Below are 72089 nucleotides of genomic sequence, written 5' to 3'. Positions count from 1 at the left end.
AGTTACAATGTGTGTTGAAGGACAAACACACCCTGTGACTAGCATCAGAAATGGCCTAGGGAACATCGCCAGTGTTTACCAATGTCCACCCATGTTGTGGAATACACTAGCAATGTTGGACGAGCCTGGTGTAGGTAGTCCATATCTGAACATATTGCAACATGGTCATATGTGCACAACTGGCCCCTACACAGTCTGTTGTGCTCACTATGAAGATGTCAAGCAGTCATAGGACTAAAGCCCAGGATACTGTCCACCACAGCGAAAGTACCGAACCAGTACACTATACGGTACTACAGTGTTAGGTCATTATGAAAGTATGTTGAGAACTGTCTGCAAAGTATCCCATGCAATTCCTGCAGGCACAGTATAATCCCTGTTGTGTCAGACACAAAGCAGTTGGCCAGTTAGTACACAACATGACACCCAACACACAATCATAAACGTGCGATATTGTCGAAGTTCACACACACCCAAATATGTGGTGGATGTCAGAGTGCAACATATGGAAAGCTCACACTGGGCATGCTCGCACACTTTGATAAATGAGGCATATGTCAGACAATATGCCATAGAAAGGCTGAACTGGGCATGCTCACACACTTAGACCACATCTCCGTTTAGCAGTTGGCCACACATATCTGGTATTTGTACGTGTCAGTCCAGGAACCAACCACAACACAGCAATCAGCCCAGTGCACACAGTAAATGACCACAGAGACATAAGTGATATAGTGGATCACCGTCATATGCAAACATCTTCCACAGATACACAAGTTGGTCATAGGAACAGGGAATGCTATGGCAATAAAGACCTGCAAACAGTAGAACAGCACAACAAATATTGTGCATCCGACAATTGAACATATGGGTGTAGAGGTCAATACTAGGCTTCTTGCCCCAGGGAATGACAGCTCAGCCAGAGTGTGCTTGGCGTCTGCATCCCCAGGATAGTAGGCTACTGTGCCACTGTAAAGTAGGTCACAGAAGGCAACATGTGAGGCTAGTGAGCTGTGCCTCTGTCAAGCAGGGGCACTGTGGAGGTCTCAGGGATTGAATGTGCTAAGCCACAGCCATGTTGTTGGTGTGTGCTGTGAGAGGGTTGCTGAAGATCTCTGACAGTAGGTGTCCGTCAATAACAGACTGAGGGGAGCCCTATCTGCATTCTCTGGACGATTCCACTGTCAACACTGTGTTGTAATGAGTATGTGTGAATGTGCCGGAACTGTCCACAGATGTCCTCCCTCTATGGGCTACAGCTCTGCAATGTATTAGGTCACTCTGTCTGTTGAACAGCACATATATATGGCTGGTGTACAGCTGACAGGTGTCTTGTTGTGGAGCAGTCATGGGTATATGTGGGATAGCATGACCAATGCAAACTGTACACATGCTCATAGGATGCAATTGTCAAGGATTATGCTGAGTGGCCAGTATAGTCCTCCAGCATGGGTCCTCTGAAGTCATCCACCCCAGTCTACACAAGTGTAGTGTCTGCTTGTGCTAAACACAGTTTGTGTGCAGTGACAACCTTGCCTGGGGGTGGAGATGAGATATGGATGTCCAGGGAAAGGTGGGTATGGTCAGATATCAACAATGGTGGTCTACCTCTGGTGTGGAACAGTGAGTACCCACGTTGCAGATGGACAGGTGCAATATGTATTCACCCATGTGGCTGTGGTGTGTGGTTCTGCCATAGCACATGGACCCACAAATTGTAGTGGCTGTAGGGTAAAGTGGTAGAGGCCTGAGTAGTTCTCACACACAATATGCCTGTACCTGATGTTAACAACTGGAATGGTGTATGTGAATACCTGCATATCCTGGCACTGTTCCCAGGGAAGCTAAGTGTGTGCCCTGGATGTGGGTGTGGTGTTCTGGACTGGTTGTGTTGTGTGTTACAGGTCCTGTGGTCCCAAAGCATGGTATAGAACATAACCTGCCAGTGCGATGTGCATATCTGACCCTGACGTAGGTGGCTGCAAATGCATATATATGCTATCCCCCACCTGACAGGTAATACTACATCTACATACCTCTGTAGAAATAAAGATGTCAGCACCCTAGAAATACTACAGGTGCAGAACAGATGCCCAGTAATTCGGATAGTGCGCTCTGCTAATGCATCTCCTTCAAGTGTCATAATATAGTTAGGTAGGGGTTCGAATCCTGCAAATGCTCTGTGAGTGGGGTTTGTGTGTGTGAGAGAGAAATGTCCCTTTTGGCAACTGGGAAAACACACTACAAGATGCACATTCCCCTTACTAAACACTGATGATGTCAGCACCCTATAAGTAAAGCAGGAGAAGGAAAGCCTCCCCGTAATGCGAATAGCGCGCTCTGCTAATGCGTCCATCTCAAGTGTCATAACATAGTTAGGTAGTGGTTTGAATCCTGCAAGTGTGTGTGTTTGGATGAGGGGGGTTAGTGTGTGTGCAAATTTGTGTGAGGGAAATTTCCCTTTTGGCAAATGGAAGAACACACTACAGGATGCACACGCCCCTTTCTAAACACAGATGATGTCAGCACCCTATAAGTAAAGCAGGAGAAGGGAAGCCTCCCAGTAATGCGAATAGTGTGCTCTACTAATGCGTCCATCTCAAGTGTCATAACATATTTAGGTAGTGGTTTGAATCCGGCAAGTGTGTGTGTTTGGATGAGGGGGGTTAGTGTGTGTGCAAATTTGTGTGAGGAAAATGTCCCTTTTGGCAACTGGGAGAACACACTACAGGATGCACACTCCCCTTTCTAAACACAGATGATGTCAGTACCCTATAAGTACAGCAGGAGAAGGGAAGCCTCCCAGTAATGCGAATAGCGTGCTCTGCAATTGCGTCCGTCTTGAGTGTCATAACATAGTTAGGTAGTGGTTTGAATCCTGCAAATTAAGTGTGTGTGTGTGTTTGGATGAGGGGGGTTAGTGTGTGTGCAAATTTGTGTGAGGGAAATGTCCCTTTTGGCAACTGGGAGAACACACTACAGGATGCACACTCCCCTTTCTAAACACAGATGATGTCAGCACCCTATAAGTACAGCAGGAGAAGGGAAGCCTCCCAATAATGCAAGTAGCGCGCTCTGCTAATGCATCCATCTCGAGTGTCATAACATAGTTAGGTAGTGGTTTGAATCCTGCAAGTGTGTGTGTTTGGATGAGGGGGGTGAGTGTGTGTGCAAATTTGTGTGAGGGAAATGTCTCTTTTGGCAACTGGGAGAACACACTACAGGATGCACACTCCCCTTTCTAAACACAGATGATGTCAGCACCCTATAAGTACAGCAGGAGAAGGGAAGCCTCCCAGTAATGCAAATAGCACGCTCTGCGAATGTGTACGTCTCGAGTGTCATAACATAGTTAGATAGTGGTTTGAATCCTGCAAATGGCAAGTGTGTGTGTTTGAATGAGGGGGGTTAGTGTGTGTGCAAATTTGTGTGAGGGAAATGTCCCTTTTGGCAACTGGGAGAACACACTACAGGATGCACACTCCCCTTTCTAAACACAGATGATGTCAGCACCCTATAAATACAGCAGGAGAAGAGAAGCCTCCCAGTAATGTGAATAGCACACTCTGCTAATGCGTCTCTCCTGAGTATCGTAATGTAGTTAGTTAGGAGTTTGAAACCTGTAAATGGCATGTGTGTGTGTTTGGATGTGGGGAGTTTGTGTGTGTGCATTTCCATATGAAAAACATGTTAGTTTTGGCAATCAGGAGATCACACTACCTGATGCACATTACCCTTTCAAAGTACTGATGTTGTCAGCACCCTATAAGTACAGCCAGAGAAGAGGAACTATCTAGTAAACCGAATAGTGCGCTTTGCTAATGCCTCTCTCTCACGTGTCATGACTTAGTTAGGTAGGGGAATGAATCTTGTAAATGGCAAGTGTGCATGTGTGTGGGGGTAGTAGGGTGTGTGTAAATGCAAGTGTGAGAGAACAGATCCTTTTGGCAAATACTACAATACACCAGATGCTGCATACTCCCCCAGTAAACACAGGGGATGTCACCACACTATCAGCACAGCCAAACAGGGCTAGTTGGCTAGTAATGCCAATAGTGTGCTCTGCTACTGTCTATTACCATTGTCAGAGTACAGATAGGTATGTTTTGGTAACCCACAACTGCCACGTGTGGTTGTGTCACACAGTATGACCTTGTGTGGGTCTTTGTACATAACAATGCATGCCATTGCCTAAACCAGCATCGCACACATGATGTATGTGTGTGACACATACACATAAATACCTGTGACCTGCAGTAGTTACAATGTCTGACACATGCCTCGAGTGGATAAATGGTATTTGCAATGTATACCAATATGACTGTGTCTTACTGTGCAGGGTCTGCACGTGGTATGTCTCTATACAGTGTGGGTGTCTATGGTGAAATACCTACAGCAGAGGATACACATCTGGTCTGGGCCATATAGTGTACATGTAGTTGATGTACAGGTGCTGCATGTTCCCACCTGTTGTGGTAGTGGTAACATGTCATTCCACTGCAATTCAGTGACCACATGCTGTGAACCCTTCAACTAGTGTGTTGTAGCTACAGTAATGCTCACACACAAAGTTTGGCTGGATGCAGTCCAGCCATATAAACACAGTTCTTGAGACTGTCATATTGCCAGTGTTGTTATGGAGGATAGGTGGTCTTCCTGTGTATGGGAGGGTTGTGTGTGCCAGGCTATGAACCAGATGGCAGTCTGACACACTGTTAGCTGCACATGAGTAGGCCCTGATGGTTTGTGCTGTGCCAACAACCTGGAGGTGTGTGTATATGTGGTACCTTGGGATACCACCCCCCTATCCATGTGTGTTACATGTGTAGGGGACAACAGGCATGGTATGGGGCATAACCTGTCAGTGATGGGTAACACCTGTGAGCCATGAATCATGAATCTGGTACTGCACAGACATTGCAGTTCACCGTGCTGAGGGCAGTGTCTGGTGCATGCATCTTCCGGTGTACACTGCTGTTGTTGTGTAGCAGCACTGTTAGTGTCCTAACCTGTGTGATACCCACGGAGGTGGCTATGTAAACCATGTCCTGCAGCATAAGGCAGTATGTGTGTACCAAGGAGCTTTGCCATTATACATCGGGCCATGGGTGTCACGTGCAAGATGACCCTTGCACATCATTGTGGCTTCCCTAGCATGTAAGCACACGTTGACAGCCAGTGGATACCCTATGAATGACAGTGGAGACTGAGCATAATATAGACATACAACACCCTTCCCACATATAGTGGTAGAATACCTGGTGAGGATATGTTGGCAACCAACATCAGGCTCATACTGGCCTGTGCCACATGCTGAGAGATCCATTCTATGTTCCCTATCATGTAGTCCAGGGAGGTATGTCTCAGGCAGCCATACTGGCATGGTCAATGAGTGAGTCATATGTGTCCATGCCTCTGACTGACCTGTATGCATGTGTTCTGTGGTGGACCATAGTGCCCCTGAGGCATATCACTGTGACCTTCACCAGATACAGCCTGTTGAGCGGGACCCCAGTGCAGCACACAAAACAGGTACCTGACACGTCTGCAGCAGGTGTATTGTGTAGCCCTACAGGCTGGGAGTGTGTGGCACAGGGGATGTGCGTGCCATGTGTGGCATGTGCTCTGTTCCGACGGAACATATACCTGTGTGCCAGCTGCGGAGGTGTGTGATGCCCAGGCAGGCTGCTATTCCGAGTCCCCACGTATGCCCCAGTGTGTTCAGCATGCTATCAGTGCGTGTCAATGTCTGACTTGTATTGTAGTCACTGTAATATATTTTATTTATTTATTTATTTATCCTACATTTGTTGACCAGGATAGTCCGACTGGATGCATGTCCATTTCCAGGGGAGGCCCGTGGAGACAAGCTACAAGGGTAGCAGATACAGCATTACATAATACTAGCATTACATATTACAAACAGATTATTTACGGAGATTACATAAGTAAGCAAGTCAAACATGTTCCACAGGTTAATGTTAGTCAGGATTAAATTAAATTACACAGTAAAGTGGTTCACATATTTTACACATTCGAGTTAGCCAGGCTTGATACATTGACATAGCCAGTTAAGTGACAAATGTTGTTTGAGTCTAGTGTTAAATTGACCTAAGGTGGACAGTAGGGTAATATCAGCTGGAAGTGAGTTCCAGGATCTACTTACAGGGTTTGCAAAGAGAGAATCACCGGCTGTGTTATTAAACTTGCTAGTCTGAATTAGTAGTTTGTTAGAGGATCGAAGCGGTCTAGGATTGTTATAGGGGGTGATAATATTTGAAGTGCAGGAGTATTGTCTGGATTATAGAGGATTTTATAGGCCATAATCAGTTGGTTATACTGTATTAGGCTGGGTATTGCAAGCCAACCAAGCTGATTTAGATTGATGCAATGATGTGTCCTAAAAGGCAGCCCAGTGGCAAACCTGGCAATGTGGTTGTAGCAAATTGAGTGTTTGTTAAGGACAGTCTTGTTCATATTCGAGAGTAGAGGGGATGCATACAGAAGGGTTGAAACAAGGTGTGAGCGAGCTATGGCACCTTTAGCTGGAGGGGCTAGGAAGGCTTTAATTCTGTAAAGTGACCCTAGTTTTCTATTGATGGCTTTGATAATTTGGTTAACATGTAGGTCACATTTGAGATTATTGTCTATGATGACACCTGAAAAATTATATAATTGCTCTGCTTACTTGCTTGCTTGCTGTGGGATTTGAAGTCTTCTTAAGACACACAGTCTTGCTGTGCTGTTTACTGCTGAATCAGAGACACATAGCTCTGCATGACTCCATCTGTAGTCTGTTTAAAGCACCAAGCCTTTCAAATTGCACACTGATAAAGAAATGTATTTTGCAGCTATAAGCACAGTTACACATTTGACCCTGCCAATACACCAGCGATTTTGGGCTCTCTAAACACATCAGAACGTTCTTCTGGAGCAGAAGCTACTAACGGGCGTGTTGGCACTATTTCTAACACTACGGGCAGCAATGCTCCAGGTACTGTTCCGATTTCTTCACTTAATGAGTATCTTAACAATGACAATTTAACTGACTGGTTACATAACCAGCGTGGATTCAACATTTCCCCAAATAACGATGATTCACCACAGGATGGTGACTCCTATAGTGTTAAATTAGATAAATTGTACAAATGTATGTATAAATACAAAATGCTATGCATTGAAAATTCGTATCTAACAACTTGCATTAAGCACAATATTGTACCTAAGGGGCTCAGGGTTTGGAAATACCCTAATAATGTTGAAATAGGCACTGCATATCACAAGGACCTCATAGATATATTTAATAGATGTGGTCTGGAGATTTTGGGACGCATTATCAAAGAAAACACTAAACAGTTAGCAGACCTTGAGGAGGAAATTTTTGCCTTAGATAATTTCATCAAACATGACTTGTTCTTTGAAATAAAACAGGAAAAGGACAAATATTATAATTTAAGGTTAGAAATAGATACAAAATGTAAAACGCTAGAGCAGAGGAAAATTAATAAACTTAAGAGGGACTTGGATGAATATAAAAACAATGCGAATTACCCATCACCACCATTCAGGGGAAATGCACACAATGTCAAAAACAAGTCTGACTACATGAGAGGTAACAACTACAAAGGTCAATATAAAAATAAAAACACAGAATGGGTTTTTGAGGACTATGATAATGACTTTCCCCCATTAGAGGACTTAGAGTTACCATATAATGTTCACAGAAAAGGACAAGGTCCTCAGAATTTTCAGTGGGGGGGAGGAAGAAGGGGGAGAGGGAGGTACTAAGGAACACCTTCTATACCCCCACCCCTACTGTTCCCCCATTATCTAGTCCTCTAACCCTCTCTGCACCTGACACTGAGGGTGATACTGATGGGGATACTGAGATTTTACACACAGGTACTACACATTCCCTCAACAATTTTTCTATTTACAATTTTAGCAACATCATTTTAAACAAGGGACACTTTGATCTCCTCAGCAAAGGATTTAAATTCATTCCAAGTACCCGAGGAGATCTAGTTAAAACTATAATTGATACGAAGCTGTTTCTTAGGAAAATAAACTTGCAAGCTATTTTACCAACTGTATCATCAAACACTGAACAACCACACCTTGGTCTTACAAGACGTAGCATTTACAACCCCCCGCTCCTCCCACAACTAAAAAATCTGGAGATGGTCTTGGAAAAAGAGATTCGAAAAGAATTTAAACAGCATCACTTGATGTATAACTTAACAAAGGAAGAATATGCTACACTAGAAGAATTAAAGAAGAACACATCAATCAGAATCATGAAACCAGATAAGGGAGGTGGAGTAGTTATAATGGAGAACATTATATACGAAGGAAAAATGAACAAAATTCTTCGTGAAGAGACAAAGTATAGAAATGTTTCCATGGATGAGGTCGAAGTGGCTTATCAAAAGATAGATATGGCACTTGATCATATGATTATTGAAGGAACAATTAACAACAATACGCATAAGTTTTTATCAGTGCCCAAACCAAAGGTTCCAATAATATTCGGTATTCCGAAGGTCCATAAAAATGTAAGCGACCCACCACTGAGACCGATCGTGTCGGCTGACTGCTCAAAGACGCTGCCTATGGCCAAATTTGTGGACAATAAGATCAAACATATTTGCAACAACTTTGGTCATATACTAAAAGACTCATGGGACCTACTTAGGAATATTACATCTACCCTCTTTTCTGAGAATTTGATTTTTGTTACCATTGATGTGGTGGACCTCTTTACTTGTATCCCACACAATGAAGGAATGAGGATCTTTGAGGACATGATTTTTATGGACAACACCTTAACACACACAGAAAAGGTTGCCGTAGTGGGACTTATGGACAACATTTTGAAGTACAATTTTCTAACATTTAATGGAGAATTTTTCCAGCAAATAAAAGGGGTAGCAATGGGGGCGGCGTGTGCACCAACTTATGCCAACATTGTTCTTGCAGGTTGGGAATTGAATTATATTATGAATTCAGAATTTCAACAATATTGGTCCTTATATCGACGTTTTCTTGACGACATTGTTATCTTTTGGACTGGGGGCAGTGAAAAATTATCTCTATTTTTGGAGTATATTAACCACACTACCTCATTTTTGAGTTTTACACACACAAGTTCGGTGGACAGACTTCAATACTTGGATGTGGAGGTCCAAAAGAACAAAATTTCTAAAGATTTTGAGACCAAAATATTCCGGAAAAACACGTTCTGCAATTCCTACCTGCACTTTCTAAGTGCACACCCCCCCCATTGTAAGAGAAACATTGTCAAAGGACAATTTGTTAGAGGTTGTCGAATGACAAGCAAGGACGAAGACTTTTATGTAGAATGCAACACACTAGAAGCCATGTTCCTTGCCAGAGGATACCCACTTGAGTTCATAAAAGATATTAGAACAGAAGTTGAACAATACAGACAGACCAAATTCAAACCTATAAAAGGGTGTCTAAACGACAAAGTTTTAAGTGAGCACACCACAAATGGTCAGACAAACATAAACATAAACCATACCCCAGCTGATTCTGATTACCAATCAGCACTTATCTTGGAGTTTAATGGTTTCAATTCCAAGATAAAAAGCATGATTCTTACAGAGTGGGAAAAATTCATCTCATTCTCAGATATACCGAACATAAAAGGAAAAACACCAAAAATGGTATATAAAAACGCACGTAGTATAAAAAAAGTTTTAGAAAATAATCTCACAAAAGATCCTCATCATCACTTGGAGAGGGCATGCCTTAGTAACACCTCACATGGAACATTTCATTGTGGGCACTGTAAACAATGTCCCTACATTGCTAACAAAAGAGAAATTTATATTGAAGTAAGGGATATTAATATATACAGCACTGGCCTTTTCAACTGTGATTCCCAGGGAGTGGTTTACCTCGCAATGTGTACAAAATGCAGTTCGTATTATGTTGGGAAAACTGAAAGAGTATTGAAGAGGCGGATTTATGAACATTTATATGAGATACAAAAAGCAAAGGACACCAATGCATTGTTCAAACACACTAAGAACTGTAAGGAAGCCACGTTCTCCTTTTTTGTTTTAGAACAAGTAAAAAAAGAAACAAGAGGAGGTCCCTGGGAAGAATGGCTTGAATACAGGGAACTTTATTGGCAAATACTATTAGAAGCCAACAAATTACCAGGTCTAAATGAATGTATCTCAATAGTTCCAGCTCTTAAATTGAGATCAATTAAAGTTTGAAATTCATTAAACTAGTCCTAAAGAACAGTAGAGGGCACTGTTGTCTGTGCTTCTTCTTTATGTACCTACTTAAATCATTGTTCACATCAATACAACAAACATTTTTTTAACCAAACAGCTTCATTTTATTGTGGGTTTAGAAACCTAATCAACTATAACATGTTTTAATTAAAACCTCTGCTTTTAAATATTGGAATTATTTTAAAAGAAAAACTTTTTATACATTGTTTTTGATATTTTTAATCATTTAGAATTTTATTATAATGAGCTCCTTAGGCTGTCATTACTTTTATTGGTTTTAACTAAGATGCTTGGTTTTTATTGGTCTTTTCATTTGTATTTCTTTATATAATGCTTAATTAGTTAATTAACTTTGTCTGATGAAGTCTAAGCTATAGGCTGACGAAAACGCATGTACTGGATATTTAACAGCGTTTACGGACTTTGTGATTAAGATTTGGATTTATCTATTTTTCGAATAAAGTGCGGTTTGTGTGCGCTGCCTCCAGATTCTTTTGTCTTAACAGTTACAGATAACTTATTTTATAACAAACCACATGTAGTCTGTCAGATTTGTAGCATATATTTACAAAGTTTTCCTTCATTACAGATATGAATGATGACTTCTACAAAATACCTCTCTCTGTCCTTCTCTCACATAACTGAATTACTACAATAGCTATATACAGAGCTAGTCACGCACACAAGAGGTTGTTATTTCCTCCTGGTATATTTTTCTGGCCTTCTATGGGAAGTCACATAATGTCTGTTTATAGACTTTTCTATTGTCCTTTTGTGATTTAAGCACTTTTGCTGATGTGAGGATGCCATTCTGAAAGGAAACATCTGTATAAGCTGTTCCTGCTGGAAAAACATCACGTATTGCTGAATTTATAAAAAAGGATGTCTGTTAATTGATATTTGTTCTACAAACATGAGAAAATCATGTAATGCTTGTTTTCCAGTATTGCTTTCTTAGGCATTTTCTGATGCTGTGAAGAGAAGCCTATCTGTTATACATATAGTATGAATGCACATTGTAAACTCTATACATATATTCAAGCAAACTTTTTCTTTCAGCATATTTACAACATAATTAATTTCAGCTTTATATTCATAATATCTAACAATTCCCTCTGTTTTTAAACATACTCAAAACATTCTATATAAAAAACACATTAAGAAACAAAACCTTTAGTCTTTTTTGATACAAGTCAAAATGCAATTTTACATAGTTAATACAATGAAAACATGTATTATTACCAAACCTGAATGTATTTAACAACTTTTTCTTTTGCAGACCATTCTGTGAAAATATTTTATCAGTTATGAGCTGTGTCTGTTTTAATTGTTTCATTAACTCTTTGCAACTGTTGAAGACAAGAACCATGTGCTTCTGCAAGCATTTATACACTTCTGAAAATATACAGTTTCAATGTCATTTTAACCATCACATTGTGTTCATGTCTCTGAACTGCTCAATAACATCTTGGTAAAATACTGAACTGGGCTTAGATAATAAATATTTGAAAGCAATTATTTTACTGGGGTAAAACCAGTGATATTACAACTTGACAAATTACTTTTGAACTTATTACAATGTATCCTGATCAGTATGTATTTACACAGACTGTTTGCTATTTATGCATTTCAATCTAGTAGGTATCCTGGACACATTGTTTTCTTTAAATATGTTTTTTTCACACATATTCATTACTAGACATTAATTTCATTTGTACTGAATTTTTCTGCATTTGTACATACAAATACTATCATTTGTACTGAAATTTTTTACATTTGTACATACAAAGACTGTAAAGTACATTTAGTCTAATCTTACAAATTTAATAACATTAATATTGAGCAAAATCTTGGAAATTTTTTATGTCTCTTTAGAAATATCTAGTGGAATTGATACCATATCCATATGTCCTGTTATTTTAAACTACATACTTAGCAATTAAAAATATTCATGCTTTTTTATACCAACATTGTTTTGCCAAAAACATATTAAAATAGTGACCAATCTTGTTCAGTTTTTTACATGTCTTTACTCTCTCTTGTATAGCTGTAATCAATTTTAAGCCATCTCTTGTTTTTTAAACCATCTCTTGTATAGCTTTACAGTTTAACAGGTTGTAAATACAGCTATTAACAACTTGTAAAATATCTTGTCCTGTTAGGTTTAATCCAGTTTACCAGTATTTTTAATACACTAATACCTGTTTTTTCCTCTCCCTAAAAGAGTATTGTCAAGAAGGAATGAGATATATTTTTTGTAGCTTTATTTTAGACCCTTGTTGTTTATTTTTTATGTAGCTTTATTTCAGACCCTTGATGTTTATTTTTTCTGTAGCTTTATTTCAGACCCTTGTTGTTTATTTTTTCTGTAGCTTTATTTCAGACCCTTGTTGTTTATTTTTTCTGTAGCTTTATTTCAGACCCTTGTTTATTTTTTCTGTAACTTTATTTCAGACCCTTGTTGTTTATTTTTTCTGTAGCTTTATTTCAGACCCTTGTGCAGTACTGCTTATACAGTCAGTGTAAAACTGAGAAAGTGCCCCTCCCCCTGTAGTACTTCAGCACTGCTTTCCTGCCCTATGCTGTGAGAATAGAATGTATGTCAGCCCAACACTATGGTTATACATTTATTTTATTAAATTATGAACTTTTGTCTGATTTGATAATTTTTTATAAAGCTTTTGCTGTTTACTACCACTAGTAGGCATTTACACCCTCCTGCACAATTGTTTTGAACTGTATGTATACTGTAGCCCATTTGCTGGCTGTACTTGATGCAACTGAGTTTTTTTCTCCTCTTTTAACATTTACTTGCAAACAGATTATCAGTGACATCTATGCACAATTGTGGCATTTTATTACAATTACTAAATAGTGTTGCCTGTAAACATTTTAACAATTATGTTTTAATAACAATGATGCTTTAGAAAAACTCAAGCTACTTGTCTGGCAATCAGTCTTGTTTTTATCTTATCTTTCCAACATTTCCTGTAGCTATTCATTCAGTCTAGGAAGGTCTGAGCTCACATTTTATACTCTATAAACTATAATTAATTATTTTGGCATTTTTCCTTTAATGTGATTGTGATTTGCATAACTATGCATTTATACTACATAAATAGACATCATTTTACAATTACCTTACATGGATTTCAGTATTTTTTTATTTATTTATCTATTTAACTGTCCTGCCATTAATTTTACAAAAACTGTTTGACTAATACCATCTGTGATTTTATTTATTTTTAAAATTCAGAACTTTAACTGTTTGGTGTTACTATACAATTATAACATATGTTTATTTATATTTGCTGTTGTCTGCCTTTTGCTTTTGTGCATTGTAAACAAATATACTCTAGATGAAAAGAACACCCATGCATGTCTGTCTTGTATATGTATATCTTTATACAAGCATGTCATGTCCCTACCATCCTAGCATGCATGCTTAACCATTTTCAAAACATAAACATATTATAAAATATATTTCTTTTGCACAGATTAACTGTGTATGCAGGAAATTCCCAGTCTTTGTCAGTTGAGCTAATTTATTTCCTTTATCCTGCAACTGCTGCTGAATTTCCTGTGATGTTGCATGGTCTTTCTGACATTCTTTAGTAAGCTGTTCTGCTGAATTTGAAACTCCTATGCACTTTTGAAAAGATGTGTGTATAACTTGTCTAAGCTTCCTGAACTCATTGTGTCTGTCTTTTAGAAGTTTATTACATTTCTTTGTAACAAAATGTACTAGAGTTTCTATCAGTAACTGATTTGACTGTTGTTGCAACTCTGAAATAAACCTTTTGCATCTAGTGACAGAACATAACTGTCTAACATTTGAATATAATGTCAACATATTAACTTTTCTTGGTTCTTTACCTTTACAATTTTTGTCTGTACAGTCTAACCTTTGGATAATGTCATGCACTGTATTTTTATGACATTGTACACACAATAAGCAGCCCAGTGGCAAACCTGGCAATGTGGTTGTAGCAAATTGAGGGTTTGTTAAGGACAGTCTTGTTCATATTCGAGAGTAGAGGGGATGCATACAGAAGGGTTGAAACAAGGTGTGAGCAAGCTATGGCACCTTTAGCTGGAGGGGCTAGGAAGGCTTTAATTCTGTAAAGTGACCCTAGTTTTCTATTGATGGCTTTGATAATTTGGTTAACATGTAGGTCACATTTGAGATTATTGTCTATGATGACACCTAATAGTTTAGTAGATGGGTCAGGGGAGATTGTTGTGCCATCAGTTGATGTTATGGTAACGGTGAAAGCGGTAGACCTACGTGTTGGTGAAATAACAGCAGTTTAGTTTATTTGGGATTTAGGATCAGACGATGTTCAGAAAGCCAGTTTTCTATTGTATTAAAGATGGTCTGGGTAGCTGACTATAACTCTACTGGAGATGTGGCTGAGCAGATCAGAGTAGAGTCTTCAGCATATTGAATACAGCTGACTTTTGGGATGACAGTATAAAGGTCGTTAATGAAGATGGAGAACAGCAAGGGCCCTAGTATAGAGCCTTGTGGTACTCTGAGGGTGTTAGGTAGAAGGTTAGAGAGTTTGTTCTGCCAGAGGCCAGCCTGCTGTCGACCATGCAGGTAGGATTGAAACCATTGGAAGGCTCCAGTATCTAGACAGTGTTTGCAGGGTGTGGAGTACAAGTTGGTGATCAGCCATATTGTATGCCTTGGAAAGATCCAAAAAGAGGGCTGAGGATATATAATTAGTGTTGCAAGTATGGTTTATGGTGTTAGTAAAGGCTAGGAGGCCTGAAGTAGTGCTGTGATGAGGACGTAAGCCATGCTGAGTGTCTGCCATAATGCGATTTTGGATTAGGTGGCGCATGAATTGTCTATTACGAAAGTTTCCATAATCTTTGCAAGTGGAGAGAGTATAGCTATTGGCCTATAACTGGAGAATTCAGTAGAGCTGCCTCCTTTGTGAAGTGGGATTACATATGACATTTTCCAGATGGTGGGGAAGTTAGATTCTACCATGGTTCGTTTGATTACCTTTGAGACGGGGTAAGCAATAGCATCATCTGGTTTTGATAGGTACTCGGCAGGGAGTTGATCAGCAGAAAGTGTAGTGGGTTTCATTGTTTCAATCAAGGTACGGAGAAGTGAAGTGGCGACTGGTTGGCAGCTGAATGCAAGTAGGTTTCTAGGGGTGCTACTTTCAGGACCAGGGGAGCTAGGAGGTAGATGGCTAGCTAGGGCCTGAAATGTCTCAGTAAAGAACTGGTCAAAACTATCAGGAATATCTTCAGGGGTATTATCAATAGTAGCAGCAGGGATTGGGGTTGACGTTTGTCCAGGATGTAGTATATATGACATGCCACCTGACAGGGTATGGCATTACTGGATTCAGAGAGACCAGTCCCCAGATTGGCTGTGTGGTGGCATCCCACACATATGTTGTACGTTCCTGGCCAAGGGTGATGGCTGACTGCTTACATGTGGCAGCTGTGACATTGACACATGACTCACATAAACCACAACTGGACCATAGAGGCGATTCACAGGTTACCTTTGCACATGCTTCCCTAGTAGTGTGATTGCCATGGTGAGTACCAACACATAGGGCCAATGGGGAACAACATACTGAAGGTGTGTATGTGTGGGTGTACCGCTACTGTTTCATAGCACTGACATATATCACTGCACACATGGGTAAATGCCAGGTAAGACGTGTGCAATGTGTCACAGGCAACGTACATGCGTACAGGACAGACAGTGACGTTCTGTCATGTGTAAAGTTGACATATGTATCGTACGCTATGCAGATGTCACTAGAAGTCTACAGAAGCACTATAACTCTGCATTGCAGGTGTAAGCAGTGTTCCAGGGAACCCCAAGCGAACATGCATGCAAACAAAGCTACAGTAAACAGGGCTGGAAGTAGTGCATTGTACAACAAAGAAGGGGTAACAATAACAGTAAGTAACAATGCAAATATGTAGGCACTATCAACATGTACCCAGGAATACACAGCGCAGATGCCCATGGTAGAACTGATATTATGTCATACTTATTTGTGATTTGGATTACATTGGTACTGCACACATATATACATGGGTGAACATCCACATGGCATAGTCATTGTGGGCAACTTGACACCATTACTGTACATGTCCACCATTGCATATCACTACTTGCGTTAGCTTTCCCCCTGTGCTACCCATGTATGTGGCTATCTGTTGACAACCTTACCACCGGCATGCAATTATGTGCAGCTGTTATACTTTGGTATGTACTATGGGTGCAGATAACAATTCAGGACATTCATACTGTTACTGCAGCAGGCATGCTGGGATAAACACACAGTCATAGCAGCACACTGTACTGTTACCAACATGATACTACTAATACACTTCTATGTAGTCACCCTGTGCATCAGCAACGTGTTTACCTGTTCCCGCAATGATGTTGGAGGTTGCAGGAGGTGGCACAGTGTCATCATATGCACAGGGTGTGGATTAGGTATGCCTGAATCAGCCATTGATACCACCAATTGACATCTGTGTGTATGTGTGTTGGTGAGGGGCAGCAGTACAGGGTGGGGCAGTGTTGGTGGAGTGTGTGCGTGTATGTGGTCACCCTAGGTGTTAACATTTCGCATGTGTGTATGCACGCACACAGTTCCACCTCATGGCTGCCATATACAGGGGTTTGTGGACAGCCACAGACTGCACCTGGCAGGCCATACAGATCAGAGTCTGTGTGCACAGACACGGTACCTGTGCTTGGCAGGGGTGCTACGGACCGTATCCAGTACTAAGCCAGACTGGGTACTGTGATCGGAAGCGGGAGTGTGTTGACTGGACACAAGTCCCTGTTGGGACTGTCCAGAGCCACGTGCACGTGGTCTCCTGGGGTGTTCTGATGACAGCACAGACCCAGCATTGCTGGGGCTGCTGCTGGCACTATGGGGGCGTGCGCGAGCCTGTTGCCGGCATACAGCCACGTCGATGCCGCAAACGCCCACCATTACCCTGGCTCATGGACATCTGGTTCTGGAACTGCTGTAATATGTCCCCACAATGTCTGTCTATGACACCGTTGAAGTTACGGATAGCATCCGCAATGTCACGCATACTGTCTGTCATGGCTGTGCGACATGCCCTCAGCTCCCTCAGACCCTGTCTGGTGTACCTTTCCATACATGACTGTGCCTGCATGACAGTCCGAAACATAGCTGAGGTTGACAGACCTCTTTGGGCACGTCGGCCAGAGGCAGTACACCCACGGATGCTCCCACGAGAACCGATGGGCAACTGTCTGTGTGGTACCATCGGAGGACTCTGCCCATGGCTGCTGTGTGGGGATGCATGTGCCACAGGTACCACATTACCCTGGTCTATGCCCACTGTATCCTGTCCATCACCTAGGGACAATGGTGACAAAGGATGTACTGGCAGGATGACTGTGCACAATGATGGGGTTGACAGCTGTGTACTGTAAATTGGCTGACCAATGGCAGACTCTGACACCTTCCTGTACCATTACACAAATATCATCATTACCAGTAGCCGTGGCACAGGATTCAGGTTCCCTGCTGCAGGTCACCAGAGCAACCCCAGAACCTGTGGGAGGAAGACAGGAAACACAGTTTACAGTCTCCAGACATTGTTACCAGTGATGCACTTCTGCACACATGCACACATGCACACATGCACACAAGGACACATGGACACAGGCACACATGGACACAGGCACACATGCACACAGGCACACATGCACACAGACACACATGCACATGTGGACACATGCACACATGCACACATGGACACATGGACACATGCACACATGCACACGTGGACACAGGCACACATGCACAGATGCACACGTGGACACAGGCACACCTGCACACATGGGCACAGGCACACCTTCACACATGCACACATGCACACCCCGCAATATACACACAGAGCACTACTGAGTTACACTACTGTTACTAGCATTATCAGGACTATTATAGGTTATGTTAAACACACTCAGCAGCATGGATGGCCTGCCTTGCTGTAACCCTGGAGGGACCTGCAGAAATGATGAGATTAATGTCAGTGAGCACAACTGTGCCATTAATATTGCATATGATACAGTTTACAGAACAGTCAAGTGTACATATGGCATATTACCTGCACGCTCCATGTCGTGCTGCTGTGTGGAACCAGCCTCCATCATAATGCAGGTGTACTGCTGTTGGTGTTCCGGGGCTAGAGCCACAACACTTAGGAGTAGCCCCTCCAGTCTGGTGAGGGGGGGGGGGATGTGTCGCCACCCCACCTCCTGTGGCGACCTGTTGCCTGTGGATATCTGATGCACGCTGACGGACATTTCGGATTAAATCACTGCAGTGATGTTGTACCTGCTCATATGTCCTGTTATGCGTGCCAATATCATTTACCCTACGGACAAGGTCTTGCCACAGTGCAGCCCTCTCCTGCTGATTCTGACTGGTGCGGGAAAACAGGATGTCATACTCCCGCACCAGGCTCTGGTGGATCTCCTCGTCTTCCACCACAGAGTAGGTGGGGTTACACTGATGCGCCATCTCCCTGGAAGAGAACACAAACAGGATATCAGCAGACCATGTCAGCAATATATGGCACACATACTATACATGATACTCATGTGTAGTGATATACTACTGCTCCCATATGTTGCATGTGTGTGTCGTGGTGGATACACAGGTACATGGCCAGATATCAGTGCTCAGCCAACACCTGTGCAACAATACCTGCCACATTCCACACAACATAGTAGCATGCCCCATCGGTCAGCACATACTGACAGGTGCAATGCACAACCTCACTGTGGGGGTTCATCCCAAGGTACTGTATGTAGGACACCGTCCACTACTGTAATGTGGACAGAAGTTACTCGGCCTGGATATACATATCCCACCACCACCACCAGCACAGTAGACTACTTTGATATGTATGTGATTAGACAGTTATTCACTTGCTGGGACTGAGATGGTATCCATGCAGCACACTGGGCCAGTGGAAGCCACAAGCCACACTGCTGACCCCTTTGCAAATGCTTACCATGGACATGCCACAGATTGCATGGAAATTGCACACACATTTCTAACCCAGACCCTATGCACAAAGGTTAGGCATCCTTTCCAGTGGACCCCAGACAGAGGCAGATTGTATAACAATAGCAGGAGGCTACTGCAGGACAGAGCACATTCACATTAAGGGAAGGCATCTGTGGTCAGCACTGGTACTACGCTACGGTCCGTCATAACAACGGCCACGGCCTACTCTGGGAGGGAAATGGACACAAACACTATGGATGACCACAAGGCCTTCTTCAGTTATGTTACACATATGGACCACATGCCTCAGATATGCTCTGTGTTAATACACACCTACTTAACATTCACCAAACACACGGATATTGGCAACAATCTTGCAGACATGTTCGGTGCATGTATCCCCCCTCCTTCTCCCCCACCAGTTGAAATATTTATCGCAGCTGGATGTAACCTCCCTATCATCTCACATGTCCAGGTGAGGGCCACCCTCAGCAGAGAAGAACACACAGCATCACTGTGACCTCATGGTATCCCTGGATGTGTGCTACCTGCACTCTGAGAGGACATACAACCGCATATAACACTGATAATTTATCTTGGCCGTACTACAGGATATGTACCTGGACAGTGGCATACAGCAACAGTGGTCCCACACCACTAAGGGGGCACCTCGACTGACCCTGGGAATTACCACATCATGTGCATAATGGGCCTGGTCTGCTAAGCTATGGAATTATGCAGTATGGGATGCATATGCAGTGATATCGGGAACCTGCAGACACTTGTTCCCAGCCAGTGTGCCTTTGTGATGGGCTGATCCCGCCTTTTGAACCTGGCTGACCTTTCAAAGCAGTCACTACAGCCATTGCTGGGGCAACGCACAGGCATCTGCTGCCAGGACCATGGCCTAAGACTGATTGACATGTAATGTATGGTCATCCCCTTTTGGTGGAACTACGTACACACAACATATCACATGGACATACCTATGGATACAGACCTATGACACATTTGGAGGGTTCACAGTATGCACACTATTAACCTGCTACTTTGCATTACCTGTGTTTGTCGCAGCTGGTTGCATTACCACTGCTTCTGCTTGCTGCTGCTACTGTCAGTGCTGACAGCTTCGGGTGACAGAGTCACAGTGTATATATATATATTTTTTTTGCTCTCTCTCTCTCTCTCTCTCTCTCTCTCACTTCTCGCTCTCCCTCTGTCTGCTTCCAGACAGTGCAATGAATGTATTGTATGTGTGGAGTGTTAGCACTGGATGCTTTTGTAGGTATCTGCATAGGTCCATGTGATGGCATCTGCACCAATTGTAAGCCAGCATTTGCTAATTGCATACAGCCAGTTGTGTACTGATTGCAGTTCTCACTGTGATTTCAGGTCAGTGCTATAAAAGGGTATGTGAGATAGGCATTGCCCTTTCAGATTGTGAGGGCGGGGACCATGCTGGTGTGCTGTGGACAGTGTTCTGTGAGTGTAAAGGTTAGTATCTCTCTCATGATTCAGGCTGTGTTGTATATTCACATTTCTCCATTCCTCTCTCATGTTCCCTGTAGCAAGTGTGTATGCACAATGACTCCTACAACTATATATAGATATATATTTATATATATATATATATATATATATATATATATATATATATATATATGTACATATACATACATTTATATATGTACTTTAACTGACATTATTATCTACAAGCTACCAACTAGCATGGCTGTTTCTGTTCACACACTACTATTATGGAAATCCAGTAGTTTTGACAGTAATTCTAAATGACATGCTTTGTGTATTACACATCCTATATTCCCTTGATATTCATCCCTACTATTACATGTTATATTTATTTTAGCACAATGTTCTTGTGTAAGAGCCATGGCTTAGTGGTAGGTCATACAGATTAGTGTTTCCAAGGCCCTGGGTTCGGGACTGACAGTGGGATTTTATTTTGCTTTTGAACTGAGTACAGGACCTGTCAATCAAAGTGACTAAGGCACTTTTAAGCAGTTGTAACCAGGTTAGCGCTGGTTTGCACAGAGCTCACTCATGCGCACTGGCGGTTAGCTCCGTGCACACAAGCGCACACCCGCTTACAACCACTTAACGGTGCTTACTCTGGTGCACACCCGTGCTATTTTCTTTGAATGAAAAGAATATGGGGAGACAGGAAAGTGGTGAAAAAGGGGTCACAAAGAGGGTAAGACAGTAGGGAAACATGCTTGGGATTTGCAGGAGGGATGTAGGTAAGGCCCATAGCTGCCCATTTCTTCATCAGCAACAGCTGTGCATATGTATATAATTTGGTGTGACATTTGAAACCTTCCACCCCTGAGAGAGGTGTCAGGACAACAATAATACTTGTTGTACAGCCAATTGTAATTGATAGATTCCATGTCCAGCAGACATGTGTGCAGAATGGGCAGCTATGTATGGGGCGTAATTTTTTTGTGGGTACAGAGTGCCCTTTTTTTTTTTTTCAGGTGAGAGTGGTATGTCAGGTGAAGGAAGTCGGTACAGCTGGGGAGGTAGGTTGGGTAGGTAAACAGACAAGACAAACAAGACGCATACAGGGGCGGTGTATGACACGTGTGGGGGGGTTACACAATTGATGGGGACGGAGGTTTGGATATCCAGAGCCCATGAGCCCACAGATGGCAACAATGGAACTGATATCCCCACCCATAGGCAGTTGCCACTGTTCCTTCACTGCCCAGGACGGGGCTGTGCTGGGGGCTGTGTAGGCCGGGCAACAGGCATGCCCATTAGTTGCACCACCCATGCCTCAAGCTGGCATAGGGGCTCGAGAACAGAGTCCCGTATCTCCCTACGCACCACAGTCCGGACGCTACGGAGGGTGAGTGGTGGTTCTCCTCTGGCCACACTTGCAGAGGGGGGGTGAGCCCCATCCCCTGCAGCGCTTCCACCCACAGGTGGCACAGGGTCACCGGAGGAGGGTCCGGACTCGGCACTAGTGCCAGGTGCACTCGCCAGCTGAGGTGGGAGAGGTGGGTCCGCTGGAACCCGCCTTCCCTGTCGTCCTATGTTTTGCATTATGTCATGACAGTTTGGGTTAGTGACATATAATACCATTCACAATTAGTTGTAACAGCATGCATTAGTATTCCCAGTAACCAAACACCCGGATATTCACACCATTGAACAGCATGCATAACACATGCATAATTTGAACAGAAATACACAGTCCAACAACATGCAGGGTTAATTGATGGCAACAGGCCATCAGGTTTGGATGTATGAACAGGGCAGATGCATCAACGGATATGCAAATATATATGACCCAACAGGACAAACGTCCAGGGGTGTTAATTGTGATTGCACATACCATTTTCACGTGGAACGGGTTATATGTGGTTATAGGATTGGGTAAAGAAAATAATATTAACACTTCGAATAACAATACATATGCTGTACATTTCTAATAGCTACAGTTATATACACACTACTGTTCTAACTACAGTTTCTTATATGATAACTATTTCAACTTGGTGATAGGACTGTTACTGCAACATCAATACACATTTTATTGTTCTTCATACACATTCATATCTAGCTTTGTTCAGCTACATCATCCTGCTACATTTGCTTTATATAGCTGTAGACAAGTGTGGATGTTTGGTATATCAGACAATCATCCTATCTGCATATTGCAGACTGAGAGCAACATATCCAGATTTTGGGATACACATTCCAGATGCAGCAACACTTTGAACAGATTTCGCTGTTTGGTTTTGATTCTCACATGCATTTCATTCTGTCTTGACTGCAGTATACTTTATTCAGGGGTTATTACTACTGTATTGCTGGATTCATTACACTTTCTCACACTCTCTTACTTACTTTCATTTTACTATTCAGGATGGTACTTACTTCTAGGCTTTATTGACATGTTTTACCTGTAGTTATTACAATCCTTTCCAGCAGTCTCACTTCTGTCATGTTTCAGTATTTCAACAGGGATATATTTCACACATGTGATTTCATCATCTTCTGCAGCTATACTTTTCAGTCTGCTGCAGGTTGTGTACTATTTTCTTACAGGTAGGGCATTTTTATTTCAGAATATATGTCAGACAGTTTCATTTTTCGGTTTAACTTACAGGCTGAAACACACTTTTGTAATCAAGCAATACTTGCAGACACTTTCACACTGTTACTTGCACATTTTATTCCTTACTGACTACACTGCACTCTTTTGCTGACTGTCATACTTTTATATTTCTTTACAGTTACTGGTAGTGGATTACTGACCTGCCTGGTGGCACAACCGCACCAGCCTATCGCCATAGGCTCTGCGGTTCGCAGAACGGACACCTGCAGCTGTAATATAAATGAAGTAATATTGGAATACACATCTCCATAATATCAGCTAGTTTAATTTCTTACATACATAATTAAATGTAACTTACTCAGTAGTGGGGCATTGGGTGTTTGCCGGTCCTCCTGGATCCAAAGGTTCAGTTAGTCCTGCTTGCATCTCTTCAGGTCCGCATGTTGGTGACAGACCTGCTCACCAGTCCTTGGAATCCCTGTGGCACTGGTGAGATCATGAGCCAACCGGTCCCACGCCTCGGCCCTGTATGCTCCCCAGAGGACCTGGCCCTGCATGAGTTGGGCCTCATGATTATGGACTAGGAGCCAGACCATGTACCTGGACTCCTCAATGCCCCACCTCTGTGCTCGAAAGCAACTACCCTCTCCTACTCCTGTCATTCTGCCTGCAGGTCAGTTCTACAATCATTTATGCTGTGTATTCCCGCCTATGGGGCTTATATAGTCCGTTTTTCCCGCACATATCTGTGATTGGCCATTTTGGAATTGTATCAACTTCAGTAAACCTGCATTGTCATGCTCCAGTTTGTATTCATTCCTATATATTAGCTATTATTGCATTTATAGGTACTGCTGTCATGGCTTAGTAGTTCAGTACCTTGACTATGGTGTATAGTATCCTGGGTTCGAACTTGGCCAATGCTTTTTATTTTTCATGACTGTCTAGACATGCTGAGGGGTGTGTCTGTGTAAAGGCAGTTTTGATACGGCTTGCTCAACGTTGCCCGACGGTTAGCTTGTTTGCGCGGTGCGCAGCTCCGCGCAAACGGGGTTCACTGCTTTAAGCCTCATTTGGCTATTGGCATGCATATTATGCTCAGCTCAGTTAGGGGCACATAGATTTAGCATGTTAAACCACTGCTCAGCTACGGGCACTCATTCTGCACCAGTTAAACCACTGCTCATCTACGGGCAGATGCACTCACTCTGTTAAACTGTAGCTCAGCTATGGGAACATCTGGCATTTTTTATTCTTTTGTTACCTCACATTTCTTCAATATAAATGGGCTATTTCATTACATTTTACATAAAATGTGGTTTTATGTGTACATATTTGTCAGGGACTTGTTTCCTGCTTATTTTGCTAAAAATAAAATATTGGTGTTGTGGGGGCTCGAACCATGAATGCCTGCTCTTCAGCCAACATCTCTACCACTACGCTATTGCTTCCTAGCTTATTTTGCACATTTAGTTCTTATATGCTTTCCCACTGACTGCTAACTGTAGCTGCACTACGGGCACGCCCGCGCAAACGAGCGCACTCACAGTTAAACATTTTTACAATTTAAAAAAATATATAACATGTTTATTTATATGTTTTCTGTTCATAGTTTATGGGGGCATGTGTTGTGTTCTGTTTATTCAAATTTCCGTGGACTCTGTCATCGGTGTTTACTTTGGGAACTTTTCCTCTTCTGGGGGCGTGTCCGCTTATAGGGCTCGGCCTACGGACACGCCCCCTGTCTTACACGGACCGTGTTAGCCTTAAGTGTGATTCAACATGCTCTCATGAATATGCAAAGCATGCTGACATCACTCCGTTTAACTGCAGCCTCCGTGTATGAGTTATAACTCTTACACGGAGGCTTCGTGAATCCTGCCCTATAAGAGTATAAGGTGTCCTGGCACTTTTGTTTGTAATACTGAACCTGTTGTTTACTTAAGTCAATATGTCTCTTGTGACATGTTTTATGTAGGAAAGACTGAGTGATCTTTAAGAAAACAGATATGTGAACATTGCAATGACATCAAAAAGATAACCCCAAATAATGCCTTCTTTAAACATTCTTTGCAATATTTTTAAGAAATTTGTCTTTTTCATATTGGAGAAAATAGACAATTTTGTAAGAGGTAGGCCATAGAAAAAGTGGTTTGGAAACAACAACTAATATGGCAATTTAGGCATTCAGGTCTTATACTCAAAATACACAAAATACACCTCATGCAGTGGCCAGCAGCAGTAGCAATTGTAAATCATATACATGTAAATCATATAAACCATATACATGGCAATGTAGGCAGTGTGCATGTTAAGTGTTCCACTCAACCCTTTATAAGCATAAAGTAGTTTATGCTATTTCATATATACAGGACGATTATTCAATAGATTACATTTTTTTATTCAGCATGTTAAGTGAAATGTTTATGTTTTTTAAGAAAAAATATGAATGAGACAAAACAGTTTTGATTAAACCAAACTTGCTAATATTATCAATACCTGATGTAATGTTCTTGCTGCATAAATGGATTTGGTTAATGTGATGTCACACCCAAAAGTAGTTCTGAACCTTTTACATTCTTCATTCTGATTCTGGCACTGTGTGTCATTGTATAAACTGCGAGGCTGCAAGGCCATGGTCCAAGCTAGTCTGACAGGGACCCGTATTATACACCACAAACAGGCTAAACAAACCAGTAATAGGAAAATACGGGTAGGAGATAAGTGCAGACAGCAAATGCAAACAGTTATGAAGATAGATAACATTTATTTAAGTGCTTTTCATCAGCCTCCAATGCTGGCTTCTTCAGAATACTAAACACCATCGAAGATAGGTATATAAATATAAAAAATCCACTTAATTGATACAGAAAATTTAAAAGGGCAACACAAGTCATCCATCAGTTAAAAAACACTCCTCATTTTTCCATTTATAAAATCGAGGAACAAGTAATTCTTGAAAATTTTTACAATTAATATTAATAAAATAACCCATAATGATGACCCAGGTAATATATATAAAAGTGGTACTACCACTCTTATGAAAATGTTAAGCTGTTCCCATAATTGTGTGTCTTACATTTTTTCATCTCTTTAAACTAGCTAATTTTAACAAGCTACTGATCGTACAAGAATCATTAAGCCCTGGGAAGCTATAAGAATTCAGTCTAATTTGCCAGGTCAACTCAAGCTCATCAAGTTTAAGGCTTCTTGGTCCACCCCTAGGGTTTACCTTAACTTGATCTATCACCATAAACTTAAAGCTGTGGTTTCTATTACTACCTACATGTTTAGCAAGTGCATTTTCTAGCTTAAGCTTTTTAATAGCATATAAATGCTCGTACACCCTTTCTCGTAACCTCCTTTCTGTTTTACCAATGTAAAAACATGGACAGGATGTACATCTTGCTAAGTATGTTACAAACGTTGAATTGCAGTTATATCTTCCTTTCAATTTGTATGTTGTTCCGTTCATTTGAAAATTATTAGTTTCATCCATACACTTGCAATAATTGCAATTCAAACATTTACTCATACCCGGATTCCTAACCTGTATTGTATGACACCTTTCTAGTATTGATTTGAGATTCTTCCCTTTCCTATATATTACTATTGGGCCTTCACCTAATTTCTGGTAGATTTCTGGAAAAGTCTTAAATAAATCCCAATTCTTCCTCAATATAAATAAACAATGTTTGCTATATGCACTATAGGTGGTTATAAAATTTACTGAGACATTCATATCTACTTGTCTAACCCTATCAGTGACCTCCATTGTGACATTCAGAATATCTCACACCTCTATGAGGTCACTTTCTATTGTGGTTATTGACATAGATTTAGCACTTAACAATGGTACAAAGATCTTGTTCTGTCTCTTATCCAAAACCTCTTGAATAAGTGTGTCCAAGAGGGACTCTGGATACACTCTATGTAAAAACATATTCTTAATGGTCTGGCACTCATCCACAAATTCGTCATCCAAACTAACCATTCTAGAGGCTCGTACCAATTGGCCCTTGATGACAGATTTTTTCTGGTGGAAAGGGTGACAACTTGTGTAGTGAAGTAACGTGTTAGAATATGTATTTTTCCTAAAGATTTTAGCTGTTAATGTGTTCAGAGCATAGTTTTTATTTAAACATATGTCTAAATATGTGATAGTATCACAATGGAACATAGCTGTAAACTGAAGGATGTTAGTTGTGTTATTAAAGTAATTCAAAACTAACAAACTATCATTCTTATTTCCATTAAACAGAATGAAAATGTCATCCAAAAATTGTGTGTAAAAAACAAACTTATCATAGAAACAATTGCCCTTAAATACATATTCTGCTTCCCAGTAAGCCATTACCAGGTTAGCTATGCTCCCCCCACAGGGGGGCCCCAAAGCTACCCCTACTTTTTGCAAGAAGAACTCATTGGAGAAAATGAAATAATTATTAGACAGCACTAGATCTATAAGTACTGAGACCAATTCATTCTCCCTGGTGGGTACATTATGGTTTTTGAGCATAAAGACCACCCATTCTAGTGCTACATCCTGAAGTATACTGGTATACAAATCCTTCACATCTATAGTAAGAAAGTTGTAATTAGCTTTAAATTCCAGATCACCTAATTTCTCCAAAAATGACCAAGAGTCCTTACAGATTTGGGTCTCATTGGCCAAATACTTTTGCAAGATAGCATCCACCTCCTTAGCACAGGAGTACGTGGGTGATCCTCTACTATTCACCAAAGGTCTCAAAGGCGGATCCTCTATATTCTTGTGAATTTTTGGTATACCGAAAATGAAAGGATATCTGGGGTAGAGTGTTTTCAAATAGTTGTATACTTTTTGGCCTATGTTCCCTACTATGAACAGATCTTCTATGCAGTCTCCAATGGCTTTATAAGCTCCATTCACCTCAGTACGAGTAGCAGAACTATATGCCTCAGAGCTAAGTAACTTACTCATCCTCTGTTTATATCATACTGAAGACCACCAAACCGCCACCCTTGTCTGGTTTACAAAACCTTAAATCCTGCGTTGAAAAAAATTGTAACATCTCCCATTCATCATTGCTTATATTAGTAGGATAATTTTTACCTACTTTAAACATGTTGGCATGCCTAATGTCTAATTCACAACATTTCTTAAATAAATCTAACACAGGATGCAAGGGGGGGTTATATGTACTAGACACATAAAACATGTCTCTGTGGTCCACGTTATATACATTTCCCATCAATACATTAAAGTTTAATTTCCTCACATAAGATTTGATATTCAGTATAGTGTCAACAATGTTCCATGGTTTAGATGGGATAAAGGTTAACCCCTTCGAAAGTAGGTCAACCATATCAAAACTGAATTTTGTATCACTAAAGTTATATACTTTATAATCCCCCACTTTATTCATGATTATATCAGGTCGAGTTACACAAACTTCCCCACAGTCAAGTAACTCAGCTTGAGGGCAAACTACAGTCTCTTCAAAGGGAGATGAATCTCCATCATCATCGTTAAGGCTGGTGTTCAATACATCATCCAGATTAAACTCTTTTGTTAGTTCTTGTAGTTGTTGTATGCTCGTTTTCCCTTGTACTGAGTTTGTTGGTAATTCCTCTGTTTTGGTCTCGCCCCTGTAAAGGGGCCCTGCCGAAAATTTTCATTCCGCTGCAGAGCATTGTTAACAGTTTGGGCACTATGTAGTCTGTTACACCACGGAGTGCTGCTCCCTCCCTCTCCATTCATCACCGGTGAACCAAACCCAGAGTTAGTGTTCAACAAATCAACCTCATTATGCTCTGATTCAAGGGGTTTTGTCATCTTATTAACACTAGTTTGGTTCATCTGCCTAGGATGGACATCTTTTTTACCCCAAACTTGTGCTGGTGGTGGGATGGGGTAAGCAGTTCCCATACTGTACGCTTTGATATCTCTGTTCAACTTTTTAATTTTGTTAGATTCCAGTTTGAGCATATATTGGTCAATACTAGAAAAATGTGTTCATACTCATATTTATATCTCCCAAACTCAAAATGAGCTTGGATAAATTCATCCAGTTCAGTCACATACCGAGTTAACTCTTCCAACCACAAAGAATAATATTTAATAATGGTTTCAATTAATTCAAACCCTTGGCAGTCGAATAAGTTAACTAGTTCCACATGAAATTCAGAGCCATTCTCCAAACCTGTCGGATATGATGCTCATCTCAAACCTTTAGGTATAACTTTCCATTATATGCACTCACGGAAATAAGATATTTCAAGTTGTAATTTTTTCAATTTAATGAGGTAAGCATCAAATAACTTTAATTTATCAAAAATAAGATTATCATCAGTACCATTACTTTGCTCATCAGTAGTTAAATTATTACCGACCCCACCAATTAGGTGGAATCCATTCTTTAACCAGGAGGTAAATGAAGTGGAATTTCTTTTACCTTCCAGACCATGTGTTTCGACTCTACTCCGCCGATTCAAATCACTCAGTTGTGGCGCTCTGTTTATAAATTCTACCGGTGATGTCTCAATGGTAATTACCGGTGATTCAGTTGCTTCTGTTGGAATTACGGACCCTTTCCCATTAGCAGTAACTGTGTTTTTATTCCCCATATACTTCCCACTCGGATCTTCCATTAGTGGAGGCATTGGCGTCATGTGTAAACTGCCAGTTTGTTGAGTTGGTCCGTTGACGTTACTTCCAACGTTTAATACTGTCCGGTTAGAGCGACCAATATGACCAAATATGTTGAGCCCCACTTCTACCTCTGGCTCGTTGTTCTGGAGTAACATATCCCCATTCAGTGTCTCTACTCCCGTGTTCCCAACCATTGCTAGTCCGTTCGGGGTTCTGACAGTTTGCTGTTTAAAAGGCTCAGAAAAAGCCAAGAAGAAAGACCTCAAATCACGTTGATCTGCATCAATATTGTCCAATCTGTTGCAAATGCGGTCGATTTTACTCAAAAGTAAATCCAGAGTGCTGCCCATGACCGGCGTGTTCTCCTCACCCAATGAGTCTCCGACAGCAGGATTAACGTTAAGAACCACAGGCGTATTCTGTGGTTTAAACTGACTGCTATTATCTCCACTACCCATCGCCATCCAAACTGAACACCACAAACAGGCTAAACAAACCAGTAATAGGAAAATACGGGTAGGAGATAAGTGCAGACAGCAAATACGAACAGTTATGAAGATAGATAAAATTTATTTAAGCGCTTTTCTTCAGCCTCCAATGCTGACTTCTTCAGAATACTAAACACCATCAAAGATAGGTATATAAATACAAAAAAATCCACTTAATTGATACAGAAAATTTAAAAGGGCAACGCAAGTCATCCATCAGTTAAAAAATACTCCTCATTTTTCCATTTATAAAATCGAGGAACAAGTAATTCTTGAAAATTTTTACAATTAATATTAATAAAATAACCCATAATGATGACCCAGGTAATATATATAAAAGTGGTACTACCACTCTTATGAAAATGTTAAGCTGTTCCCATAATTGTGTGTCTTACATTTTTTCATCTCTTTAAACTAGCTAATTTTAACAAGCTACTGATCGTACAAGAATCATTAAGCCCTGGGAAGCTATAAGAATTCAGTCTAATTTGCCAGGTCAAATCAAGCTCATCAAGTTTAAGGCTTCTTGGTCCACCCCTAGGGTTTACCTTAACTTGATCTATCACCATAAACTCAAAGCTTTGGTTTCTATTACTACCTACATGTTTAGCAAGTGCATTTTCTAGCTTAAGCTTTTTAATAGCATATAAATGCCCGTACACCCTTTCTCGTAACCTCCTTTCTGTTTTACCAATGTAAAAACATGGACAGGATGTACATCTTGCTAAGTATGTTACAAACGTTGAATTGCAGTTATATCTTCCTTTCAATTTGTATGTTGTTCCATTCATTTGAAAATTATTAGTTTCATCCATACACTTGCAATAATTGCAATTCAAACATTTACTCATACCCGGATTCCTAACCTGTATTGTATGACACCTTTCTAGTATTGATTTGAGATTCTTCCCTTTCCTATATATTACTATTGGGCCTTCACCTAATTTCTGGACCCGTATTATGGTAAACATTCTCAATGAGTCATATCAGGTTAAGATCAAGGTGTGCACATGAAGTACTACTAGGAGAAAATTGATATCTGGCAGGAGCTGGTTGACATGTATCACAGGCTCCAGCCAAACAGTGCTGTCGCTGATGTGATGACTTATAGAAGCAAAGGCCAGACCAGCTGGCAAACTGGGAAGACCAGGTAGTGGAGAGAAGGACATACCTCTATAGTAAGTATGCAGTTTTGCTTTTTAATGGTCACTATTTAATTGGGTCATATTAAACATAAAAGAAGTATAACAACTTTGCATAAGTAGAGGTATTTCCTAAAAAGATATGTGTAAATGTAAATATTATATGTAATGCTGTTATGTTAATGCAAATGAAACATATGTATATGCATAAATGCATATATCTAAAAAGATATAATGATGTATTAACATAATGTTCTGAATATATGCAAATGTAATATATGTATACTTAAATAATAATCTGCATATGCAACTCTGTAAATCAAAAACATACATGTGCTGGACCAGTTCAAGTATTTATGAACACTGAAAAAAGAAAAGAATTTTGCAGTTATACATACTAATTTAATTTATCATTGCATAAACTGAATTACTACTTAGATTAGATTCAAACAGTTTTGGTAAATAAATTATTGTTTTATGGGGCACGGAAATAGTGCAATAATTGCTTATCGCAGCTGTTTGCTCAAAACTAATGTAAGTGCATGTATATGGCTCTAGTCTCAGTCAAGCACCACACCCTAGTCATAATGGAGGTTGGTGGGGTTGCATTGTGAAGTGAATGACCAGGACATACTTTATAAGAAATGAATAGGCTGTTTTACTTCATTATCTGTCAGTCTTTGTATATTTGTACAGCAAAGGAAATGCAAACTTCCATGAATTGTTACATTTGTATGGGTTTGAATAACTTAAACCTGAACACAGTGTTACATTTACATCCAAGCATTTTGAAAACAGCATTCTACCTACATTTAACTTGCGTTAAAGAGAAGACTGGCACACTATAAGAATTCCTACAGTCACACATATGCAAACCAAAACAAAAAAATAAAATTGAGAAAGTACTGCTGTGAATGCATTGTCTTGTGGATACATACATACATACATATATGTATATATATATATATATATATATATATATATATATATATATATATATAGAGAGAGAGAGAGAGATCTAGGACGTTTGCTCAACTGAGCAAATGTCCGAAATCCAAATGGCCGGGCATACTTACGTAAAAGTGCTTTTCACCGAAGAAGCACTTTTGTGTACGTATGACTGTTGCCGAGGCTGTACTACGGTGCGGGTAAGGGAAATTTACCTTTTCTCCACTGTAGTGCGGTCTCGGAGGGAGAATATTAAAGTAGGGGGTGTGGGGGGCACAGCCTTCCACATGAGGGATGCAGGAGGGCTTTGCCCCCCTGCTAAAATGTAAATGTAGTGTTTTTTTTTGTCACACGCTTTAGCGAAAGTACTTTTTCAGTAAAAGCGCTTTCGTTAAAGTGTGTTTGGGTTTTATGGATTCAGACATTTGCTCAGTCCAGCAAATGTCTTAGATCCACATATATATATATATATATATATATATATATATATATGTATGCATATGTATATAAGCTATTTAAAATACAGGTAAACAAGCATAGTCTTATGTCTTTTTTTTATAAGATGAGTAAGAGATAAGGTATAACAAAAGACAGCAGGAATGAAGTGTAGCTAGGCTTGTTTAATTTGCTGGTTAAGTTATGACTACAGTTCCATAAAATAATATTTGTTTAAATGATAATTATTTGTATAGTTACACACACACGCACATACACACATAAATATATTTCAATTTAAACTTAAGTCAGCAGAGAACATTCATTACACTACTGAAACCAAAACTGACATGTTAGTACATTAGTGCAGTATTCTGCATTAAACTATTTTTAATGTGTATAAAAAGTATACTCCACTTACTTTAAATAGATGCAGGGAAATCATTATATTACTGTAAACTAAACAGAGAGATATGCCAGTTTGTAACTGCAGAAGTCTATTTTAAACTATTTTAAGGAAATATTTTTAGAGCATTGGACCTGAAAGAACTGCAGTGAAATCATTATATCACTGCAAGCAAATGTAACAAATATATCACTATAAACTGCATTATTTTGTCTTTAAATGATTAACTGCAATATTTATAAATGGTGTTTTAGTAATGTATTGAATATCAGACATAGAAACTTGTACAGATCTTGACAGGAACACACTCACAAGCATTTCTCGAATGAATTCATCTGACATCTGCATAAGCATTGCTCATATCCTTCTTCCCAAATACACAAGCACTTCCCAAATGAATATGCTCATTGCATGCATAAACACTTGTACATAACGTTTACTTCTCTAAAGATTTAAGTATAATATAAAATTGTTTTCAGAAATGAAACATGTAACATGATGTGTGGATTTATTGAGTATTTTCTTTTTTGTCCTCCACCTCTCCTGTTCTCTGTTTTTATTACTTTAATTATGTATTTATTTCTCCATTATTATTTTGTTTCTCTTCTATTTATTTTACTTTTTTACAGACTCAAATCCCTCTGAAGTGGCCCAGGTATGTACCTCCCAGGTTATGGAGTGCTCACTTTATGCCTGTCTGGGGACATCCTCACATGGTCAGGCAGGTGCAACAATCCTGCATGGCACCCTGGCACATGGCCAACTGGAAAGCCTCACAGAAAAAAGACTTTGGAACCTGGTAGAGGAAGTACTGGAGCAGGTAGTATACAGATGGTTCAGCCTGCCAGAGCCTCTCTTCAGTGTGCTGAAAACATGCTCTCCCTGTTGGTGCTGACCATTGCACCACTACAGGCCCCTGTCCCCTCAACATCAAGAGGCTCCACTGCACCATCATCTGGCAGTGGAAGTGTTTGAGGCTCTGTGGACTAGGGACTCCTACCCCATCTCTTCTTCAGCCCTTCTTCCCTTATCATTTGTCCATCACCCTCGTATTGCCCGATCACAAACAAAACTTAAAAAAATAGAGGGGTGTATCCCCAGTCAAAAGCCTGGTGCCCCCCCCTTTCCCACCTATTCCAGTGTAAGCCCTCTTAATGTTTTCCTTCTATGTTCCCCTGATTGTTTTCCCTCCTTTTTCAATCTTTCCTATCTCCCACTTTCCATTCTTTAAAAAAAACATCAGGGAGTTCAGATAATGATATTGCTACATAAAACATTCTAACCCCCTTTATGTTTTTTAAATGTTAATTATAACTACTGTACAGGCTGACACTTACATTATAACTTTCAAATGAGACTGTATTTAACCAAACTTACCCATACTTAAAAACAAATGAAGTGATATAAAGCCTCATACTTTTATGTACTAATTTGCTATGTTGTAATGCAGAATTGTAGACAGTTAATGCTTTTGCCATAATTGGGCATGCTTTTAAAAAACGTTTAGCTTATGCTCATTCATTGCAAATGACCTACACTGAGCTTATTTACATATCCATCTACCGGTGCTTCTTGCAGATAACCTTTATGCATGTGCAAAGTCCTGGACTATGAATACTAGCCCCAGCTTTTACCAGGGAGGAAAGAGAATGTGAGAATGTGCATGTGCAATGTCACCACCAGTGTTACATGGGTATACATATGCATGCCTTTGAGTTCCACTACATCAGCTGACCATCTCATCAACTTTTGCAAACTGTCTTTGAGGCTGTGAAACCTTGGTGGATGTTATTTTAGGAAAGAGGTTAAAGAGCAAAGCTCCCTGCATAGAAATGTGGGAGGCTTTACCCACCCATCCTCACTTCACCAATCGCAGCTAGGTTACTTAGTTATTTTATGTGAGCAAAACTTGACAGAATTTTAACAGAACTCAAGTAAACATGTTATAGCCATTACATCAAGATTGATCAGACGTTATCCATGAGGGATCAATTGTTTGTACCCTCTGCTATATTGATCAAACGGTGATGAATTGTCTTTCATTTCTCCATATAACATTTTCACAATGAATATACAGTAAAATAATTCTGAGTCATCAGCCACATAAATGCAGTCTGAAAAAAGCTGCAGTAACATTGCACTCCAGTAGAGGTTTCATCACAGGCTGTACTTGTTTCAACTGTCTGGATTCAACACATAATTTATAGGTTCATAGATTCATAGCTAATTACTAGGCTAGCTGTCCTTGAGGGCCACTTTAAACATATCCAGTTTCCCTTTCTGTGCTTGAATTTATCTATTCCATTTGGTTAGAGATTGACTTTAAACCAAACTCCCCCAATTGTACACAAGTATGGCAAAAGTCCATGGCCAAAAAATCCAAAGTCAAAAACAAAAGCAAGAAACAAAAAAAAAAAAAAAAAAAATCAGAGATTAACTTTACCCACCCTATTGTTGATAATTATGTATTACCTCTAATGAGGATAACTGGGAATCATACCATAGATAATTTTATGAGACAAATACATGGTAAAAACCAATAGTAGTATAGGGCAGTCCTGGGGTAACTCTTCTGTTTCCCATCCATAGATCAAAGTTACACTTGAATATGGACAGGGATAAACTTATGTGGATGGGGAGTCTCTTCCAAAGCAGAGGTATCTTCTACGAAATATACCTGTCCCTGGAAACCATTCTGTGAATGTTGCAGAAGAAGTTTAGACCCCTAGACTGAGTATTTCTGATGCCATTTGACTTGCTGATATGCAATAAATCCATCAGTATTGGGTCAGAGGATGTCTTGTATGCCAAACACGTCACCTCATAACAGTATGTAGGATATCAAAAATACTGAGAAGGTTTTGGGTTGGTCCGTGTAAGACATGTTGTTTAGGCTTTGCATCCTTTCAGTAATGTATCTCTGTGGGCATGCCAGTTGTTGCATGTGTCTCACTGTCAACATAAGTTTCTAAACAAGATCATAGGATCATAGGAGGTTGCTAGGCTAATGGCCCTAGAACCCTTAGAAGCCTATCCAAGTAAACCCTTGTTCCCAAGAGAGGGTTGGGTGGGTGGCTTAATGGCTAAGGTGTTTGCCTTACAAACACAAGGTGCAGGGTTTGAGTCCCACAAGGGATAATTGGCTAAGCTTAAAATGGCTCACAAGGGCAGTTAGCTTAGTACTAAACTATGAACTATGAACTAAACATAGATTAAAAGTCTGTTCCAGAGACGAGGGAACCTCTGTGAGACAAATCTGTCCCTCCAGCAAGTCCTACTGATGTCACATACCAAGTTACAGTCCCTTGAGCATGTGACACATGTACAGTTTGACTTGTGAATGTGTAGCATTTCCATTAAGGCAGGGTCAGAGATTCACAAATACAAATGAACCAAACCAGTAAAAGCACCAAAATCCAAGGCAGTTAAACAAGCAGATCAACGTAGTAGTATTAATAAAAAAATGTTCCATCTCCAAAATGCAGTAAAATGGGCTCAACACAAACCCAAACACAGTCAATGTTAAGCGTGCTTTTGCTTCGTATAATAAAAAGCTTCATCAGAACTGAAAATAAAATCCATCAGGTGTGTTAAATACTCTCTTACTTAATTAAACAATTGTTTCTTAAAGAACCCATCCCTCCCCTTAAATAACATGCTTCAATGTGTGTGTGTGTTCAAAAATCATGCAACTTTCAAAGTGTTTTCAAATGACTGATAAAACATTACCATAGTTTGTAAATTGTTACCTATGTTAACCTAAATAAATAAGTCTATGCATAAAATAATAAATAACCCTGTAATAAAATACTGTGAATAATTAAAAGGAATATGAATACTGTGATGATTATAAAAACATAAAAAATACAGTCATAGCTTAGCTTGTCATAATTTTAGAACACTGTTAATGCTAATGTAGTCATTAAAGCCAGGAGATCCACCAGCATCAGTCCTTAACTGCCAAAATAACTCCCTAAATTCAACCCTAGACTCCCAGTTACCACCACGGGGATCAGTAACTACCTGTCCCACTACTGAAACCTTAATATTCATGTTTTTACATACTAAAGAGTGCCTATAAAAGGCATTAGATCCCTTATATTTAGTAATCTCATAGAGATGTTCATATATCCTCTTCCTAAGGGTACGTACAGTTTTTCCAATATAGAAACTATTACAAACTCCACAAATTCCTATATATATATTAACCCTTTCATACCATAATTGTAATGTTTGGAAACTACCATCCTAATACCTCTAGAGGGAATCCATATTTCATTCCCTTCAGAAATGTACTCACATTGATGGCAGGCACCACATTTAAATGTAACTCTTCTTGACCTAACAACCTTCCCTGTGTTCTCATTCTTCTTTTCAAACATGTCCTTCATGTCAGAGATTGCCTTAAATGCAAGGCACAGGTCACCTCTGAGCAGTCTGTATGACACAGAGTAAAGAGACAGTGATTTCAGTCTGTCCACATATGACATGTGCTGGATACCCTGAATTTTCTTTGTAAGAAACCTTTGTGGTCTCTCCAATTGCTGCAGGTGTTGGAGAGGTACATACCAAAGACAGCATTACACTGTATTATTGCCTGACTAAGGAAGAGTACAGGGGAATTATAACATGCTTTTTTCTGGAGGCAATCCCCTTACTTGAGGTGAGCAATATAGAATGCCCTTCTAACTACTGTGGAGACGTGGTGATCCTGAGCACCTGGGGCAGCACTCAATGGTCTATTGTTAATGTGGTATTTCCCTGTGATAAATAACTTTGCAAAGGATACAGTAATGCATTATCTGACATTTTGTTTCAATCCATAATGTTGGCACTAGTAATTTATTTGGGACAAACCTTACTGCATAATGGCAAAGTCTTTTGCAGATTCACCCACTGGTCTTAACTTGCATGCATCTGCAAATTTAGTCAGTTAGAGTCCTTTGGTATTTTCTTTTATTTCAGAAAAGTAGATGCCAAACAAGAGATGTCCCAGCACAGAACAACTGTGTCATGTGGAGTCAATATTTACATGACCAAATGATCTTCAGTATACAGCTCGATCAAGCATTGCTGTTGCTTTTTTGAATCATTGGTTTCGGAGAGCTGTGACAACTCATGAATGCAGCAGTCTAATGTCTTAGCTCTGGTGTAGTGAGATCTCTTGATTTTGTAGAGTCTTGTCTTAATTTTTTGGAAATCAGATCAACAGAGGACCCCTTATGGAGTTTCCTGAATGTTGTATATCCCAGACACATCCTTAACTTCTTGTTCTTTTACTTCTTCTTCTCTCTTTGGCTTTTCCCATCAGGGGTCACCACAGGGGAACAATGGTCCTCAGAACAATTGGCAGTGGAGTTTTACATTGAAGAGTTGCCAGCCTGGCTCCCAATCTCAAGCCTGGCTCCCAATCTCAACCACAGAAGGCACACATACGCACACACCTAAGGTCAATTTAGAGTGTCTAATCTGCCTGCAGCATGCCGGAGCACCTGGAAGAAACCCATGTGACTGCAGGGAGGACATGCAGACTGCGCTTAGAAGGCACCCCAGCTGAGAATCAAACCAGAGAACCTCTTGCTGTGAGCCATTGGATTCCTATATATGGTTGACCCAAATCCATTGTGAGTAACAGAGATACTCAGCACTCTAAACCTGCACTTACCTGGCTGGTATCACATTATTCAATCTCTGAGTGTAATGAACATTGTGATGCTATTGAATTTTAAGTTAGACAAAATGAAGTTGTGCTATACCAATGTGATAATGTTGTATCACCTGTGTGCTATTATTTCTTCAGAGCTCATGTATAATACATGGGCATGTCATTTGTAATTCAAAATGCATTAATACATTTTGTTTGAATATTTTCACATAAACAATAATAAAGTGTGCTTAAATAATTATCAGTAAAGTCATATGTGTTGTTGTTTATACAAGATAAAATAGTTCTGTGACATATCTGTCAACCTTGTAGGTAAAACATGTTAACAATATACCACTCAACTAATAATCTAGAATAGTAGGGAACATGCTGACACATATTGGCTACTTATCTGATAAGTTTATAAAGTGGTGTGACATTCCAGATGTTGGGTATTCCATGTCTAGGAATGAATAGTGACTTAATTAAATGTGCATAAACCTCTGTAATCTCACTATGGACAGCCTCTTTGGAGGCTCCCTTTCAGAAGAAATACATAACCTAGTTACAACAGCAAGCTGACTTACCTAGAGTTTTCCAGAGTATTATCATCTCTGCAAAGCTCTGGAGTGTAAGCCTAACCAATTCCCTTCTGCAGCCATGAAGACGAGCCCTGGCACTTCTTAACATAATTCCATTGCCCAGTCCTAGACTTGTTTTACAGAATTACAGTTACTAAAGCACCCCAAGGTTAGTTAAATCGCAGTGATTCCAAACTGCTAGGGAGACAAAAACCCTCATTATTCTTACTCCTCCTCCCTCTTTATGTGCTCTTTACCCTTATTTAGAATCTAATGCCCTCCTTATAGAAACGTTAACTAATGCTCAGACATTGGGGTAATAATAAAAAGTCAACAGAGCTCTCAGTGAAAAACTAAAGAGAATAGAACTATAGAGGCCCACAAAACACTGGATAATCTCTTTCAAATGTACCTTTAATAGAGTGACATCTGATACAACTAAGTCATTATCTATATGGGGTGTCTTTACTAAATGAAAAACATTACCTCTGCTACAACACTTCTTGTTGTTGCGCAACTAATCTTCAATAGTCAGATTATGTAACTGTTCTCAACATTAATAAAAAAGTTGCAATTATGTCTCTTGACACTAAGCTTTAGGCCTCCTTTAAATAAACAAAGTAAGCAAAATTTAACACTGATTCTACCATTTGAGTTAACTAGTAAAGTGCCAAAATTCCTTTGTCTGTCCATTCTTGCCATCCTAAAATCATGTCATTACTTTTCATCAAAGGTTGTTCCAAAACAGGGGATTCCAAAGTCACTGTATTTAAAGAGTATTAATAGCTTTATAGTTAGCCTCAATGTTGTTGTTGGTCTTTCTGGCTTTCCCCGGTTAGGGGTCGCCACAGCGGAACTCCGGTCCGCTAATAATTGACAGTAGATTTTTATGGTGCCGAGTTGCCAGCCTGACGCCCAACCTTCAGCGAAGGCATGCCCATTCACGCATGTCTTTCGGAGGCCACTCGACCATGGGGAGGACATGCACACTCCACGCAGAAGGCACTCCAGCCAAGAATTGAACAGGAGAACCTCTTGCTGTGAGACAACAATGCTACCACTGTACCACCGCAGCTTTCTGTAACACTGATATTATTTACACTTTCAGTTTGCCCCTACAACAGGGTAGCCAAGCTACTGCATGGTCTATGCTAGCTCAAGCTTTCATGAATTCATATCACGCTACTGCACAGATTTTCACAGAATGTCCAGATTTTTACCTCATATTTTTGGTCTGGTCCTTATAAAATTTGTTGTTTTCTGGTAAGTCACTGAGGATTTAAGTCACTAAATAATGACATAAATGTGAGTTTCAGACTTCATATCCTGGAGAAAATGCACACTAACACAAACCCTGTTATTCAATCAACTTTCTACATTTATAAGAGCAATATTTAAAATCTGTCCCTATTTTTGAGCCTTTGTCCCTCCATTATTTTAGGTTTTGTCTAGATTACTTGCACCAAGAGGGTGAGAGGCATTTATGAATCCTCCCTGAGCTGCATGGTTAGATGTGTCATGTTGGACTGAATCCTCTTAGCATAAAGCTTTGCTGCCATATAAGACATATAGTAGAGTAGTCCACTACAATAGAGGGGTCCTTGTCCTGCTTTGGGGCCTTTGTCTTCCTTACAAAATACAACAGTCCCCTTGTAATACAGGAAGAGAGAGTGCCAGTATGAAATATTGAAGAATTTCTTAAGGGCCTTAAATGTTTGATTTTCATCACTTTATAATCATGGCCTTCATCCTGTCTGTCCCAGGGGTCTCACCATTGTAGACATTATTATTTGCTTTATGTGTCTCTTTAAATGTGATTGCCTCACCTAATCTCCCCTTATCATCCTGTCAGAAATTGTTCAACAGATTTGAAGGAAAGAACTTTTTTTTTTTATAGTCCGTTCTCTAGGAGACCTATTATCTGCTCTGATGATGACCCTTTGATCAGCTCTCACCTTATAGGGGAATACATTGACTAGTGATGGCTCCCACTCTCATGAAGGCTGGCAGAGGTGTTGCAAAAAATCAAAAGTTCTAGTTGTGTTGTTGGGAGAATACTTTAAGGGAAAAAGGGTTATACTTAGTAATACTATAGGTTGTTCATGCATTATCCTCTAGTCTTCTGTGCAAAATGATCAGCCAGACATCTGAGCCATGCATAGGGACATTACTACACAAGTATGGAATGGAACCTATAAATTATGACATGTGAAAAGTTAACGGTACACTACTTGTGCGACTTAGATAACCAATAATTACATTTATAATCCATGATATTTTTGTGAGTTTGTTATATGCTGCTAGTTGTGGTGTATCTAATTCTGAAATAGAAAGAATCAAAGCAAGTTGTGTTATTGACAGTAGTAGCATATCTGACATTAGCGATCATGTGGAAAATCATATTACAGAGCCATATGTCTGGGCTGTATATTGTGGCAGAGTATACTTTCTGTTAGCTTGAGCACATAACATTGACTTTAAGAAAATGTGTTTCAGGAATAACAAATACCAGTTAAACAAATCGATGTTCCAAAAAGGAACTTAAATCTACAAGGAGACATCAGTAAAAAAATAAGATCAGCTATTTACTGCAAGAAATCAATTGGCATGAATGAATGTTTTCTTTAATCTGCCATTTTTGTTTTTCTACTTTCAAACTGCAGCTTTAAGAAAATGAAACGAAAGCAAAAAAATTGCAAGTAGAAGAAAGCGATGAAGTGAAAACAGCACTTATTGTACATAGTGTATATAAGTTATCGTGTTTAGTCTTTGGTTTGCTTTCAACACTTCCTGTTTTATAGTATTGTTATTTTATTTTATGTCATATTGTGTGTAAATGAACAATATTTTGTTACCATCATATCACCTATTGAAGGTTTTATGTAAATTCATGTTCTAAAAGGAAATAAAAATATATTTGAAAAAAAAAGCATTTCTACTACCATGCTAAACTGTGTGTGTGTGTGTGTGTGTGTGTGTGTGTGTGTGTGTGTGTGTCTGTATATGTTAACTTGTGTTCTTGCATATGTGAGTGGATGTATGTGTGCAGTTACATCTGTGTGTGTGTGTGTGTGTGTGTGTCTGTATATGTTAACTTGTGTTCTTGCATATGTGAGTGGATGTATGTGTGCAGTTACATCTGTGTGTGTGTGTGTGTGTGTGTGTGTGTGTGTGTGTGTGTGTGTGTGTGTGTGTGTGTGTGTGTGTGTGTGTGTGTCTGTATATGACAGCTTGTATTCCTGCACGTATGAGTGGATGTATATGTGTAGTTACATCTGTGTGTGTGTGTGTGTGTGTGTGTGTGTGTGTGTGTCACATAGATGTTATAAATTATATGTTAAATACTTGCTTGACATCTATGTTTTGGATGTGAAATACTTCATCCAGCATCAATGGCATATTCTAGCCCAACATTCAAATATTAAGCAGAAGGACAGATAACTATTTTATTTCAAAATATAATATATCTACATATGCACCCCCACACCCCCAGCTGTATATACTAACTCCAGGATCTCACTACAGTGGGGAAAAGGGCATATACCTTTTACAGTACTGTACAAACTGCCACTATTTCTGGGAGCACATGAAACGTCCGCCATACTACTTTAGATACTTCCCATAAAAATATAAAGAGACATACCCACATTTAGAAACACTGCAGCACTACTTTCTATGCTACTATTGGAAGTCTGATAGTGGGCACTTTAGGTTACAGAATTTTTTTTTTATCACAAGAAATTCACAGGTGAAGGGAAACACACTGCATATATGGCTTAAAATTCAGTATTTTGAAATTCAGCATTGTAAGCTCTCATTATATGGAGACTCAGTCAAATGAGTTTTTAGTATTTTTAAAATTAGGTATTGTGGTCTCAGTCAAATGAAATTCAGTATTTTGAGTTTTCAGTCATAAGCAACTTAGCAAATAAACCATTTTCTAAGCATATTAATACGCTCCAAGGGTGACATTATAGAGAAATAGTAGGCCTTCCACAGATGGAAAGGCCTTCCACTACACATCTCCTATGGCTTTATTTCCTTGTGGTACTCATCCTATGAAGTCCCTAAAGTGTGTTCAGTTTTGCTTTATGTCCCTGATTTTCATCTCATAATTTTGTCTTGTCCTTTATAAGTTTTGATTTTCTGCTAAATTATAAAGGATTACAGTCAGTATGGCCAGACGTTAAGAGTACCATACCGCTCACTGCTCAGAAAATGAATGTTGATGCAAAACCTATTGGTCTGTTAATCTTTTAAGGAAAACTAGTGACATTTAAACATTGTCACTGCTTTTGAGCCTTTGTATCTCTATTATTTTGTTTTTTTCCCTGATTCTTGAGTAAAGTCATCAAGAATTAAGGCAATCAACCTCATTAGACCAGTATTCCAATACGCAGGGTCAGAAAGAAGGAACAGCACTACAGATTTTCAGGCAATGTTCAGAACATTAATAAAGCAACAAATTTTGCATCTGTATGCATTTGCTGAAACATCAAAAGTTTAAGACTGCAATGGTTAATGGTTTCCTGGGAGTATTAAAACTTTATAAGGAACAAGTTAAAAACGTGAGGCACAATTAGCGCCAATTGAGAAGTATGAAGACTAGTCCAAAAAAGCTGATATTTAAAATCAGCTCTAGAAATGTAAGATAACTGGCCATATTTAATATATCCTTTACTTGAATGCATACAGAACTTAATGGCATAAACAACTCGTATCTTAGCAGGAAGAGGAAAATACTGTTTAATGAAAATAATCAGCTGTCTTCATGATTTTATATTAATGTTTTCCATAGTAAACCATTATTTGAAATGCATGTAAAATCTATTTTTTTTTATTCTTAATGAGCACTCTATACTTCTGCTGCTATTGATTGCCCTTAATAATAGAGTAAACTTTCTTGCTGAATGTTGTTTGTGCTATTCATCACCAAGCACCTTGTCAGGGCAGAGTCTGGCTTAATGCAAGTGACAGCACGATGTTATGGAAGCCCTACAGTGCAAGTGCAAAACGTCTCAGCAGTGTACTGATTGCTAAAGGTTACTCATACTATGACTTGATTCCAGTGGTAGGTCATTAACTATGAAGGATGTGTTATGTTAGTTTGAGAAACAGGAAAGTCATTTAAAAGCAAGAGGAACTCCAGCAGGGTAGAGAATATAGAATCCACAGTGTGGCATGTTAAATACCAGTTTGTGTGTTCATTAAAATGCTGAAGACCTCTAGAGAGTTTACTGTCATGGGATTTATTTTACATGCCAGTCAGGTCATAAATCAAATACAGAAAGCCATTCCAAATTATATGCAATAATATCAGTAGTAGAACTTCATATTTTAGTTTAATTTGTTCTGTTTGTAAATGCATGAGTGAACTTCTTTATTAAAAATTAATTAATTAATTAGATAATGTTCGTCATAGGGCTATGTTTTGCAACCTGCTAAGAAATGCTGCTAACATTTAATTTCATGGAAATAATTTCAGAAACTAAATTAAATCTGTATAATAATTTAGGATCTGTAATTTTTGTGTCAGTCTAGAAGATTTTTTAAATATTGTAATTATCCCAATTACTCTACAAATGACTATATTTCTAGAACTATAATTAATACGTTATGATAATGCTTATGCAGTAATTTAAACATTTTAAAACTCCAGAATGTAAACACACAGACTTCTTTATTTCTGCTTTTGCGTGCATACAGATTTTGATATTTTTTTGTTAAGGATGCTAGCTAAAAATGGCGTGATTTTTAATTGTATCTGCTGCTGCTTTGGGAAGACAATCCACAGGATTTAATAAAATTTGTGTGGGCACACTGTAGAGCCTACACAAATTGTATCCATGTTCATGGTCAAAGTTCCCTCTCGGCAGCACATGATGCATATTAATGATGACGCAATGCCAAGGGAGATCCGAGGAAGACAGTTATTGAATCAGTGTAGGGGGAGGTGTAGTGCTAACCATTGCTGCAGATGAGTACGAGACTTCCTGCAATGTCTTTTTGTTTTACTTTTATTTATTTATCTTTTAAAAAAAGCATGTTTGTGAGGTACAGTGTGGAACACAGCAATGTTATGCTGCGCTCACACATAAGATAGCAGAAACCTGCCAGACATCTAAAAATAGAAACCGGATGTGATTAATTATTTATTTAAAGGTGTGTTTAAGCATGTCTTAGTGTGTTTGCATGTTGCGATGCTCAGCACTGTTTATAGGTAGCTCAGTGGTATATGTGAAGGTATACCAGATTTCTTAATATCCAAGTAGCTAAATGGGTAGTTACAGTTTCATGTGCAATAGGTCTAGGGCCTGAATACATGGAAGGGAAAATGTGTATTTAATTTTGATATACATATTATGTAGACAATTTTAAAATATGGCCCCACTGTACTCTGCTAAGCTCTGATCAACTGTGCTTAGACCTGCTAAGCACTGCATAAATATGGTAATGGTTGCCAATGTTTTTGCACTGCTCGGCTGTGCTTGGCTGGTTTGCACACTGCTGAGTTTCACTAAGACTATGGTTCTGTGAGTTATCATGTTTCCCAGCTTAGCTGTGCTGGTTTGAGTGGTGCTAAGTGAAGCAGCACTTTTTGAATGTTGCCCAATGACATGTAAGGGTGGAAAAATAGCCTATATTAAACCAATAGGCAGGAATACAGCAGAATCCATTGGAGTTCTGTCAAGTGAAGGTATACTATGGCTGGTGGTGTTGGTGAAAATGCATGCTTTCAGGTGCAGCATTAGGGCATTCAGGAGTCCAGGGTCATGGTTGGTCTCCTTGCGAAAAACAATGGTGACAAGCTGCTGCAAGGCAGTGTCCAGGGCTCAGAGTATAAGGTGGAAGCCTGGGACAGGCCGGCCAAAGAACTCACCAGTGTTACTAGTATCCCCTGCACAGGTGAGCAGTGTGATCATCACCATGATGACATGAAAAGATGGAAGAGGCGACTCTTGGACACCTGGGTCCAAGAAGCGAGGGCAGGGAATGCTTTTCTCTGTTTACTAAAATGTAATCTGAATGTCTGCAAAACTGGTATGCATAATGGTGTGCTTCTCTCCCAACAGCTCTAGCTGAGAGGGCTCCCAATGTCGAGTTGCATGCCAGGTGCTTGGACAGGTTGCCCCATGAGTGTGGTGTGTACAGATGTATTATGCTAACTGTAGTGAAATAAACAAGAAAGAGTAAAGCAATAACTGCAATAAAGTATATACAGTAAAGTTTGTAGTGCAATAAATGAATAATGCCAGCTGTAGTGCAATAAAAACATGAAACAATACCAATAACTGCATTAAAATATATACAAGAGAGTTTGTAGTACAATAAATGTGGAATTAGAACTGCATTGCAATAAATTAATAATGGTCAATTGTGCAATAAAAGCATGAAACAATACTAATAACATCAAGGAACATGGTGTACATCAGGATTGTGTTGTCATAAACTTTGCACTAGGGTTGTATGCAATGAAGCTGTAAGGTAAGGAGCTGCAGTCAAGTATAACTTGCAAGCTGTAGAATGTAAATCTAATGGCTGCAAATTGTATTGGTTAAGTCATATAAGTACTGTTCAAGGCTGTCTCTAAGCCAGTATTGGTCACATAATGCTCTGTCATCCACAGACATCAGATAATAAAGGTATAATGGTGAGATAGCCCACTCTATGAGCTGATATTGTTTGTTGACTTCACAGATGTGATACTGAAATATAGCTTACCTACTATCTGCATTAGGCTTGTATTTCATGCATGTGAGTTCTACTGTCACTCCAGTCTAGTATAACACTGTAGTAGTACTACCAGCTCATATTTTGGTTCCAGGTGACCTCTAGGAAAATATCAGTCAGTCAATGCTCAGCAGTGACAGAGTAGCTCAGTTTGGTAAATGCTCTGTATATAATACATTTTGCCACAAACAGTCCAGGGTTCAAATCCAGTGGTATGTAGCAGTAAATATTACAGTAACAGTCACGTAATGCTCATAAATTTTCTCTCCACAGGAACTACAGGTAAATGGGTGAGGTAGCTCATATAATTAGTAGATAATTGTGTGTTTAGATGTTACAGACTCTTAAAATCGTTAGCAAGAATGTGTTCATCAGCAATGTTCAGTCAGAAATAAAATATGTAATCTCAGTATGGCTGTATGCATGGATTGTCTGTTAAAAGTTGCTGCAGTCAATTAATACATTCTATGCAGATGTCCCCTGCAGTCACTTCTATTGGGTTCTACTCTTATGCTTGCCAACCAAGGCATGACAGCTGTTTAGTGTCCACACTGTACATATACATGTCTCTCAAGTTTCACAATTTCATGTTATATAACTATTTATTTATTTGTTTATTTATATTTGTTGACCGGGAGTGTCCGACTGGACATAGGTCCATTTTCAGTGGAGGCCCAGGGAGAAAAGCTCCACAGTTAAAATAAAGAGACAGTAGTTACATTGGATTACATAGCGATTAACAATTTGCATAGCAATTACTTACAACATATTTACAGATGAAGAACATAGTACATCAGTAGACAACTAGACAAATAATTAATAGTGCATAATCCATCTGTCAGGATTACTATGGAAATGATTACCTAGATTGCAAAGTATCACCATATCAGCCCACAGAACACCTTGGTAGTTATATAGGTCCACCTGATGTGCAAGTGTTCTGTGTAGTTATGTACCTGCAGCTGTTACTGCTTGGCCCATAGTGTCACATGCAAATAGCTTGAGAGGTATGTACATGCTACATCAGCTATAGGATACTTGTAGTCACTGTACACATAAAGAAAATACAGACCCGTAGAGTAGATAGTAGTACTGTTGTCATGGAAATAACCTGCAATCTTGCTAATGAACTGTTTTTTTCTCTCTCTCTCTCTCTCTCTCTCTCTCTCTCCCCACCCCTTATCTTCATTTACTTCTTATTGTTATTTATTGGTTACAGTTTATTATACAACGACCCCCCATTAATATTCTAAAATGTGCATGCTGATTGGTCAGCATGCACGTTGTAAATCAGAGTTATACTAATGGAAAAAGGTCCGGTCACCCGGACATTTTCCATTAGTTGTTGTTTTTCGGCTTTTCCCGGTTAGGGATTGTCACAGCGGAACTCTGGTCCGCTAATGACTGGCAGTAGATTTTTACATGCCGAGTTGCCAGCCCTGATGAACAACCTTCAATGAAGGTACGCCCATTCATGCATGTCTCCACACAGAAGACGCTCTAGCTGATAATCGAACAGTACAATGTCTTACTGTGAGGAGACAACGCTACCGCAGCACCACCACTGCAGTCTTTTTTTTAAAGCAACGGAGAATGCAAGATCTCTGTTGCTTTATACACACCGTCTCGCTATGTTAAACGAGTTTAGCGAGACAGCTTTAAAAAAAAATAATGGAGATCTTCCTATCTCCATTACTTTTTTAAAGGTGTCTCACTATGTTAAATGGGTTTAACATAGCGAGACAGCTTTAAAAAAAGCAAGGGAGATTCTCCGTTGCTTTTTTTAAAGCTGTCTCGCTATGTTAAACTCCTTTAACATAGCGAGACACTTTGTAAAAAGCAACGGAGATCTTGCTTTCTCCGTTCCTTTTTTCAAAACTGTCTCGCTTTGTTAAATGGGTTTAACATAGAGAGCCAGCTTTAAAAAAAGCAACGGAGATTCTCCGTTGCTTTTTTTAAAGCTGTCTCGCTATGTTGAACTCCTTTAACATAGCGAGACAGTTTGTGAAAAGCAACAGAGATCTTGCTTTCTCCATTGCTTTTGCCCACAGCTCTGATGTACTACATAAGCATACGCATGTACAGTACATCAGAATTGCTGCAGAATATCAGACAGCTGCAGAAGGGCAGCAAGGAGGCATTATACAATGCCATTATTAAAGAAAAGTAATTATTTTTTTCTTAAATAATGTCATTGTATAATAGCAATAACCCACTTCTGGGTGTGGGTAATGCTGGATTTTCCCACGGTTGTCTTTGTTTGGCCACTCGGGCTTCACTCTCATGACCAAAGCACACCAACTGTGGGTAAATCCAGCATTACCCACACCCAGGCGTGGGTTATTGCTATACTATTAACATATGTTGTTACATTAACTCTATTTTGGGACATGTGTTTTATTGTTATGTATTATAATGGTTATATATTAACATATCTTGCTAACTTCCCTATTTTGTTGGTGTTATGCTGTAACTGTTACTGGCATGCTGTTAACATACTGACTGTTCTATTATTTAATGTTGTGTTTCACATAATATGCATTGATGTGTAATTAGGTTATTTCTAATGTTCTGCCATGCTGTTATTACTATGATTTGTTCACAACAAACCTATACTGACTGCTATACCTTCATTACCACAGCATGAGAGAGTAGGCTGGTTCCAGCTGATCCACCTACCTTACCTCATCTGGCCATAGCACCAGGTCATGGCATGTCTGGGACCGAGATCAGTGGTGCCACCTCTGCTGCCCCTGCACAACCTGCGGCAACAGGTGGGACCACCTCAGGGGATGGGACCCGGCCTCCCCTGGGAGCAGTGGTGGAGGAGCTGTTGTAACTAAGGATCAACTGCCAGTCATGGTGCACAGGATTGTTCATCACAGCTATGAAGGCTGTCTGTGCCAGATTTAGAGCAAGCTGGCCAGCCTGGTGGGCCAGCCTCACTCTGGCACCCAGCTTCCAGCACAGCCACCCTCGGGGCAGAGAAGGAGCATTGTTGACAGTCCAATGGGTGAGGCCATGAGTCATGCTGCTGTCATATGGAGGCATGTGCGACTTGGATTCCACAACACGCACCCCATCCAAGGTGCTCACCCATCTCATGTGTCACACACCACCCCTGTCTGCTGTCTTGTCTGTCTTGTCTGTCTGCAAATGCATCCTCTCCTATCAAACTTAACTCCCTACACATACATATGTCCCTTCCTCAACATTCCACTCTCACCTTAATAAAAAAAAAAAAAAAAATGGGCAGTGTTCCCAAAAAAAAAATATCACTCCGTACATAGCTCTCCATTTCGAGCACATGTCCACTGGACACAATTAATTTGGTCCAATTGGCTTGACAATGCAGTTATGTTGTCTTCATACCTCCAAACCTGGAAACATCAAAAACCTGGACATGGCCCATGAAAAATAGGTACAAATCTGTATGCTGATTAACATAAAATTTGCATACATAATTAAGTAACCCCCCCACTTCAATGGAATTGCGGGATACCAAGTTTCAAACACAAACTGCAGCTATTCCAATGTCCCATTACCTGGCTATTTCACCCCATTTACCATAAACACTAATCTGTGCATAATGTGTGCATATTGCTTTACTTCTACAATGATAATTTTATTTTATTTTTACATTTCATAGCACAATGCATGCAAACACTAGTAGATATCTACTAAAGAAAGTAACACTGTCTGGCAATGAAAATATGTTTTGCATTAAAACTTCTCTGCCCTTGAAACTCACATTCATTGAAACAGCATTGAAACCCACACCACATCCAAAGAAAATGAATCTGGCCAGTGGTGGCTAAAAATTGCCTTTCGGTGGTTTTCAAATCATAGGCCCCTGGCTTGCACACAAAACTAGAAACATACATACATTCTTTGATATACCTTCCTGACTTTATTAAATTATATTCCTTGTATAATACAGCACACTGGTTAGGCTTAAGTTAGAGCGCATTTAAAAATGTATTGTTTGAACATTTTTCCTGTAGGTAATGAAACAAAACGCATGAACCAATAATGACAAAACTGCCCAATTCAGAACATTTCCATCATAAAAGTCTACTTCCACACACAAACAATATATTATATATATAATATAAAAAAATAGAATGACAGTAGAATAAGCCATAAGTGTCTTACACAGCTCCTCCTGCTTATTTTCAATTTCAGTTTTTATTTTGGGGGGGACAAAAGGCCAAAAAACAGGGACACATTTTAAACATTGCTGGTATAATTTTAGAAAGTTGCTAGAATAAAATGTTACAACCATGTATTTCACTGCCAAGTCTTAAACCCGGAAGAACCCTCTGCACTACAGTCAGAGAAACATACCACTATGCAAAATCAGCAGTTCCCCGAATGACAGCAAGACTGAAACATTAATGGCCATCATTTAGTGAATTCATTTCTCACTTCTCACCATAACTCTCAACCTCTTAGCACAAAAAACCTACACATTGCCAGTAATGAGTGAAGACAGCTCCAAAATAAGGACACATTTAAAATACTGATCTTATAAACTTAAAAACTGCTAGAATAAAAGGTTTTTTGTTACCATTTATTGTCTGAAGAATATGAAGTCTGAAATTCAAATGCCTGTTATTATTAAGTTAATTACACACATACACACATGCACACACACACACACACACACACACACACACACACACACACACACACACACACACACACACACACACACACACACACACACACCTACAGAAAAACTCAAGATGTATATACATGGAAACACGCAAAGTTATCTTTCATGAGTGACTATACCTCTGATGACTCACTGTGAAGAAATGAATGAAAAAAAATTAAAAATCATGGAATGCAAGGTATTGCACCCCTCCCTCACCCTACTGTCCCTGATTTTGCCACATAGTACTACTCTGTCTATCAAGGAATGATTCACTTTCTACTAAAAATTAACATTAGTCAGTAATGCCAGACATTAATTACATCCTTCTTGCTGCTTGCCGGTTGCCGGTAGACTGCCTGCTGCAGTCAGCATTATTTCAGTCTTTCTCTTGCTCATGCTCTCTCTCCATTTATCTCTCTTTCAAACACACACACACACACACACACACACACACACACACATATCCTTCCTTGTTCAAAGAAAAGCGACGACTTTAACTTAAGAAACACAAGTAGCTGATCTGATCCTGTAAGCAGTGAGTGCAAAAGCAATATATGACCAAAACAAGTAGCTGATGCTGATCTGATCACAAAAGCAATATGCAATATGACTAAAACAAGTAGCTGATTTGATCCTGTATGCAGCGAGTGCAAGAGCAATATGACCAAAGCAGCGACAACCTTAACTTAAGAAACACAAGTAGCTGATCTGATCCTGAAAGCAGTGACCTTAAGCAAACACAACAGTACACAGAACAGAAGCAGCAACCTTAATGAACAGTTCACAGCACAGAAGAGAAGCCTTAACTTAATAGACTCCATGTCCATGCTGAAGCATTTTCCTACAAGCACACTCGCAGCCAGCCGGAAATGTGTGCCTTTGAACTCAATGAGCTCAATTTCGAAAGGCTGATGGAGCTGACATCATTGTGCATGTGACGTCAGCTCCAAAAGCATGAAAAAAATTAAAAAAGAAAAAAATCGGGAATGAAGGGGTGCCATTTAGGAATCATGGCGCCCCATTATTTGGACCCCAAAACTTGGTACAAAATGAGTAATTCAGGGCAGTTGAGAGGTCTAGTTGTCTTCACCCCTCTCTCTTGGGTTTGAGAGTCCAAATTCATCTAAAAAAATCTGTCAAAGTGCACAGTTGTTGCTGTACAAGAAATGGATAGCTATAGTTCTTTCCTACACCCTTCCTGCCCATCCCTACCTGTCTTTCACTATGTGTTTCCCCCTGCTTGTCCCCATTTCACCACTTTTCTATCTCCCCTTTTTTATTTTCTTTATATTTTTTGTGCAGAGCTGTGTGGTGCACCATGCCGTGCAGCTTCACTTAGCTCTGCTAAATAGAGCTTTAATGAATAAATATGTTTTTACATTGCAAGTGACATGCTCACGTCTGCCATGTTTTGAACACAAGCCCATCACACCCACAGCACACTGCATTAACCTGCCACTCCATGCAAATCTTAATTAAAACACCTGTTTTCATCAAAACATAGTGACTGCCACTTAAAGTCATTAGGCGTGTCTCAATGGAAGTGAGTGCTGTATTGCACCATGCAAATTGGAATTAAAAATTAATGAGAAAAATGGGAGTGTACCCTGGACTCTGGTGCAATAATGCACCACTAGACAGCCAAAGACATAAAAATGGATGAAAGTGAGGCCTGTGATAGCAGGTAAATGTGCACTTGTATCAGCAACATGTAGAAAGACACCTGTTAAGCCATCAATGGCAAAGACCTTGTTCATATAACAGGATGTGGATGGAAGGATGGAGGTATGGGGAATAGGGATTAGACCAGTTAGCCTGTCTTAAATCTATGGTATGACATGTTAGCTATCCTACACCTACAGGAATGCCCCTCAAATCTCCCTGATTTCTACTCACATCTTGTATCTTCTACAATGGTTGGCTATTGTAGGAAAGGTAGTGAGTCACACATAATACATAGTATTTATCATATATCTATATTAATTTTATTTATCATTTATTGGTTGGTATTTGAGAAAGACAAATCATAGATGGTATTTAAAAAGTACACAGCTTTTTATAGTTGTATAAGGAATTGAGTTGATAAAGTTTAATTATTGTTCATTTATTTAATTGTTTAATTGATTTATTAGATGATTGCTCAAGTGCATAAACTTTTGTCTGTTGTGTAACATTGTCTGAGGAAGTTTGGACATTGGTCCAAATGAAAGCGCTTACAGAATAAAGTTTGGAGTGAAGGAGAATATTTTGCCGCTTTTGCCGTTTGTTTGTGTTAACATAATACATAGTGACAATAAATAAGGGTGTATACTTACATAGTGACAATAAATAAGGGTGTATACTCCTGTAATGTTAGAAGATGTACACTAATTCACCTCCTCTCATTCTGTCAATGTCTCACATAAATAGTTCTAACATTTTAAAAGTCTCCCTGATTGTCACTGAGGTACTCTGGCTAAGTCCATGATTCTGTTGACATTTGTCCCTGTCTGGTTGAGAGCTATGCTTGACATAGCAGTCAACCTGTTAAAGCAAGAAATCAGAACAAAACCATAATTAACATAGGGACAAAGTCCCAAAATTAGAGACACTGTAACTATTGCTCATGCAAAGTAAGAATGTGAATAATAACAGATATTACAATAGCATAACTGTGTTCTGAAGAATATGACTTCTTAAACACAGATATCTGTCATTATTCTCTAACATCAACCATCAATGATGGCCTTTTGTCAGAAATCTAAAATATGTGTGGAAATGACCAAAAGTATGATGCAAATGTCTTGACATTCTGCAAACATCTGTATAGTTAAGATGTATGATGCCTACAGGGAATGTATTCTACAGCAGGTTTGCATTATTTTCTGTCATTTTGGCACACTGGTGTTGCTGGACTGTCCCCATACAGTGGTTGTAATAGTACACTGCTATTAGTCTGGTGGTGGCTGTATGACATAGTAGTGGGAGTTTGCCCATAGGGGATACAACACAGTACACAGCAGTGCTGGGTGTAGGAAAATACAGCAGAATTTGTCATGGCACATAGGGACACACCCCTGTAGTGCTACTATCTTGCTGAGTTCCACACACATAGTATGTTGCAAGACTGTGGGGTATGATGTGTGAGGGAGCAGTGGGTAGTGCAGGTCATTATGGGCATACTGAATTCGTATATAGTAGACATCCATGTATCTTGTCCTGTAATGTGTTTCCCTTTTGTTGCCTTTCAGGAACCATGTATCACAGATGACATGCTCCGTTCTCCAATGCAGAGAGTGAGGTAATAGTGGATGCACTAAGGCAGCATCATCAGATGTTTTTGTCTAGGGGAAGGAATAATCATGAACAATGGGCAGCAATGTTGGCAGACCTTATGCAGGATGTCAGATTGGCCAGCAGGACAGGACCTATAAGCAGGTGAGACACAGAGCCACAGATATGGTGGATGCTGTATGATGAAGGGCAGCTGATGTTGCAGGGATCATGCTGGCACTGGTGGAGGGCTTGCAGTGGTACAGCCACTCTCAGCCACAGAGGAATTCCTGGTGAACCTAGGAACACATGACAGCTCCCAGGCATCCATCACACCATACATTGAGAAGGTGGGTGCCACAGTGCCTCAAGCATCCAGGTAAGCTTACTGTGTCCACCATTTTAATACTTCATCAGTCATTGTGGCAAGCTGCACATACCTGTGCATGGATGTCAGGTCTATCTGCATTAGGAGGGAGTTGAGGTTTAAGCTCCATTGTGCACACATATTCTGAATCTCAGCAATACAGCCAGTAACAGTGGCTACTGTACAAGTGGATATATGCACATATTACCCTGTAGTGCTGCAACATATGGTGGTGCTAAAAATACCTCTCCCGCACCCCTTCATAGGTCCATCAGGTGTTATCCAAGCCCATGGCCCTGTATCTGGTAAGTATGATACTCTTGTTTTATGTATCATATATAGCCTATGAAAGTTAAGGGCTGCCATATTGCACTATGTACAAATGTTGTGTTTAGCCAGATTAGAATATTTGCATGTACCATTCTGGAACAGTTGACTACAGTTCATAGACTGGGTAATCACAAGTGTGTATTTGAATGAACAGTAACACATTTGCACTTATAGTTACGAGTGGCTATGCAGCCTAGTATACATGAAGCAAGTAATCCATAATGCCTGTTCAAACAGAAAAGGTAGATGTTACATACCTGAGGCAGTGACACTAGTACTGGAATATCATTCTCAAGATAGGTGCACTGGGTTTAATGTGCAGTTCTATTACTTATAATGTCATATTGCATAGCTTACAGGTAAATTGTTCTGGCAACTTTAACTGGATGTAGCTGATGTGCATGTTATAAAGGTTTTGACTTGTATGTGTATGTTGTTGTGAGGTTGTCTGTTGTGCATAAGAGTGGAGATGAGAAGATGTGTACTGGTAATTCAGTTCATAGGTAGGTACTAGGCTATTGGCCCTAGGGCCTATATACACCTAGCCAAAAAGGTACCCAGTTGTGGATCCTTATTTGTATGAGTCTTTGTGGATTACCATATATAAAAGTGCAGGTAGTAATGTATTGCTTTTATCTTGGTTTTCACAGGTGACTTGGGGGGGTTGGAGTCTGTCCCCCTCACAACCTGATGTCAGTGTCTCAAACTCTGATGATGATGGTGGCCATAGTGAGGCACAGGTGGGGTTGTCAGTGCCTGAATCTGTCAGAGTGGTTGACATAACTCTTCTGCTTCCATTGTCTCCGCAAACAGTCAGCATGCCACACATATCCAGTCCCCAGAGGCCACAGATATTGTACAGTCAGATGGTGGAGACATTGAACAGGGAAGTGTGGCAACTATGGCTCCAGTGAATGTAGACACTAGGCATAGCCAGGGAGCTAGTGATATCCCACACAGGCAGATTGACAGGGGTGCTTGTAGGATGCCTGCTGTTCATCCAGTACCTTTTGGTGGTGTCACATCTCAAGTTACTCAACATGTTTTGAACCATCATGGAGAAACAGGCACATTCTGAATGAAACACCAGACATATGCTTAGGGTTATGGATGCAGCACAGTCTGACATCTATGACTGCCTCCACCGCATTGAGGACATCTTGGATCAGTTCACTGATGCACTGGACAGACAGTGGGCTGAGACAGTGTATGTCTTGGGGCGCACATTGTCTGTGCTGGAATGCTTGGCCAGAGTTGGGCATCAGACCTGTGGACGTAGGTCAGCAACATCAACTGCTGTGTGCAGTTAGACTTCCACAGTGACAGTACCCCCAGCACTACAGAGGGAAGTATGCTGTCCACACCACAACATGGCAGGCAATGGGCAAGCGGTCCTGAGTGGTCCCATGGGGGACACAGACCCAGCAGACAGCAGTTACCATCTCGCACACATGCTGTCAACTGATTGGCACAGCCTAGGCCTCCAGCACCCCCACACCACACTATGTGCATGTGATGGTACCTGTGCCTCATCCCTGTCATCCTTGCTATCAATGCAGGGAAATGAAGCTATGCATCTAATGCACAGGGTGGCTACATTACTTGACATGTAAATATGTAATGCAGTAGTGTACACAACAGATACTGTATGCTGGTAAGAGTCATGACTACACACCAAACTTTGTGCATCTTATGTTGTATAATGTTATACCAGTTGTAGTGTTACAGAATGACATGTGTTTCATGCACCAGTCTATGTTTCTATTCCAGGAGTCTGAGGGAATAAACTATGGACACATAGTTGCAATACAGTGGCACAGGATGGCATGGCAACACAGTATGGCAGTATATGTGCATTGATCACTAGGTGCATAGGTCTATAACAATCTAATAGGGACAATGGGGTCAGTCCACGTAATCATGCATTTGTATTTGTGATAAGGTCTGCTACCTTTGATATGTGTCACCTGGGTTCTCTAAACTTATATCTACAAGGTGTGATGAAGGAGTTGAGACATCTACAAATATCCTGTGTCTGGATGTTCTGTTCCCAGGGTTTGACTCTCAGACACTTGCGTATACACCAGCTGACATACCAGACTGTACATGGCATACACATTTGGCAGCATGCCCTGCTACCCTACTATTGCCATAAACCTTGTCATGGCAGTCAACAGGGACATGAGTGGGGGTACATCAAGGTGTACAGCATCCAGACTGAGCCAAGTCATCTCACTGTACCAGCCACTCAAGCAACATGTACAAAGCACCCATTTAGGCATCAATGATACTGTCAATGTGGGGGTCACTACTTGGCTCACTGATGGCAGACATATGCAACATAGGGACACCTGACTCCAATAGCCATTATGTAAGCAGCAGTGCTCAACAGGGCACAGTCACGGATTCTCTACTGCTTGGATTGCATTTCTCCACAGTACACGTGGGTACTGACTGACTGTGGCTAACAATGTTGGTTGCTGCCTGCCACTATTGAGCACTCATACAGTCACTGTGCTATGCACAATGGTATTACAAATACATGTCTGGTGACATACTAATGGCCATAAACCCCAATCGAATATATATGCACTTTCCTTTCCATCGGGGATACCTATATCCCTGGTTAGTAGCATGGCAGTCCCTACATGTGGTGTAAATACATAGGGGTGACAGATAGCCACACAGACCCAGCCACACAGGTGCACAGCATACCTCTCAGCCTGGAAACATCAAAAACTGAGCAAAAGCCCATGAAAAGTAGGTACAACTGGTCAAAAATCGGGACACTGATTAACATAATATTTGCATACATAATCATGTGGCCCTGCCCACTCTGGTGGAATTGTGGGATACCAACATCAAGATTAAAGTCACTAAATAATAAATGTCAGACATTTGAATTTCAGTCGTCATATCTCTCAGAAAATACATAACAATGCAAACCTGTTATTCTAGCAAATATCTGAGTTTACAGGAGCAATATTTAAAATATGTCCCTAGTTTTGGCTTTGTCCCACCATTATTGTTGGCTTTATCCAGATTTCTTGCACTGAGAGATGGAGAGATATGTACATTACCATAAAAGGAAATTGAGAGCCACTAAAATGTAGAGAATAGATTCCAGCCAAGTATACTCCCCCCCACCACATCAACTCCATAGATAAGATAGAGATTAGAGGGGACACTGATGCTGATGGTATTTCAGACTTCAAAAACTTGAATGCAACTACCACCACTAGAAACCTTATGAAATACAGCAATAAAACTAAGGCTCAGCATGACTGACCCCTTTTTGGTTTTAAGGCAGCTTTATGACATCCAAAAACTCCCTCCCATAAATAATATTCTAAGAACATAACCAGTGTTAACTTTTTTATTATGCATATACCCTCTTCCTTTTAACCCCTCTCCCCCAGTTTATTACACTGGGGAAAGTGGAATTTAGATCAAGTATAAGCAACACAGCAAAGAACAGACTGGCTTCCAACAAGGTTTTTGACTACCCTCCTGATGCCTGAAAACAGATATTAGGCTCAAACGTCTCAAACATTTCAAATGGATAGAAACACTGTTGCAGAAAGCATAAGGCCATGCACTGAAGCTCAGGATGCGAACTTCCCATACTAATCTATGAACCTATGAATCTATTCAGCTTCAAAAAGGATACGTGAAACATGTTTCCACCTACAGAGCTATAAACTATAAAAATGTGTCCTCTTGATATGGCATGGGGAGCAAATTTCACTTCCATTCTTAGAATAGGTTAGCTACTGGTTTCACTCCATTGCATGCCACTGTATCATCTTATTTACATATTAACATGTCACATTTCATGTGTTCATGTTATAAAATATAAAAACTTACAATGCCTGTTCTCCATACTACTCAAATGATAAGAGTAACAACACTGATAACAGTTTTGACTTAAGGAGCCTGGGCCACGAATAAGCAGCCAGGCTTTCAAAAGTAATCCTTAATGTGTACCTGGACAAACGACTATGCACATTTTTTTTTTAATCTCCTGCATCCATGTCTCAAAGAGTCAGGCACTGCCTTACAAAGCTGATGTCATCATCATGCATGCCCCTGTACCTTGGCAATGAGTGGTGATGTCAGCCATCAATTTAAAGTGGTACAATATATAGTAAAAAAATGAGAATTAAAGGGGACACTAGGAAAATCCTGCCACCCCATTATTTTGCTCTCAAAACAGGCAAATACTGAGGAATTCAGTATGGTTGAGAGGTATGGTGTACAGCTCATGTGCCACACATCAACATGTCTGTACTGTGGTGTGGCAGGATTCATATGGCATAGCTGTGGTCACAATAATCAGTAAGTGACAAAACAATACCATCCCTGTACTCCCCCCTCAGAATGCCACTATCTGTCTACAACGGCCAAGTGTTGACGTACTTTCCAAACTGTTTTGACACATGCAAATCACAGTATGGCCTCTCTCAGGGTCCTAGCATATCATCAGTATGTGCTCACCATTGGTCATCAGCAATGCATGTCATATCTAATGTGATATAGGTGCCATTCAGCATACTCATAGGTAATCTGTGCCATGCATACAGGACAAGGTCTGACCCCGCTTGATTGTATATGCTACCTATCTCTAGGAAACATACTAGATGGATTAGTCACGCTAAGGACATTAAGCCACTTTGTGGCATTAGCAGTACATGCTCGTTGGTGACATTTGTCTAGCAGATGTAATGCACCCTTAACACAGACCCTCCATACTGGTATGGTACAGAGAGCACCTCAGTGCAATTCCACACATGCCATCTGTATGATTGGCTGGCTGGATGTCATCTCAACACTGCGGGTTTCGCTGAATCTCCCGTGGACTTGGGCAATATGTGCTGTTCCTATAATGAGGGGCAGTTTGTGATGGATGTGTGGCCATTATGCTAGCGGCGTGCACATCCCCTATTGCTCTGTGACATGATATACAATGCTGCCACAGCCTAAAATTCAGACATGGCCATATTCAGGCTAGCAGCAATTTCACTCACTGCATACAAGACACGCCATAGCACTCACATAGTGCATGTTGGCTGCATGCACAGTAGAAAACTTACCTATGTAGTGATACACGGTACACAGGACAATATTGGATGTACACGCCATGCCTCATGTCTGCTAGTATTATCCATGTAGGACAGGTAATGCTTGTTGATATAAGCAGGCAATGTTGCGGTCATTCACTCATTCATACCTAAGCAGAAATTTGCCCATTCAACATAACCCTATTTCTATTCCATTTGTTATTTTGCTGCAGATGCTGTCCAGTGGCAAGCCTATGATTGGTGACAAGAGTGCCTTCATCAGCAGCACACTGAGGACATATGTAGTAGTAACTGTGAGGAAAAGGTGAGTGACAGCTATGCTCTGGTACTATATTGTGGAGAGTACGTTGCAGCTCTTGGCAACTGCATGGAAATAGCATCTAATGTGATATAGGTGGCATGCATACCACTCAATAATTAAAATCTGTCCCTATTTTTAACCTTTGCCCCACCATCATTTTTGGTTTGGTCCAGATTTCTTACACTAAGAAGTTGAGGGGTACGCCATTAGTAAATCCACAGCCTAAAGCCTTGGTGCTACATCACAAAGCTGTTGCACATGTGCTGAATGAAAGTAACTTATTTTTTTGCATTTGCTCCATTAAACAGCCACTAGTCTAGCTTAATTGGTCTTCTTTATGAATGTGAGGGTGTATTGGGTTGCACTGTATGTATCAAAAATCAATCAGCTATATATATATATATATATATATATATATATATATATATATATATATTTATATATATATATATATATATATATATATATATACATATATATATACATATATATATATATATAGATATACATATATATATATATATATATATATATATATATATATATATATTACTCTGAATAGTGTATATAGAATTGAAAGGGATATTATTAAAACTCTCTGTCAAATTCTGTCTTACCTCAACATTTTCCTTCCTGCTCTTTTGTAAGAGCAATCAGAACAGCTACTAAAGCTGCAGATTTATTAATCCATCACAACACATAGCCTAATATAGATATCCAGCTTCTACAAATTATCACAATAAAAATAATAAATGCAACCAGCATTTAAGTGATCTAGATTGGATGAGTTATTCTACCAATATGTTTCAGCCTTTGTCCTCTATACTTAAAATAAGACACATTAAGAAAATACTTCCTGTATAAAATGATTTAACTTTTTTGTTGACTAGTATATGTGGACTGCTCACCATCTAGGCAACATAGCCTAGCATAGTATAACATGTTATAACTGCCCAGTGATTTGCATTGCACCTCATAACACGTTGTTCTACAGTTTACCCGCAGTCTTATATTTTGTATAGAATCTGCCTGTCCTATCTAAATAGGTTCATAGGTAAGTACTAGGCTAGCTGCCCTTGCCCACCATTTTAGGCCTAGATCGTTTATCTTCTTTTGCTTAAAATAATCTATCCCATTTGGTTAAAGACTGACCTTTCTCATCCCATGGTCAATAATTATATATTACTGCTAATGAAAATAATGGGGATCAAATCATAGATAACTGAAGGGGACTCGTGCATGGGATAAAACATTTAGGAGCTGCATCTATCCATAACGTTTACAGGGGGCAGTCCTGAGTTAAATTTTCTGTTTCCCATCAAGCAATCTAAGTTGCACCTGAAAATGGAAAGGGATGAACTCTATTTTAGGTGGATCGGGAGTCCGTTCCATAGCAGTGGTATCCTCTGTGAAATATACTTGTCCCTCCAAACTGTTCTGTTGATGTTGCAGAAGATGTTTAGATCCCTAGACTGAGTATTTCTGATGCCATTTGTCTTGCTAATGTGCAGTAAATCCATCAGTAATGGGTTGGAGACTGCCTAGAATGCCAGACACAGGTCACCTGTTAGCAGTCTGTAGGATACTGAGTATAGCAACAGGGCTTTGAGTCACCTGTATAGGACATGTTTTTTAAGCCTTGTATCCTTCCAGTAAGGTATCTCTGTGGGCAATCCAGTTGTTGCACGTGTCTGGACAGATAAATGCCAAAGATGGCAGTATAATCAATGACTGGCCTAATGAGGGCTGAGTAAAGGGGGGCAATGACATCCCTAGATCAAGACACAATCCATTTGTTTATAAGCTATGCAATATAGAAGGACTTTTTTGGAACAATAGACACATGTTGGTCAAAAGGTATGCCACTGTCCACATAGCTTATCAAATTCTGAGCAACTGGGTCAACTCTTAGAGGTGGATTATTAATGTGATAATTCCCTGCAGTAAATTATTCCCCAAAGGATACAGTAATGTGTTTTTTGGCATTTAGTTTCAGTCCATGATTTTGACTCCAGTTATTTATTTCAGACAAACCTTCCTGCAGGATGGCTATGTCATTTGGGGATTTAATGATTTTTCCTAGCATACAGTCATCGGCAAACTTAGTCAGTCAGAGCCTTCTGGTATTGCCTTTACTTCAGAAAAGTAGATGCCAAACAGGAGAAGTCCCAGCACAGAATTCTGTGGGACTCTACTGGTGACTGGTCTAATTGTAGAGGTATTATCTGCTATTTTGATTTCCTGCATCATATCTGTCAGCCAGTTGACAATCCAGTGGGTGACATTGGGGTTTATTTCCAGTTTATTTATCTTTCCTACTATGCTGAGTGGTGAATTGTGTCAAAAGCTTTGGCTACTGATTTCATCACTTTTCTGAATCGTATGTTAATTCCTAACTATACCAATTCACTGTACACTTACATGTCCCATTATTGTCAAAGCTAATTAATGTTTTCTGTTCTCTGTTCTACATCCATTATACTATAATATTCACATCTACTGTATTATAATGGCTCATTGTACTACATTTCTGGTATTGTAATATTTACTGCATTATGCACTCTTTAATAATGGTTGCTAACCCTAACCCTACCGCTACCTCGTCCCCCAGCTCTAACCTTGCACCTTACCGTCATTAAAACCTTGCCTTAACACTGCCACTATCCAATCACATTTGAGGCTAGTGTTATGGGGGTGGGGTAGTTTTGATATTGGGATAGAAAATAGTTTTCCTCTCCTGATATCATTGTATTCATTTTTTTTTTTGTCGGTATTGTGGATGATCGAACTTATTTTGTCAGTGTTATGCATTTGATATTTGAGTGGTTTGGTCATTCACAATGCATGTGTATATATGTATATATATCTATATATATATATATATATATATATATATATATATATATATATATATATATATAATATATATAATATATAAATATATATAATATACATATAAATATATATATAATATATATATATATATATATATATATATATATATATATATATATATATATATGTGTGTGTGTGTGTTTGAATAATAGTGTAATTACACAGCTGTAAAAAGAAAGAGTAGTGAGTTCTTGCCAGAAATACAATCAAAAAGTTTAAAGTTGTGGAAAGGAAATTAACGACTTTAAACAAATCCACAGTATACTCAGCCAAGTGCAGGGAGCCTGCGGTACATGCAGACACTTTTTGACCTCAGTGAGGAAAATGCCTGGTATAAAAGTAATAGATGTGGTAAAGGTACTTTCAGTCCTTACAACTTTGATGCAGGTATTGCAAGATATATTAGAAACAAACCATTTTATGTAAAAATATTCTCTCACAGTCCTTTAATTCTCCATGGCAGCACAAGGAATCTAGAGTGACCATCTGTCCTCATTGTGTCATCAGCCAGGACAATAAGAAATAGGAGGACTTTCGGATAAGAGGAGTGCCTGAAGTGGTGGAAGGCCCATGTCTGGGGCTGTATTTATAGCATGATTTTAGGCTGCTTCTGGGTAGTCTGAATGTTGCATTGAGGAGAATTCCCACCATATGACATCTCATGTTGTATGAAAACTAGGGCAGGTAAGGTACTTAAGATGTAAAATAATGATCTACAGACAATTTTATTTTCTACTTATAGATACTCTACTACAAGATAATCAGCTATTGATTCATCTTTGTCTTTTTCATTTAATAAAAAAACACACTATGAAGTTGTAAATGTTTAAGTTGTTCATAAATATTATCATGAATTATTAATTATAATTCTAGAAATACAGTTATTTGTAGAGTATATGGGATAATTACTATATTTAAAAAAGCTTCAGGCTTTCAAGGCTTCATGATAAATATCTGTTGATACAGACACATATCAAATGCTGCTTACCAGATGCAGAGTTGAACATCTTAATTCTGCAGAACAGCACCAACTCTTTCCTTATTTCTATCATTGTGTTACTAAAACATATATCAATAGTCAACTACTCAGCCCTTATGAAACACATACCACAAAAAGGAAAAAAAAGCTGTAAATACAACTACCAACAATCCAAAACAGCTGATACCAGTCCAGTAACCTCCATCACAAGAATTGCTCACAATAAGGCGCTGCTGTAGCAAACCAGGTTTATTAACGTCAACAGAGGTATAACCACGTTTTCATCGAAAAAAATACAACTTCATCAGATAAAATCTTCAAGTAGACTGCTGTTTAAATACTTCCCATGCTGCCATAAATTACACAATTATCCAATAATCTAATTAAAATAAATGGAGTAAACATATAAATTTAAAGCTGTATAAATGTACAAGAAACTCTATTGAAAATACTAAAAACATTAAGAACCCTGTATAAATTAGTCTCATGAAGTGCAATACGATGTATAAAAAATCATAAAACCACTATTACCCCATACTGTTAAATGAGGAAAATTACATAGTAATATATATGTGTATAAATATTCAATCATATTTGGCAAGAATAATAAAATGAAAAAACATTTCATATTAATATTAATATACCAAAGTATCAATGAAAAAAGTTTTTTTACATAAATATATAAACTTAATCACTATAAATAGCAAACTCTAATTTAAATACGTCCTGCCTTAAGTTTAAGGCAGGGAGCAATGGAAATAAGGTCATTGAGGCCCGGGAATTTGTTGGATTCTAGAAGAATCTGCCAGAAGGTCTCTCTGTGAGCTAGCTTGGCCTCCCAGGGTCCACACCTGATGTCTTTGGGAACTGTTTCCACCACAAAAAACAAAAACCTGGCCCCCCTCACACTCAATAGAGTGCCTATACAATGCATTTTTACTGTTTGATTTGGTCATGTCATATTGGTGTTCCTATATGCGACGTTTCAGCTGTCTTTCGGTTTTACCAATATAAAACACCTGGCACGACTGACATAAAGCCAAATAGACCACCCCGGTGGACAAACAACTGGAATAACTTGAGGCTTTGATATCCCTGTTCCTACTTTCTAAATATACATGATGATCGTGCATTATGTATTTACATGAGGAACAACGACCACATTTGTATGTTCCTTTCTTCATACGAGAAGACTGTGTGTGCTGTTCATGTTGCTCCAGTACCCATTTAATGTTAACTCCTCTTCTAAAAACCGTTTTCAGGTTCTTGTCCTTTAACAAACTCAAGTCAGTAAATTCCTGGAACAGTTGCCATTCCTTTTCTACTATTTTCCTAATATGTGTTGCATTGGTACTAAAATCAGTAATGAAGGCAAAATTACTGGAGAATGGACCAGCAGTATCCTTCAAGGAAGATCCTTCAGTCTCTCCCGAACCCTTACCCAGGATAGGACTAAATCTAGTATTACGAGCAGCCATAACCTCTTCCCGAACTGATTGTATCAGACCTATGGGATATCCCCTTTCAAGAAATAAGGATGTAACTTTGTCACACTCGTCACTGAAATCTATGTCCTGTGATGTCATCCTGGAAACCCTGACAAACTGACCTTTCATAATTCCTCTTTTCTGGAATCTAGGATGTGAACTCTGAAAATGGATGTAACTATTAGAGAATGTGGGCTTTCTGTATATACAGGACTTAACCCCATCCCCTTCCTTAATAAGACTCACATCCAAATAGTTAACGCTGTTATAGGATACTTGGTAAGTAAATTTTAAAAAGGTCGTGGTTGTATTTATGTACTTAATAAAATCATCAATACACTCTACCGGTCCATTCCAGAAAATACATATGTCGTCCAGAAACCTGCAGTAATAGTTCCAATATGTAGAAAATTCACTGTTAACCACAAATTTCTTTTCCCATATGGACATAACAATATCAGCATAAGTGGGGGCACAATTAGCACCCATAGAGACACCAGAAGTCTGCTGAAAATACTCTCCAGAAAAGAAAACAAAATTGTTTTTTAACACCAAACCAAGGAGTTCAGTAACCATGTGTACATCATTGGGGGTAATATCAGGACATTCCCATAGGGCCTCTTCTATCCATTCCAACCCAATATCTGATGGAATAACTGAAAAGAGGTCAACCACATCTATGGTTAAAAATATGACCTCGTTTCTGAATAAATGGGTTTGGACATTACGTAAAAAGGCCCAAGAATCTTTAAGGATATAGTCCTGTCTCCCCCACAATTCCTTCAATTTCCAGTCCAATAACTTGGAAATATTATGTGTCTTGGACCCTTGTGCTGCTACAATAGGTCTCAGGGGTGGGTCGGATGGATTTTTATGTATCTTGGGCACCAATCGTGGGTACCCTAGGATCTATGTTGTTAAGATATGTAAATATGTCCATTTCTATAACTTCCTGATCTACCAGATCTTGTATGGCCAAATCTATCTTATGGTATGATAAATTAATTTCATGTATAGAAGCAGATGTGTATTTATCATAATCATGTAGAATGTTATACATTTTAGCCTGGTATAAATTTTGGTCCATCAATACCATTCCCCCACCCTTGTCGGGTTCCATGACCCTCAAGGAATGAACATGGCTCAAATTGTATAGTAATACACTTTCTTCCTGGCTTAGATTAGCTACGTATTTATCCTTCCCTAATTCTTTTCTGAATTGCTGCTCAATTCTGTGTTCCAAATTCTTAAGTTGTGGGTGAAGAGGGGGATTAAACGTACTGGACTTTCTCAAATGCAAACTTGGGGTCCCCGGCGTCGCTCCCAACAAATTCTCTAAATTGAGTTAACGCATAAACAATTTCAGGTCCAAAATAGTGTGCACTAGGTTGCTACATCTATTGGGGACGAATCTGAAGCCCTTAGTGAAGAGCTGGAAACAAACATCGGAAACAGGAAAGTCACTGTAATTGCAGATATGGTAGTTGTTCTTAGTATACATAAAATAATCCCCTATACTAGTAGCTGTAAAATTACCATCAACTACCAATCCTGTCTCCTGGTCTTCCTCCATGCTCGTGTTGGACCCCCTCCCCTCCGTTCCTGAGGGGATATTGCTAAAGGGTGACAATTCCCTATTGATGGATACCCCTGTTTGCGTATCCGCTCTGACCTGCGAGGTAAAAAATCTTTCTCATTGCCCACACCCTGTGGCTGTTCTTCAACAAACACCTCTGCTTCATTCTCCTCCAAAATTAGGGGCTCAGGATTATTCCTGTTAGCTTTGCGTTCTGCGGAGTTAGCTTCTGTGTACCGTCTATTATATGGTGGATTAGGATACTGCCTACCCTCCTGATACTCCTTAATGTCCCTCCTTAGTTTCTTATATTTCCGATTAAGCACAATATCGCAATGTTGATCCACCCCCTCCTGATATCATAATATTTAGATTTGTCAACATCAAACAATAAATCATCAGTAACACACTCATTGTACTTGGAAATATCATTTTGCAAACATAGAATTTCTTTGGTATTTTTCTTAATAATCGCCTTGACAATTTCAGGGCCACATTGGTCAAAAGCAAGAATTAAGTCTTTATGAAATTCACTACCAGGACAGACCTGGTTAGGATATTTATACACGCGTAGACCTTTTGGCACTATACCTTTGTTTAAACATTCAGTCAAATACACATTGTCCAGCTCTAAGGTTTTATACCTGTAAAGAGCGTTCTCAAGTAGACGTAGGGATTCCTGAAAACTGTGCCTCTCCCCTGTAGTGTGAGTTCCTTGCTTGCAAAACTGAAATTTAGGCTTCGTATTGACCCACTCAAGAAACGTGGAGGTAGGCTTTCCATTCCTATCCGAGGGACACAATGGAGGGTCAGGCAGGGGGTTGGAACCAGTTTCACGTAAAATAGCTGGTGTATTATTAAAATCAGTTCCGTTGGATAAATCCGTTGCTCTGGGTAAGCTAATGTGGACCGAACCATGTGGTTCAGAAAGTGCAGGTGGAATCGCTTTGCTGTTCGTAACTGCTTTCAAAATTTCCCATTGGTCTGTAATCAAATTGTGAATACCTTGTCCCAACGGTGTAAGTAAATTAATAAGTGCTGTAAGCTGACCCGTGAGCTGTGTAATACCATCCTTTTCGGACCTTGGTGGATTACCAGAGTTACTACTCTGACCATCACTCGAGGTGGAAGAACCCAAACTGGCTTCCATAACAAGTACCACAAAAAGGAAAAAACACTGTAAACACAACTACCAACAATCCAAAACAGCTGATACAAGTCCAGTAACCCCCACCACAAGAATTGCTCACAATAAGGCGCTGCTCTAGCAAACCAGGTTTATTAACATCAACAGAGGTATAACCACGTTTTCATCGAAAAAAATACGACTTCATCAGATAAAATCTTGAAGTAGACTGCTGTTTAAATACTTCCCATGCTGCCATAAATTACACAATTATCCAATAATCTAATTAAAATAAATAGAGTAAACATATAAATTTAAAGCTGTATAAATGTACAAGAAACTCTATTGAAAATACTAAAAACATTAAGAACCCTGTATAAATTAGTCTCATGAAGTGCAATACGATGTATAAAAAATCATAAAACCACTATTACCCCATACTGTTAAATGAGGAAAATTACACTGTAATATATATGTGTATAAATATTCAATCATATTTGGCAAGAATAATAATGAAACACAGTTACATATGGCCAAGTCAGGTGTAGGGTCCTGCACATTTTGGTAAGCTACAATTACTGGAACCATTTACAGAGATGCATTTCTGCATGCCAGTGCAATTTTTTTGTGTATGTAAGTATGCAGATGTACATGGATGGATATGTGTGCATATGCATAACTGCGTTAATTCAGGTTTTTGTGAATGTTTAGTGTGGCACAGGCAGTTGATAGTATTTTGTTTGCTAAAAATATGAGCAAATATTAAATTCTCATTCTTAGCTTGCAATCTAAGACTGAGTGGTTGCACTCTGAGCAATATGATAGCATTATATTTTACATTTCTATCCTCGTAACTGCATTACAGAGCAGTTAGCAGGTTTCTAAGGTATGCATAACACAGTTGTTCTATTTGCATATTTGGGGAATCTAATAAACTAAAAAAAACAAAGAATACGGAGCAAAAAACAGTATGACTGAAGAAAAATCTTTACTGGTGCTTCCTGGTACCTCGGTTACTTCCTTCAAGGGAACAATTACACCATGTAAGCAGCCTTTCTTATATATACAAAACCAATTACCACTCAGTTATTCAACAATTCAATAAAATTTCAAAATAGAAAACACCCACATTTAAAGTGTCCACATTTAAAGTTCATACTCATACAGATTTTTAATACTGATTTCCCCCTCCCGCACAATTTCCCCAAAAAATATATAACATGTAATATATAATCTTTCATCATTAATAAAACACTGAATGCTTTAAATACTTCAAATGCATCCAAACTGGAATCATAAACTTATAAACAAATCATAAATTAAGATTCAGTTCCAGGTTCAATCCACTAGGATGCAAAGTTTTGAAATTAATGATGAAATTAGTTTCCATCTGTGATGCTCTCTGTACATAATCACCTCCCTGAGTAGAATAAGGTTTGGCCAAAATACTAAAGAAAAAACTGTTGTCAGAACCCACATGTACTGAATGGAAATGTTGAGCAACTAAGTTATCTAACTTAACATTCCTTATGTCCCCCAAATGTTCCATTATCTGCTTCTTAACCACCCTTTTAGTCTGCCTAATGTACCACTTTGTAGGTGTGCATCCACAACCTATGATGTACACCACTCCACATAAACTGCAATCAAAATGACCAACAGCTCTATAATTCCTTCCATTAATCCTACTACCATTCGAAATTTTTACACTGACACGCACACTTTTCATCTCTGACATGGAAAGGATTTCACCTGGCTTCCTTCCCCTTGACATCTTCTTAAATTTAACAATTCTTTCAAATTTAAAAACCTACTGTACGAAAATGTCACTCTCTCTGGAAAAATGTTACCTAAACTTTCATCTTGTTTAACAATAAGCCAAAACCTTATGACTAAGTCCTTCAAAATTTCACAAAAAGGGGAAAATCTATTAATAAAAAAAAAATAAAAACGTTGCCTTCATCATTAGTTTCCATGTTCCTATCCAACACAGCTTCATCATCATATTCCCATTTCCCTTTGTGGGTACTTCCCACTGCGGGAGCTCCCCTTTCTTTCATCTCTGCATTTGTTAATACATTCAAAGTGTAACATCTGCCTGGCAACCTGCTCCTAGCCCTGTCAAACTCTTCATCAAACTGCAACTTGTTAAACGTATTACTAAAAATACATTTATACTCCCCATAAGTAAAGAGCTTAAAATGTATGGAGGGTGCATACTATTAGCACAAAGAAAATTATTCACAGCTGTTTTTTGTTTAAATTAGGCCTGAAATGCACACTACTATTCTCTCTCAAAAAATATTCAAGTTCAAGAAACTGCACAACTTCTTTGTGTGTTCTGTGAGTAAACTTCAATCTGCACGCATTTCACTGCAACCCCTCTATAAACCCTTCAAATTCACCCATGTCACCCTTGCATATAAAATCAAGTCATCAATGTAATGCCTGTAAACAACTACATGATAAGAGTAAAAACTGCTATTATAGATGAACAGATTCTCAAAGTAGCCCTTGAAAATTGTAGCATATGAGGGGGCAAAAGATGCCTCCATTGCTGTACCTTCCTTTTGTAAAAACATTTGTTTCTCAAACCCAAAATAATTATGTGTGAGAGA

The sequence above is a fragment of the Protopterus annectens genome, chromosome 6.part1, assembly GCF_019279795.1.
Source record: "Protopterus annectens isolate FY-2018-M chromosome 6.part1, PAN1.0, whole genome shotgun sequence".
NCBI classification, from domain to species: domain Eukaryota; kingdom Metazoa; phylum Chordata; order Ceratodontiformes; family Protopteridae; genus Protopterus; species Protopterus annectens.
This window is presented reverse-complemented; position numbering follows the sequence as displayed.